The sequence below is a fragment of the Mustela nivalis genome, assembly GCF_964662115.1.
Source record: "Mustela nivalis genome assembly, chromosome: 9".
NCBI classification, from domain to species: domain Eukaryota; kingdom Metazoa; phylum Chordata; class Mammalia; order Carnivora; family Mustelidae; genus Mustela; species Mustela nivalis.
This window is the reverse complement of record NC_139028.1, coordinates 110,052,556-110,121,037: the sequence shown is the minus strand read 5'-3', so window position 1 is coordinate 110,121,037 and position 68,482 is coordinate 110,052,556. Positions and strand designations below refer to the sequence as shown.

The 68,482-nt window shown below is 54.2% G+C and overlaps 2 protein-coding genes and 1 long non-coding RNA gene across 6 annotated transcripts; 2 read left to right on the top strand and 1 right to left on the bottom strand.

The window, feature by feature from the left end:
• The first annotated feature begins 9,555 nt into the window (after nt 1-9,555).
• On the top strand, nt 9,556-11,741 carry LOC309873063. Its single transcript, XR_014316178.1, has 2 exons — nt 9,556-9,759; nt 11,603-11,741. It is a non-coding gene; the product is annotated as an uncharacterized lncRNA (long non-coding RNA).
• A 5,713-nt stretch (nt 11,742-17,454) lies between these two features.
• Nucleotides 17,455-44,698, top strand: VPS37C (VPS37C subunit of ESCRT-I). 3 transcript variants are annotated; one of them, XM_082748008.1, is made up of 7 exons: nt 17,664-17,780; nt 26,555-26,666; nt 26,892-27,001; nt 37,683-37,780; nt 40,755-40,926; nt 41,653-41,735; nt 42,369-44,698. In XM_082748008.1, exons 4-7 carry the CDS (start codon nt 37,688-37,690, stop codon nt 43,089-43,091), a joined length of 1,071 nt encoding a protein of 356 aa, XP_082604134.1. In that variant the 5' UTR covers nt 17,664-17,780; nt 26,555-26,666; nt 26,892-27,001; nt 37,683-37,687; the 3' UTR covers nt 43,092-44,698. The 3 variants fall into 3 exon arrangements, with proteins under 3 accessions (XP_082604133.1, XP_082604135.1, XP_082604134.1); XM_082748007.1 differs by lacking the exon at nt 26,892-27,001 and having other exon boundaries at nt 17,455-17,780; XM_082748009.1 differs by lacking the exons at nt 26,555-26,666; nt 26,892-27,001 and having other exon boundaries at nt 17,483-17,780.
• Nucleotides 44,699-48,209: 3,511 nt separating this feature from the next.
• On the bottom strand, nt 48,210-67,261 carry CD5 (CD5 molecule). 2 transcript variants are annotated; one of them, XM_082682903.1, is made up of 11 exons: nt 66,866-67,261; nt 57,999-58,037; nt 55,259-55,564; nt 54,724-54,786; nt 54,110-54,448; nt 51,908-52,201; nt 51,130-51,255; nt 50,380-50,433; nt 49,602-49,721; nt 48,918-49,009; nt 48,210-48,641 (listed from the first exon to the last, which is right to left on the bottom strand). In XM_082682903.1, the coding sequence occupies exons 1-10, from the start codon at nt 67,221-67,223 to the stop codon at nt 48,921-48,923; spliced, it is 1,788 nt and encodes a 595-aa protein (XP_082539029.1). In that variant the 5' UTR covers nt 67,224-67,261; the 3' UTR covers nt 48,210-48,641; nt 48,918-48,920. The 2 variants fall into 2 exon arrangements, with proteins under 2 accessions (XP_082539029.1, XP_082539030.1); XM_082682904.1 differs by lacking the exon at nt 57,999-58,037.
• Between the last annotated feature and the right edge of the window lie 1,221 nt (nt 67,262-68,482).

The following is a 68,482-nucleotide window of genomic DNA, read 5'->3' as shown; positions in this document are numbered from 1 at the left end:
ACTGCTTTCCCTTGGTGGGGAACAAAGTAGTCTTATCAGACAGATGGTTTCATCTTCCTTGAGGGGATGGAGAGGGCCCGTTGGGTTGACTCACTGGAGCGTGTCGGAAAATTCCTGACTGACCAGTTAAGATACCTTAAGAGGCTGACACTGCAGTTAGATTATGTATTGAAGCTTCCACTGGGGACTTGGCCTAAGTGATGCCATTTTGGGCCTGGGATTTTTTCTTTTTTTTAAAGGCGTGTGCACGAGCTCTGTACTGCAACGTTATTTGCAAAAGCCAAATTTATTTATTTGACAGAGAGAGAGAGCAAGCGAGCACAAGCAGGGGGAGTCCAGGCAAAGGGAGAGGGAGAAGCAGGCTCCCCACTGAGCAGAGAGCCCAATGTAGGGCTCCATCCCAGGACTCTGAGATCATGATCTGAGCCCAAGGCAGGGGATTAATCCACTGAGCCACCCAGATGCCCACGGTTATTTTGAAACCCTAAGTTAGAGGGTAAAGCCAGTGAGTTAGGGGCGCCTGGGTGGCTCAGTTGTTAAGTGTCTGCCTTTGGCTCGGGTTATGATCCCAGGGTCCTGGGATCGAATCCTGCAGCAGGAAGCCTGTTTCTCCCTCTCCCACTCCCCCCTGCCTGTGTTCCCTCTCTCTCTGTCTTTGTACTCATCAACTATTTTTCTCTTTCTAGCAAAATACGTAGAGCTGACCGGTGAATCATGTGAGGTTTAGGGGTACTGACCCACTCTCCCCAGGCTGCCCAAAATCCACAAAGAACTTTTGACTCCCCTAAAACTTCACTACGAGCAGACTGCCATTGGCCAGAAGGCTTGCTGATAACATAAAAAGTCGATTAACATCTATTTTGTATGTTATGTGTATTAGGTCCTGTGTTCTTACACTAAAGTTAGCTAGAGACAAGAAAAATGTTATTAAGAAGTTCACAAGGAAGGGAAAAATTGACAGCCCTGCAGCAGACGGATCGTAGAGATTCCGTGTGTAAATGGACCTGCACAGCTCAGACCCATGTTGTTCACGAGTTCACCCTATCTCTTGGCTCTGGCAGCTGAAAAACCTAGAAGCCATGGTATGTGATAACAGGCAGTACCCTGAGGCCCGGCTTGTGGCCTCCAGATACCATTTACCTCGAGAGCATCAGGGATTCTTGAAGAGATGGCTGATTCCAGGGCTGCACCAAGAAATGCCCAGGATGTCTCAAGGGTCCAGAAAAGCTCTCTGGAATCCTGTCCAAAGGTGCAGGAATCAGTAGGAAGAGGCTTCCAGGGGCCCAAAGTGGGACAATTTGAGCAACACATCAAATATACAACTCATGATTCTGATCACTGATAGAGGAAGGGAAATAATCATCAATATTTATGCTGTTTAGGTCTGAGCAAATATTTCAGGTATATTTCAGGTAACTACAAATAATGCTGAAGGAAAGTTCTTTATTGAAGAATTCTAGAGAGGAAAGTCAGAAGGAATAGTTGAATGAAGAAATCACTGCTTCGCACTTCCTAATAAAACAAGGGATCTAGGGGAAGAGCATTGGTGGATATTGGACCCCCAAGACGCGAAGCCGTAGGGGGAATTCCAACGGATGAAGGGGAGAGCCCCAGGACCCACGAATCAACCCTAACATCTATCAGTTTTGTGCCTATTGAAATGATGTAGTAAGAGATCCCTAGAACTATCTATGAAGTATTCCAATAAAAATTTTTCAACTTAAGTCTGAATGTAACAAGCTTCAGGAAGTATGTAGATAAAGGAACAAGAAAGCAATCATGTAAACCCAGTAGTTGGGACATTCTGTAAGATAAGTGACCCCCCCCCAGCTTAAACCTTTTTAAGGATTTATTTATTTATTTTAGAGAGAAAGAGAGAGAGAGAGAGAGCAGGAGGAGGGGCAGAGGGTGAGAAGCTGACTCCCAGTTGAGGTTGGAGCCCAACACTGGGCTTAATCTCATTACCTTGGCATGACCTGAGCTGAAATCAAGAGTCAGATGCTTAACCCACTGAGCCACCCAGGTACCCCTCCCTCCCTCACTTTTTGAACAACAAAAAAAAACACAAGAAGGGGAAAGACTATTAGTTATTCAAAGTCTTAAGAGATAATAAGCAAACGCAACACGTGTAGATTCTTTAAATCCTGATCCCTAATTCAAATCAATAAACCATTAAAAGGCATTTTGAGCAAATTAGGGAAATTTGAACATGGACTGGACATTAGATGATATTAAAGTTATTGGTAATTTTGTCTGGGGAACAACAGCATTGTGGTTACATACATTTTTTTTTTCATTTATTTATTTTCAGCATAACAGTATCATTATTTTTTCACCACACCCAGTGCTCCATGCAATCCGTGCCCTCTATAATGCCACCACCTGGTACCCCGACCTCCAACCGCCTGGTACCCCGACCTCCTACCGCCCGCCACTTCAAACCCCTCAGATTGTTTTTCAGAGTCCATAGTCTCTCATGATTCACCTCCCCTTCCAATTTCCCCCAGTCTGCTTCTCACTCCCCATGTCCTCCATGCTTTTTGTTATGCTCCACAAATAAGTGAAACCATATGATAATTGACTCTCTCTGCTTGACTTATTTCACTCAGCATAATCTCTTCCAGTCCCATCCATGTTGCTACAAAAGTTGGGTATTCGTCCTTTCTGATGGAGGCATAATACTCCATAGTGTATATGGACCACATCTTCCTTATCCATTCATCCGTTGAAGGGCATCTTGGTTCTTTCCACAGTTTAGCGACCGTGGCCATTGCTGCTATAAACATTGGGGTACAGATGGCCCTTCTTTTCACTACATCTATATCTTTGGGGTAAATACCCAGGAGTGCAATGGCAGGGTCATAGGGAAGTTCTATTTTTAATTTCTTGAGGAATCTCCACACTGTTCTCCAAAGAGGCTACACCAATTTGCATTCCCACCAACAGTGTAAGAGGGTTCCCTTTTCTCCACATCCTCTCCAACACATGTTGTTTCCTGTCTTGCTAATTTTGGCCATTCTAACTGGTATAAGGTGATATCTCAATGTAGTTTTAATTTGAATCTCCCTGATGGCTAATGATGATGAACATTTTTTCATGTGTCTGATAGCCATATGTATGTCTTTACTGGAGAAGTGTCTGTTCATATCTTCTTCCCATTTTTTGATATGTTTGCCTGTTTTGTGTGTGTTGAGTTTGAGGAGTTCATTATAGATCCTGGATAACAATCTTTTGTCTGTACTGTCATTTGCAAATATCTTCTCCCATTCCGTGGGTTGCCTCTTTGTTTTCTTGACTGTTTCCTTTGCTGTGCAGAAGCTTTTGATTTTGATGAAGTCCCAAAAGTTCATCTTTGCTTTTGTTTCCTTTGCCTTTGGAGACATATCTTGAAAGAAGTTGCTGTGGCTGATATCGAAGAGATTACTGCCTATGTTCTCCTCCAGGATTCTGATGGATTCCTGTCTCACATTGAGGTCTTTTATCCATTTTGAGTTTATCTTTGTGTATGGTGGTTACATACATTTTGTATATTTAAAAAATCCTTACCTCTCGGAGATGTACAATAAATGGTAATCTGTGCCTTAAAATGTACCACCAAAAGTGAATGAATAACAACATTTAAAAAAATGAGGGTCTAGATAAAACAAAGATTTGTGTAATTGCTCTGTACTGTGTTGTGTCTCCCTCCCTGCCCTCCAGATTCATACGTTGAAGCCTAACTCCGATTACCATGGTATTTGGCGGTGGGCTGTTTGGGGTGAAGTTGGGTTTAGCTGAGGCCATGAAAGTGGGCCCTTGGGATGGCATTAGTGCCTTTGAAGAAGAGAACCCTGAGAGCTTTCCTCAATCCCCCCACCCTGTGAGGGCACAGTGAGAAGGGGGCTGTCCGCAGGCTAAGAAGGCGGCTGTCACCAGGAACGGAATTGGCCAGCGCCCTGATCTGGGATTTCCAGCCTCCCGTCCGTATGGTCTTCCATTATGGCGGCTTGGGCTAGGAAGTAGTGATGCAATTCTTGACGCCGAGTGATGGTATTGTGGGGTTCACGACACTATCCTTTTCTTCCTTTTGTTACGTTTGAAATATTTTATGTAATCAAAAGTTTGACAATCTTGCCTTTTGAAATTTCTGCATTTAGTGTTACCCCAAGGGGCCCAAGAAGAGCGGACGTGGATGGGACCTCGCTTGACTGAGTCGCTGGGAGCCTTCACGGCTCATCCGTCCAGCTCTTCCACTGAGAACTGTCCCGGTCCCTCCTACCCGGGGCTGCTCGGCCACCCAGCTGGAGACTATGAGGAGACACGCTGGCGCCTAGATGTGGAAGGAATGCCATTTTTAGGAAAAACCCAACAGGGCTGTTTCCTAAAGCCCCTGGGCCCCTCTTCTTTGGGGCCGTCTTCAGGGTGAGGGAAAGGCCTGGGTAGGGAGGGGGCCGAGAGGTTGAGGTGAGGGGTTGGGGGAGATTTGGAAAGGAAGGAGGGGAGGGGGTAACAGAGAGGGATCAGCTTGGGCAGGTCCCAGGAGGGACTGGGACGTGGAAGAAGCCCTGGGGAAGGAATGTACTGATCAGGGGTCCTGTCCCTGATGGGTCTCCCAGTAAATGCTGGAGGTGGCATCCCACCCTGCTGGAATGGGGGTGATAAGAGCCATCTTCCCTGCTACTGAGTCACGGGGAAGAGGAACGGCCACCGTCCGTGACTCTCCAGTCGCTCCTTGGCTGTCGGCATCCTCTCAAGCCGGACAGCAAGAGGGCAGGTGACCCGAAACATCTGAAATATTGTCTGAGGTAGCTGACCATCCTGTCGCATCTTGTCCCCAGAATCCTTTTATTGGAATTTATTCCTTTAGGAGAGGTGATTCACCAGCCTGACCCGGGTTTCTGCTGAAGAATCCACAGTCTTCTAGTCGGTAACATCTGCCTTTTAACTACTTGATCTCAGCCCACAGATTCCGAGGGGCCGAATGTTCTGCAGGATGGGGCCCCGAGGTCCTCCTGCTTGTGGTGGCACCTGGTTGACCACTGCTGCCCCCAGGGCAGGGCGGACCCTGCTAGGGCGTCTGAGCACTGGATGGGGCCTCGCTGTCCTGAGCCACCTGTACCCCGAGCCGCTCGTCGTGCTCACCAGCATTGGCACGCCATCTGGACCAGCTGCTTTCCTGGAACAAGTCCCATCCCCTCATTCTAGGGAGGAAGAAACTGGAAGCCAGGCAGTGTCCCTTACCAAAAGGTTGCAAGGTGAATTAGTGAAGGCATCTGGGACTCAAGGCATCTGGTCCTCCCTCCGGCTGGGAGAGCGCTGAACCGGGACAGCTCAGAGAGGGCTCACTGCTGCCAGCCTCCGTGGGCAACTCTCAGAGGCCCGCAGGTGCAGGGCTGAGGTCCTTTTCTTTCCTTCTTGAGTCTGGTCGGCTTCTGGCTCCAGCCCTGCTCTCCGGACAGCACGAAAGTGGCACTGGGAGCTGGCTCTCCCAGGTGCCAGGCACAGTGGGTCCAGCCCCAGCTGGAGTGGCACCAGAAGGCAGCGTTTACAGCATCTGACTCATGCCCCCTCTGTGGCCCCGCGGCCCCCCTCCTCGTGCAGGCAACACCACCCCTGATGGATTGCACGGCACCGGCCTGAATGTAGAGCAATGAACCATTTCTGCTCAGCCTTCTGCAACTTCGACGCAATGTCTGTTTCGCTCTTCAGGGACCAGGTGGCCCAGTCAGGAGGCTCCGACAAGCCTGTGTTCAAGGGACTTGTCTGATGTTCGGGAAAGACCTTGGAGCTTTGAGGGCCCCGATGGGGGATGGCACTGCTCCCGCTCTATGGGGGCTGTGCTGTGTGGGTCTGGAATGTGAAAAAGGGCAGACCCGTAAGGACAGGCTGGGCATTACATTGGTCCCAACGGCTTATGAGTTGAGTTCCAGCCTGCAGGCCTCAGGGTCGGGTGCTGATCCTGATGTCCTGTGGCTGCCTTTGGAGAAGGGATGGAGAAACCGGATTCTGCCCAGGGAGCGGCCACCGGTGGTGACCCCGTGATCACACAGGGCAAGATTAGACCAAAGCATTTACTTTCCTCTTGGCCCTATGGGTGCGAGGGAGGTTCCGCCCAGGAAGACAAGCAAACCGAGAGACTCAGTCTTTGCTGGTGGCAGTGACGTCTCCCGGGTCCCACGCGATAGTGAGCTTATCCACGCAGCCCGGGCCCCGAGCCCACTTGGCAGTACGGCCCTGATCTTCCCGCCTCGGTCTGCAGCAGCCCCCGAGGTTCTGGGGAGGAAAGGGATGGCTCAGTGCTGCTGACTTGCAAGTGGAGTGCATGACGGGGTCATGCTGGGTGACGCGTGGCCTAGATGTCCCCTGGCGGGCAGTGGGTTGTCCAGGTGTGGGAGGAAGACGGGAGGCAGAAAAGTGGCCATTTATGGGATTTGGTTAGTTTGGGGTTTCGTAATTGCACTTCCCTTGTTTGGAATGTTCTTCGCCCAGCCCTTGGCCTGGCTGGCTCCTTCTGCTCCTCTCAGGGGCCATCTCCACTGCCGCCTCCTCAGCGAGGGCTTCCGAGGCCCCTCCAGTCTCCCGGGCCCAGAGCCTGATTCCATCAACGAGCCCCAGAGATCCTGCATACGTTCTCCCAGGTGCTTTCCACGGACGCCCTATGAGGTCGAGATTGTCCCCAATTTACAAATGGGGAAACTGAGGCTTGGGGCGTCAAGTACTCCCTCGAGAAGAAGCAGCGAGTAGTAGAGTTGTGGTTTGAACCCAGGTCGGCCTGACTGCAAGTTTCATGCTCTTGACTGCTCTGCTGCCAAAGAGTGCTGGGCCCAGTGTGGGGGAGGGATCGGTCAGAAAACGATGTGGGGGACCAACAGCGGGGGGCGGGGATGGGAGACGGAGGACATAATTATTAGATATGTTAGAGACTCTTCTTCACTTCATTTTTTAAAAATTTTTACTTTTTTAAAAAGATTTTATTTATTTGACAGAGATCACAAGTAGGCAGAGAGGCAGGCAGAGAGAGAGAGGAGAAAGCAGGCTCCCCGCTGAGCAGAGAGCCCAATGCCGGGCTCGATCCCAGGACCCTGAGATCATGACCTGAGCCGAAGGCAGCGGCTTACCCCACTGAGCCGCCCAGGTGTTCCCTTCACTTCATTTTTAGAGGCGAGAGCATGGATGGGAGAGCAGGCAGGGAGGGGCAGGGAACCTCAAAGAGACTCCATGTTGAGCACAGAGCCTGATGAAGGGCTCTATCTCACTACCCTGAGATCACAACCTGAGCTGAAATCAAGAGTTGGAAGCTTAACCTACTGAGCCACCCAGGTACCCCGGAATATTTTTTTTTTTTTAAGGTTTTATTTGTTTATTTGACAGACAGAGATCAGAAGTAGGCAGAGAGGCAGGTAGAGAGAGAGGGGGGAAACAGAATCCCCGCTGAGCAGAGAGCCCAATGCAATGTGGGGCTCTATCCCAGGACCCTGAGATCATGACCTGAGCTGAAGGCAGAGGCTTAACCCACTGAGCCACCCAGATGCCCCCCCAGCATATTATTTTAAATAAAAGTTACTTAAGAGACAGTCTGTGTAAGAAGGGCTTTCACACCCTCCCCTGATCCTGTGAAAGCAGAAAATAACTCTTCCTGGTGAAAGGTAAAAGGTACCTGCCCTGTACTAGGAGCTAAAGAGAGCCTTGTCCCCAGAGGTGGGAAATTTAGATCCAAGAAGGCTGTATTAGTGACCCTTGTTACTTTTTACTAATTTACCCCAGCCCAAATTCTGGTTAGAATTCCTTTTTGCCCCCTAAAGATTTTATTTATTTATTTGACAGAGAGAGATAGAGCAAGAGAGGAACACGAGGAGGGGCAGAGAGAGAGGGAAGCAGGCTTCCCGCTGAGCAGAGAGCCCGATGTGGGGCTTGATCCCAGGACCCTGAGATGCACAACCTGAGCCAAAGGCAGACGCTAAGGACTGAACCACCCAGGTGCCCCCTGTTTAGAATTCCTAAGCAAAGCTCTCAAAGTTAAGTTTTCTTTGTCCCGTCAATTCCTCCCAGATTTATTTTCTCTTTCCCTAAAAAGTAGAGAAACTGCCTGTCTTGGTCATTTCTTTAGATCTCGATTTCATTATTTGGCCTCTGTGTGCATATAATAAATCTTTTGGTTTTTATTTTCTCCTATTAGTCTGTCTCATGTAAATTGAATTCTTAGTCCTGCCACGAGGCAGACCGCGGGGGTAGAGAAGAATTTTTCCTTCCCTTCAGGTGCCCTGGGCGGAAAGTTAGGAAGCCTTCCTGGCAGAGGTGGTGACTGCAGTGAGTCCCAGTGGATGAGAGGATTTTGCTGAGTCGGCATGGGGAGCAGAGAATGTCAGTCAAAGAGGGCAGCCTGGGCATCCCAGGGAACCCAAGGGATGGTCAGTAGCCAGGAAAGGTGGGATTAGGAAAGGTCATAGGCCCAAGGAACACATTAGATCAGTCAGAACGAGCAGCAACTAGCAACACCCCTACTTTTTTTTTTTTTAAAGATTTTATTTATTTATTTGACATAGAGAGATCACAACCAGGCAGAGAGGCAGGCAGAGAGAGAGGAGGAAGCAGGCTCCCTGCTGAGCAGAGAGCCCGATGCGGGCCTCGATTCCAGGACCCTGAGATCATGACCTGAGCAGAAGGCAGTGGCTTAACCCACTGAGCCACCCAGGCGCCCAACACCCCTACTTTAAAAAAATGTTTCTTTCTTGGTCTTCCTGTGCGTCCATTACAGGTCATGGGGGGCTGTGATGGGAGGTGCTACCACTTGGGGACACAGAAAGATGGAGACTTCACCATCTACAAGTGCCACCAGTTGCCATGGGGGGGGGTAGGGTGGGAGAGGGCAGGTGCCAGCTCGCACACTGCCGTCACAGCCCTTGCCAGAAGTGATAGGTGTTGGCTACTGCTTGAATTTCATTGGTCTGAACAAGTCACATGGCCACACTGAATTTCAAGGGACCATGGAATTTCAAGGGACACTGAGTTTCAAGGAACCAGCATGCGTTTAGAATGAAGACAGGAAAAACCCAGGAGGGCAGCCCTAATGACACAAGGGATAACTCGGGAAAGGAGGACAAAGACCAGGTCATGGGTGGGCCTTGAATGCTATGTTCAAGAGTGTGGGATTTACCCCCCGTGTGGGGGAGCGCTGAGTAGACGAGTGAGATGCCTGACCGCGGAGAGTGAAGGAGAATGGACCAGGACGGGCCTGCAAGAGAAGAAAGAGCTTAGGAGGAAGGGAGTGCGCAAGACAGAGCCTGGCGGCTGTGGAAATGGGTGGGGGAGGGTGTGGACAGGCTGTGGGAGACGGGGGAGAGGGAGGGGTGCCGGGGAAGAGGCAGAAGGCACAGACGTCCCGGGAGGCTGCTGACCCTGGAAAATCAAGATTTCTGTGAAGTGGAAGGACAGCCTCAAATCTAAAAGGTTTTTTCCAAAACAAGGGACTAGACCTACTCTATGTGAATTTTCACAGTGGAAAAGGACCAAGTTCAGACTGTGAGAGGACAGATTTAACTTGCATTTTGTAACACCTTCTGTTATCAACTTCTCCTCCTTACTTAAACTATTTGCCAAGCACTTTCCACAGAAAGGAGCCTGTGTGTAATATTTGGAAATGTTAATTTCCTTCCTGTTCTCACAGCAGCGGGAGAGAAGGAATGACAGCTTTGCCGTGGTGTAGAACCACTCTGCAGAAAGCTCCTGCCCCAGCCCGGGCTTGGGAAGTGAAGTCACAGGAGAGCACCCACCGGCGGGCAGGTGGGCACAGAAGCGGGTGCCAGGATGGGGAGAAGGGGGAAACCCTCTCTGGGGACCACGGGGGCTGGTGGCTTCCATGCACAGCCAAGGCTGCTTCTTCTCCCGCTCAGCTCTGCAGGGAGGGGCAGTGATTGGCATAGGTGGGTGCTGAGTATGTGGCTTTCAGAGAAGCTGGTGGGACCCCCGAGGGCTGGACGTGGTGGGGGGCACCTGTGTGACTTGCCCAGAGACAGAGGGCATGGGCATGTCACCCTCCGTAGCTGGGGGAGCTCTGGCTATTCGGGTAACCCCCATGTTGTCTGGACCTCACCTCCGTTTGTTCCTGAGCCCACCATAGTCTGCAAATGTCACTGGATTCTGTGGCCAGGAAGGGAGGAAAGATTGAGCTTGAGTTAAGGAAATGAAAGTATGTGACATTGCTTACAAAAGGAGAGGGAGCAGCGTGGAACACTTAAGAACCCAGTGCGGGGAGCCAGAGGGACTGCGTCTGCATCCTAGCTTGGCCTTGACTCGTGCAAACTTGGACAAGTTACTTCCTTTCTCTCTCTGCCTCCCGTTCACCATCTTTACTTTGTTATTATTTATTTATTTAAGTAGGCTCTAGGCCCACCGTGGGGCTCAAACTCAGGACCCTGAGATCAAGAGTCCCTTGCTCTACCGAGTCAGGTGCCTGTCACTGTCTTTAAATAGGGAATACTAACAGAACCTCATGCGTTAATATGTGTAGGATGCTTACCCCCCTTGGTAGGTGCTCTGTGACTCTCGCATAAAGTATTTTGGACCTTAATTCATACATGTTAGACAGCTCTGGGTGGGAAGCCTGTTCGGGATTCAGGGGTTAAGAGGGAGCTGTCACTTAGTGCAATGTTATGATTGAGGGGTCATCTGGTTTTATCTCTGGCTTTATAGATGAGAAATCAGGACCCAGAGAACAGCAAGGACTCAGCCAAGGTCACCCCAGACTGAGACCACTGAATGGCAAAACTTACTGGAGCTCCAAGGCATGGTGAGGCCCATGTCCGAGGCCGGAGTGGGCTTCTCCCTAGCTGTGTGATGTTGGTTCTGGGGGTGTGTCCAGCCTGGGATGAATGGGTTGCCTTGTGGGTCTCGGGCCGGAAGCTGTCTCACGCTACTTTGGTGGGGTCTGCCTAGGGTCGGCTGCCTGCAGGAGAGGTTGTCCTTTCATTCTGACGCCAGCTGGCCCTTGGGCCTGGGGAGCTGTGTTTGCCCGGGCACTTATCATGGCCCATCCCAAGGCCGGTGAGGATAAAAGTGTGGGGAGCTGCGGTGGGACACCAAGGCTTAAAGGTTGGGGGCCCAAGCTGGAGACCGAGCCTGGCCTGTCTTGCGGACCACATCACCGGCAATCACATCACACCCTCCTTCTTGCTTTAAAAAAAAACTGGCGTGTGTGTGCATGCATGCGTGTGAAAGTGTGTAAATGGGTGCGTCTGAATGTGCGCACACGCCTGTGTTTGTGTGTGTGTGACTGTGGGGGCGTGTGGGGGCATTTAATGCCGGAGTGCTAGGTGCTCCTGGTCCAGCTGAGGGCTCCCACCTAGTTCAGCAGAAGGGCTCACTCTCAAAACTAGAAGAGGCTCTTAGCCTTGGTGGGATTCTCGAGCCAATGCTGGCGAGAGCGGCGGGGGTGCAGGACACACCCAGGTTATCCGAGGAGGCATTTCTCCTGGCTTTGGTGCTGCTTTTGTTTCTAGTAGGGCCTGTGACCTGCCTTGGGAAGAGGGATTATAATGGCCCGAGGCGCAGCTCTCAGAGGAGAGAGCCCAGCTCCCCTGCCTGGGGCTGGGCCTTTTCGAGGCCAGACTTCCCTCGTTCCCTACAGGAGCAGCTGGGAGCTTCCATCCGTAGGATTTGTGCAGAGTCACGGCCAGACTGTGCTTGGTCCCTTCCCCGTCCTGTTTCCCCTGCCCCTCCATGGTTTCTCCAAGAGCAACTTTGAAATAAATTTCTTCGACATGAAACCTCATCTTTTGGGCTATTTCTGGGGAGACTGACCTGAAAAGACCCAAGATGGTCGTCTTCTTGTTCAGGCAGCTGATGGACCGAGACCTCGGCCCATTTAGGTTTTCCTCCTAGGTGCACCTGGGTGGTTCAGTGGGTTAAAGCCTCTGCCTTTGGCTCAGGTCATGTCTCAGGGTTTTGGGGTTGAGCCCCACATCAGGCTGTCTGCTCAGCAGGGATCCTGCTTCCTCCTCTCTCCCTGCCTGCCTCTCTGACTACTTGTAATCTCTATCAAATAAATATATAAAATCTTTAAAAAAAAGAAGGTTTCCCTCCTATATCTTCCTAGAACACCCTGAAGTGTTCTCTGCCATATAGCTTTGCCCGTGCTTGATTTTCTGAAACCTCTGTTAGACCACATGCTCCGGAGGGCAGGAATCTCATTTGACTCATTCCTAAGTCCATGGAAAGACATTTGGTTGTTAAAAGATTTTATTTATTCATTTGAAAGGGAGAGAAAGAGAGTGCGAGCTAGTGGGGGGTGGAACAGAGAGGGAGGGGGAAGACCAGAGATTCTGAAGCAGACTCCATGCTCAGCGTGGAGCCTGCTGCAGGACTTGATCTCATGTTCACAAGATCATGATCTGGGCCAAAACCAAAAGTCAGAGACTTAACAAACTGAGCCACCCAGCTGCCCCACGAGATATGATTTTTATTCTCCATAGTCTAATTGTCAAAACAGGCGAGCACATGGGTTGGGTAGTAGGTTACAGGCTCACCTTCTGTAAGCAAGGCCTAAATAACCAAGGCTTAAATAAAATACAATTTCACTTCTCTCTCATGTAATACTCCAGTGGCTCCCTTGTGATGGGGACCCAAATTCTTTCTTGGTGCTTTGATATCTTCAATGCGGGATATTTGTCTCTTGGTCTCGTGTGGCTGCTTGAGCTCTTGTCATTGCATCTGCATTCCAGCCAGCTGGAAGTAGAGAAGGGGAAGCAGGATGTACCCCGTTTCCTAACAGACATAGCCAGAAGTTGTAAATATGATTTCCACTCATATCTCATTGGCTCTAATGAAATCACAGGAGTACTTTGAGGTGAAAGAGAGGCTAGGAAATGTACTCTTTAGCTGGGTGGCCCTAGACTAGGGGTTTGATTACTGAAGAAAGAAGGAGACAATTAACATCCCCCGCTATGCTCTCCTAGTTCAATGCAGATAAGCTGTTACACTGTGAGGACGTACAACCCCCAGATCTCAATGGGTCAACACAACTAAGATTTATTGCTCCCTCACATCTGACATAGGTTAGCAGGGGGCCTTGCTCATCACAGTCACTCAGGGAGAAAAGCTGATGGATGTGCCCTCTTGGTGCAAGGGAAGGGGATGGGCGCCAAACTGGACTCTGGTTTGTGAAGGTGTCTACCTGGAAGTGACCTACAGTAACCTCAGTGCACATTGCAGTGGCCAAAGCAGATTCCACCAGTCTTGCAAACCTGGGGCGGGGGCTGGAGGAGGGTGGGGAAGTGCGATCCATCTGGAATATTTATGACAAGCCATTATGGTCTCCACCTTCATTCACGTGCCTACACTTTTCTTGGCTTCTCCCCACCCTGCCCCTCAGCCTCCTTCTGCCAGCAGATTCAGATTTGGATGAGATTATATGAGAGGACATATACTGGGCTGTTAATAAGTAGGGAAACCAAGGGCAAAAAATGAAAAGAAAAAAAGAATCCCAAACCATAGTTTAAAAAAGCATGCATAATTGCAATTTTGCATTGACAGAAGAGAGTATGTGTGTCTCTGTGTGTGTATGTGTGTGTGTAGTTTCTGTGCAAATTTAATAAAATAATAAAGGAAATAAATCCGTAAAATATATATTCGTTTATCAAACCCAACCAAATAATGATAAAGCAGTGCCATATTAACCATACCCATATCAGGTTTCAGTTTGGGCACTCATTACAAAAGATTTAAAGTGACCATGTCAAGATAAAACTGGATTTTTTTCCCTCTCCCTCCTAAACCAGTCTGGGGGTAGGCCATCCAGAGCCTGAACGGTTTCCACTATGTCACCTCATGGTCCAATATAGCTGCAGGAGTTCCAGGCATCACATCTGAAATTGAAGCAACAGTTGAGAAGGTGGGGAAGGCAAGAGGAGTCACCTCTCAGCTGACTCAGCTCCTTTAAAGCAGACTTCCAAGTAACTCTTCTCAATCCTTCTGCTTATATCACAAAGTCACTTATCTATCTATCTATCTATCTATTTATTTATTTTAGCAGTTTCCACGCCCAGTGGGATCCCAACACAGTGCTTGAACTCTCGATCCTGCGATCAAGACCTGAGCTGAGATCAAGAGTCAGATGCTTAATCAGCTGAGGCATCCAGGCGCCCCTAGTTACCCAGTCATAATCAACAACGAAGGAGTTTGGGAAACGCAGGTGTTTTGTTTTGTTTTTGGTTTTGTTTTTGTTTTTTTAGCTACTGGACACATTGCTATGAAATTAAATATACTCTAATTTTAAAGGAAAGCCAGAGAGTGGATAACTTTGTTGGCAGCTACCAGCCCCTGCCTCAGTGGCACAATTACCTTCTGGCTCGTGCAGGCAGAAGTGCTGAGTGCAGAGGTGGCGTGGCGGGTGGGCACCCAGTGGGAAACCAGCCAGACCAACCTGACATGCAAGTCCAGAAAAAAAATAACATGCAGTCTTCACTGAAGATCTCTTGAAGACCGAAGTGGGGGTTATGTGTACCACACGGTGAAACTTCTTTTAAAAACTGCTTTTCCATCCAGTTCCCAATCCCTCACTCCCCAATACCTCAGCTTCTCAAATATCTTCTTTGTTACACCTGGACTCTGACCTGTCCAGCTCTCCTCACTTCCTCTGACATGACTTCTCCAACCAATAAATGGGCATAACAAGATCCAGTGCTGAGGAGCTAACCAACCAACCAACCAACCAACCAACCAAACAAACAAACAAACAATCACTTTGTAGAAGAGGTTAGAGAGGAAACAATGACTATTTCAACTTTGCTGAGATATTTGGGGGAACAGAGAGCTCCTGTGTCCTCTCAAATTCCAGCCAAGAAGGTGACTTCCCTGAGGCTGGAGATGGTGTCTGTGCACCTTTCTGTCTACAGTTCTTAGCAGTGAATGTATGGGGGTGAAAAAATGAGAGAAGAAGAAGGAGCTGTCTTCTTTGCTCTCTCTCTCTCGCTCTGTGTATGTGTGTGTGTCTTTTGCATCTGTCAGGCTGATTCTGAAATATGAATGAAGTGGGGGATAACTGAGGCACAATATAGGGGACAGAAGTGCCAGTGATAGGACACCAGGACCAAAGGCTAGAGCCACGGGCAGCTGAAAAGAGCCAGGAGTGGAAAAATGGGGGAAACACAGTAGGAAGAGCACCCTTTTCTGGTGCCACCTGCCTCGGATGACTTGAATTTCCTGCCACCTTTTCCTCCCTCCCTCCCTCCTTTGCCCTAATTTTCCATCTTTGGTTATTCAGAAAGGCCCACACCGCAAACCCAGATGACTTGGCAAAGTCCCATTTGATGCGGAAAGTATGCAGCCAGCTGTGTGTCATTTCCCCTCGACACTCTGGGTGGAATCATTGTGTCTGTCCCCTTCACAAGTGGTTAGTGTCATTGTTTTAGGAATTTCTAGCATTTGCAGAAAATGGTGTATAAAATAGTTTCTGCCTGTCCTTCTGGAAGTCACTGTCTAGGGGGAATGAACGGTCAGTTACACAAAAATGTAGTAAATGCTAAGAAATGAAAAAGTGTGGGGTATCTGAAGAACAGACAAGAGGACACTTATCCATCCTTGGGGGCTTTCCAGAAATGGGTCTAACACCCAAAGGGCAGGAATGACAGGAATTCCCAAATAAGTGTGGCTTACGCAAGGTGGTTTACTTCCCTCTCCTGTGAGAGTCCGGAGGCGAGCACCCAGTGGGGTCACGATGCTCCATGGTGTCAGGGCTCAGGACTTTCCCTTATTTCACCTGCTAACACAGTGCCATGAGCAAAAGGATTGTTGAATATAAACTCAAGTTTATGAATATAAACTCAAGTTACTCCATCAGTAGTATTTTCTAATTTTTTTTTTAAGAGAGAGAGAGTGTACATGCACGTGCATGTGAGCGGGGCGGGGGGGAGAGGCACAAGGAGAAGGGAGAGAATCCCAAGCAGGCTCCTTGCTCAGCTTGAGGCAGGATGCAGGGCTAGATCTCACAACCCGGAGATCACCAACTGAGCTGAAATCAAGAGCTGGATGTTCAGTCGTCGGAGCCACCCAGGCACCCTGTGTTTTCTATTTTTTTTTTTTTTTTTTAAAGAGAGAGCACAAGCAGGGGGAGCAGCAGGCAGAGTAGGACCCTGGGATCATGATCTGAGCTGAAGGCAGATGCCCAACCAACTGAGCCACCCAGGTGTTCCTGTTTTCTACTTTTTTACCACCAAAGTAACATATGCAAAAGATTAACTATTATATAGCCCAAAAGGTTTATGATACAAAGTGAAGGTCATCTGCCCTGGTCCCCCTGCCCAACCAATCAAAAACAGTTTCAACCCACTTTCTGACAGCTGCTGTCAAGAGGAGCTGCTCTGACATGTTCAAAGCGAGATGTTTGCAAAACCCAACCAGGATATCCCTCAAATAAACCAGTAGCTGAGACTGCCTTCCTCATGATCCCTTCTGCTCTCTAGGGGTGATCTCTGAGCAAAGTGTGATCACGTGGTCATTAATTCATAGGCTACCTGGCCGCCAGGAGAGGCAAGAAAGAGGAAGCTCTGCCCAACAGGCCTGGTCTTGATCACCAGAGCCAATCAGATCCATTCTCTCTAGAATTAGAAAGAGAAATTTTGAAACTACCTGCTGAAAGGAGTTTTGATGTCACACACACACAAAGAGCAGAGTCAAATGAGGAGGATGAAGCCTTGAATCCTGCTGTGCCCGGTGCTACCAATCCCCCTGGACTTTGTGGTTATGTGACCCAATCATTCCCAGTCTGCAGAAACTGGTTTGAGTTGGCTTTCCTTCACTAGCAATGTTGGTCTTAATTCAGTACCTAACAAGATTGCGAGTTTTGGGTGCTGCGATTTCCTTGGTCTAAGGCTCTCCTCTTGGGATCCCACTTCTACAACACTGCTGTCGTGGACCCTCCTGAGCCAGGGGCGGGGATTCCCCTGGCTGTTCAGTACAGGCTGCCCAGGGAGGAGAGCGCTGACCGGCATCAGGCCCTTCTTCCCAGGTCATCAGTCTCGTGATTCCGGGCAAGGGAGGATGTATAAGGACGTCTGTCATGCACTCCCCACACGGAATGGACTCCAAGTGCCGTCTAGGGCCTCGGGAAACTACGCAGAGTTGTTCCGAGGAACCCGCCAGCCAGTTCAGACTGACAGGCACTGCTCTTAGCCCGGGAAGTGTACACAGACAGGTCCGTGGTTACTCCCGTGTTGGGGCCCAACGGTGTCAGGGCCACGGGCGTATGGTTGGCGTGAAGGATCCTCAGCCTGAGCTCAGACCACCTAGGGCGTTCCCCAGGTGCTGGGATTCCACTCGTTTGTTCTCGGGCCCCTTTTGGGCCGCTCTGAGCAGTCTCCCCCAACGCCGAGCGGGATAAAACAACGCAACCTCTCGCTCGCCCGCCTGAGAAGCTGCGAAATGCTGGCGCAGGCGCACTCGCTTAGGGCGGTCGGTCTCCGCCCAATGGGCGGTGCCCCTCCCAGGGGCGGGGCGGAGGCCCTTAGGGGGCGGGGCCGTCCGTCCGCCGCTGGCGGGAGGGTCTCGCGGGGACTCCCGTGGGTGTGGCCCAGGGGGTGCTGCGAGTGTGTGTAGTGGGGGGGTGCGCAGGGGGCAGCGGTGTCGCGGTGACTCGGGCCCGCGGGCCGTCCGGAGCGGCGCGGGCCCCGTCCCCTGTCCCGGACGTTGGCGCGGAGTCACATCCGGCGGGAGGGGGCGGGCCTGCGGGCCCCGGAAGTGTGGGCGCGGGCCGTGGCTTAACCAGCGGCGGCGGTGGCGGCGGCAGCGGTGGCGGCGGCGGCCGGGGACAGGTGAGCGGGACCCGGGGAGGGGCGAGGACGGGGAAGGGGGTGGCGCTGGCAGTGGCTCCCGGCGCGCCCCCGCCTGTCCGCCTCATTCTGGCAGAGGCCGGTGATTGGGTGCGAGGGGCGCGTGACTGCCGCGGGCGCCTCTGCCCCTCGCCGCCGAAGGGAGGGAGGCCGGCGCCCCTGCCCCTAGTGCCCTCCCCTCCCTTCCCCCTGCGGGTGGGGCCTCGGGCCCCGCCCCGCCCCCCCACCGCCCCTCTCCGCCCCCCACCGCCCCTCACCGCCCCTCTCCACCTCTTACCGCCCCCCTCCACCCCCCACCCCATACTTGAGCATCTTGCTGGGCACAGTTCTAGTGACGTTAGAGCCAGATCGCCCATTGTACAGATGGGAGCCAGAGGTCACACGGGGAGGCCTGTGGCAGATAGGGTCACTGTGACTCCCTGCCTGTGCCCTTTCCCCAGGACAGTGAAAGAAAGAGGCTTTCAGCCTCGGGGCTCTGTTCTCCTTTTTTCTATACCCAGACTAGGAGTGCCCAGCGTCCTGACCGAACCCTACCCTTGGACCTGCTGGGTACAAAGGGCATTGGGGTGCGCGTGTGTCTCTCTGTGTATCTGTATATATTTGTATCTCTCACCAGTATATATCCAGTTCCTCTTGGGTACAAAGGACAGTGGGGCGTTTATGTCAGTGTATCTCCCTTGGGTGCCTGGTTCCTCCTCCTTTCTTCCCCGCAGCCAAGAAGGTGCTTATCTTCCCACCTTATAGGTGGGAGAAGGAGTGACCTGGGGCTATGTTGTGAGTTACTGGCAGAGTTGACCCTGCATCTTGGGGTTTCAACCCCTGAGACAGTGCCTTCTCAGTACAGTGTCTGGCCTCACCCACCCTAGAAATATCTCCTTTGGCCCTGGAAACCTCACAGACTCAACTTCCCTTCACTCACTAATCCTGTTGCTGAGTCAGGCCTTTTCCACTCTCTTCATTGGCCCCATGCCTCTTTTCCAGGAGTTCTGTTTACTACTGGTGTCCCCAGGATGCCGCCACTTGACTCTTAGGACTGTTGGCCCTAGAGCTGGAGGTGGCGGTGACAGAGGGAGTTGGGGAGGAAGGACTTTCTTCGGCTGTTGGGCAAAGCTGCAGCCCTGCCCAGGCCTGGACCTTGTGGTTCTGGGTGGGAGGAAGGGTTTGGGTGAACTTCTTGCTGCTGAAGTGAGAGTTTTTGTTCTTGGTGGTCGTAGTGCCCAGAAGGGCTTTTTTCCTCGATTATCTTGGAAACTGGCTTGTTGCCTTTGTAATCTCCATTAGGTAGAACATTTCATTTTAGATTTCTTCATCTGGGCAGCTTCTGCTGGCTGGTTTTTAGGTAGCAGTAGCTCTGATTTCTTGCTTGACTGCCATGTGCTCTTGGCACTGTTTTAGGGGCCTTGTGAACATAGTGAATTCTGAGAACATGTCAAGGTAGGTGGTGATCCCATTTTAGAGATGGCAAGGGAGTGGCAGAGATGTTACTTAATTGGGTCACATGGCCAGGAAGTGTCAAGTCAGGATTTTTTAAAACAAGATTTATTTATTTGACAGACAGAGATCACAAGTAGGCAGAGAGGTAGGCAGAGGGAGAGGAGGAAGCAGGCTCCCCGCTGAGCAGAGAGCCTGATGCGGGGCTTGATCAGAGGACCCTGGGATCATGACCTGAGCCGAAGGCAGAGGCTTTAACCCACAGAGCCACCCAGGCACCCCTCAAGTCAGGATTTTTAACCCCTTAGTCTCATCTTAAAGCTAATGTTCTTACTGGACCTTAAGAATCATCTGTGATGCTTAGGACAGCCTGGGTGGCTCCGTCGCTTAAGCATCTGGCTCTTCGTTTCAGCTCCAGTCATGGTCTTGGGGTCCTGGGATCAAGCACTGTGTTGGGCTCCGTGCTCAGCGAGTCTGCGTGAGGATTCTCTCTCTCTCTGTCCCCCCTCGCCCCTCCCCTCTCTCATGCTTGCCCTCTCGCTCAAATAGATAAATAAATCTTAAAAAAAAAAAATTGTCTGTGATAGATGTTAAAAATATGGAGCCAAACCTCTGGAAATTGTCAGGAGGGGTCCAGAAATCAGGTTTTTTTTTTTTTTTTTACATAGGCAATGAGTGATTCTTTTTGAAAGTGAAATTTGGGAAGCACCACCTTAAAGAGTTTGTAGATTTTTCTGTACTTGGAAGTGACATTGTTTCTAAGGAGTCTCGTTTTCTGTTTACTTATTGCTGTGAAATTTGCTAATCTGGCATAAATCAGCCATTGAAAGGGCATTGGGCTAACTAGCCATGTGAAGCATTTCTGGATACTTTTGGCCAGTACCAGTAGGGTTTTTCCAGGCTGACATAATCAGGTCATTGAAGACCTTCTTTTAATCCTGCTCGATCTCTGTTGTTCTGAAAATCTGTTAGTTTCTGCTTAGACTCTAGAGTTTTCATAAGGTTCCAGTTTGTTCCGGGGTAGTTGCCCTGTAACTCAGAGACTGCTGTAAGGTGAGGTCTCTGAGCATTTGGGTGCTTTGTCAGGCATGTTTACCTCCCAGGTCCTCTCCTCCTGCTGCATTTCTTTTCCCCTTGGCTGGTTTCTGTGAGAGACTTGAGCAAACCCCAAAACAGGTTTGTCGTGATTTAGCTGGTGCTGACAAGTGGGGCCCCTGGGGCTTAGGATGGGCAGGAGAGGAGAAAAGGAGAGACTCAACCATGAACAGGTTATCAAACAGATAGCCCAGGTCAGGTATGCCTAGCATTGAAGACATTTAAATAACTTTTAGTCCCACTGCTAATGTATCTATTCCTTTCTTGGCAGGATTACAAGTAGCGGAAGATACAAAGTCAGCATTATAGTGAAACTTTCTCTTTCTGTCCAGTAAACACTGATTTCTAATTTAATTTCTTTGTAAACAAAGGATGTACTCTGTATGATTAGAGATGTCTTAATTTACTGAGAGTTGTTTTGTGACCCAGGATATGGTCCCCTGGTAAATGCTCTGTGAATATTTGGGGAAAATGTGCTTCCTGGTTTGTTGAGTGGAGTGTCATATAAATTGTCAGTTAAGTTGGTTGGTGGTGCTGTTCCAAGTCTTAACTGCTTACTGCCTTTCTGTCTGCTTGTTCTATCAATTAGTGAAAAAGGGGTCATTGAAATTTATGACTATCATTATTGATTTGTCTATTTCTCCTTGTAGTTTTATCAGTGTTTGCTTCATGTATTTTGAAGCTCTGTTATCAAGTACATAAACATTTTAGAGTGTCATTTGTTTGATGAATTGACCCTTTTAATCCCTGGTAATAAAATCTACTTCATCTCATATTAATATAGCCAGTCCAGCTTTTAAAAATTATTGGATTGGTATCCAGGCTATGTACAGAACTACAACTCAAAATTTAAAAAAAAAAATGGGCTGGTTAAAATGGGCAAAGGACTTGAATAGACATTTCTCTGAAGAAGATATACAAATGGCCAATAAGCACATGAAGATGCTCAGTGTCACTGGTCATTAGGGAAATGCGAATCCAAATGACAATGAGATACCATTTTACACCAGTTAAGATGGTGGTTATCAGAAGAACCTGGAAGTGTTGGCAAGAGGATACAGGGAGATTGGAACCCTTATTATTGCTCTTGGGAATGTCAGATGCACAACTGCTGTGGAAAATGGTATGGCAATCCCTCAAGAAATTAAATATATAATTACCATATGATCTAGCCATTCCAATTATGGGTATATGCCCTAAAGAAGTATAAGCAGAGACTCAACCAATTTATTTGTACACTGGCGTCCCTGGCAACGGCATTCACAATAGGCAAAAGGTAAAAGCAACCCAAGTGTCCACTGACAGATGAATGGACAGACAAAATGTGGTACATCCATAGAACATTATCTAGTTTTAAAAAGAAGGAAATTTTGACATGTGCTACAACATGGATGAAACTTGAAGAAATAATGCAAAGCAAAACAAGCCAATCACACAGGGACAAATATTGCATAAGTCCTTTTATGTAAGATTCCTAGAGTAGTTAAGTTCACAGAGTCAGAAAGCAGAATGATGACTGCCAGGGGCCGAGGAGGGAAGAATGGGGAGTTAGTGATTCGTGAGAATAGAGTTTCAGTTTGGGATGATAAAAAAATTTCTGGAGGTGGTTGGTAGTGATGGTTGTATAGTGGTGTGAATGTATTTAATGCCACAAAACTGTACACTTTAAAATAGTTTGGTAAATTTTATATTATATATCTTTTGTCACAGTTTGAAAATGGATAGTGTTTAGAAAAATCAACATTTGCTTGATGTATTTCTTTATATCCCTTTACTTTTAAATTATGTGTGTCTTTAAATGGGTTCTTGTAAGCAACATAAATAGGTTTTGCATTTTGTAAAATTCAGTTTTACAATCTCTGCCTTTTAATTGGGATGTTTAGAACATTTATGTTTAATATGATTATTAGTGTTATTGGGCTTAACTATTATCTTGCTGTTTGTTTTCAATTTGTCCGGTTTTCTTTCTTCCCATTTCCTTTTTTTTTTTTTTTCCTGATCTCTTTGGGGTTGAGTAATTTTTATTATTACCTTTTATTTCCTATGCTAGTTTATTAGCTATAACTCTTTTTTGTTTGTTTTTTTTAGCAGTTGCCTTAAGATTCATAGTATGCATCTTTAACTTGTCACAGTCTATCACCAAATGATATTATATCATTTTGTATACGTTTATTTCTTTCCTTCTGGACTTTGTACTTTTGTCACATGTTTCACTTCTACATATGTTATAAACCCCACAATACGTTGTTATTATTTCTGCCATAAACAGTCAATTATTATGTAAAGAGATAAAAAAGAAAATGTTTTATATTTACCTACATGTTTATCATTTCTGGTGTTCTTCATTCTTTTGTAGATGCATTTCATTTCACGTTCTTTCTGACTTGAGGACTTCCTTTAATATTTCTTGCATGTGATGAATTCTTTCATCATTTAGATGTCCAAGAAAGTCTTTATTTTGCCTTTGTTATTGAAAGGTGTTTTCCCTGAGTATAGAATTCTAAGCTGATCTTTTAATTTCTACTTAAAGATGTGGTTCCAGTGTCTTCCAGCTTGCATTGTTTGATGTGAATTATCAGTTGTACTTTTTGTTTTTTTGTTGTTCCGTTTCGAGTGTGCCCTTTCTCCTTCTGCTTTTATCACTTTTTTTTTTTAAGATTTTATTTATTTGAGAGAGAGAGAGTGAGAGAGAGCACAAGTGGCAGGGGGTGGGAAGAGGGAGAAGGAAAAGCAGACTCCTCACTGAGAAGGGAGCCTGACGTGGGGCTTGATCCCAGGACCCTAGGATCAGCATGCTGAAAGCAGATGCTTAACCCACTGAGCCACCCAGGCACCCCTTTTTATCACTGCTTTTAAACAACTTAATCATCATCATGTGCCTTGGTATAATTTTCTTCATGTTTATTGTGCTTGGATTAGTTGAGTTTCTTGGATCCATGGGTTTATAGCCTTCATCAAATATGGAAAGTTTTCAGCCCATTAATTCTTCAGATAGTTTCTCTATTCTCCTTTCTCTTTTTTCTTTCAGGACTCCAATTACAAGTGTATAAGGATGCCTGAAGTTGTTCCACAACTCTTTGATGCTTCATTTATTTTCTCCCCTGGTCTTCTCATTTTTTTCTTTGTGGTTTGTTTTGGGTAGTTCATATTGTTATTTCTTCAAGTTCACAGATCTTTTCTTCTGTAGTGCCTAGTCTGTTGTAACTTCCATCCAGTATGTTTTTTTATCTCAACATTATAGTTTGTGTCTCTGTGGCTTCGATTTGGGTCTTTTTTAATATTTTCCATGTTTCTACTTAACACACTCCATTTTTGCTTTAGCTTCTTGAGCATGTGGGATATGGTTGTAGTGACCATTTTAATGTCCTTTTATGCTAATTCTGTTATCTGTATTTCTGAGTCTGTTCCTGTTGATTGATTTTTCCCTTGTTATGGATTCCACTTCCTTGCTTCTTTGTATGTCTGGTAATTTTTGATCAATGTCAGGTGGTGCAAATTTTATCCCCTTGGGTGCTGGATATTTTGTATATCTGTGTATATTCTTGGCGTTGTTTTGAGACACTGTTAAGTTACTTGGAAACAATTTCATTCTTTAAAGTCTTTCTTTTAAGTTTTGTTACCTGGATCAGGGTTAATTTTTCCCCACTAACAAGACAGCACCTTCTTCAGTGTTCCACAGATACCCTGTGGATTACTATCTTTTTCCACTCTGGCTGAGATACAGATTATTCTTGGCTCAATTTGCAGTCCAAGGATTGTTCCCCCTAATCCTGATCTGTACTCTCAGCACTCAGCTGAAAAATGGAGGGAGACCCTTTGCAGATTTCCAGAGTCCTCTCTTTGTGCTGCTTTCTCCTTTCTGGTCTAGGCACCATAAAGTCTGGCTGCCTTGGCCTCCCAGGACTCCCAACTTCCTTTCCCCAACCTGGGGAGACTGTCGGGCTCCGAGATGATCAGGCTTTGCCTAGGCACTCTGTCCCTCTATCATGGCCTGGAACGTCTTTCTGGGCAGTGAGCAGGTCAGCGGGTGGTGTTGGGGACCAGTCATTTGTTCTTTCCTCTCAAAAATCCCTTTCCTGCAATGTCTGATGTCCAATGTCTGAAAACTGTTGTTCCATTTATTTTGTCTGGTTTTTAGGTTGGTTGAGGCAGGAGAGAAATCTGGTCCTTGTTCCTCTGTGTTGGCACAGAGTGGGTGTCTCTGTCCAGTCAGCACTCATCGAGTGCCTTGTGTTTGCTAGGCATTGACCTCGTGCTGGGGTGCAGATCTGAGGGAGCTGGCTCACAGTCTGGCTGGAGAAGCATGCCGGTTCCTATGTGCTACATGCTCGGTGGTACTTACTGACCATCGTGGCAGGGTGGGCTGAGGTCTGTGGAAGAAGGAGCTGATATCTGAAGGATGGGCAGGCATTTTCTAGCTGGAGAAGGCATAGGAAGGAGAACTCCAGGCAGAGGGAATGGTAAGAGCAAAGACTGAGGGGCAGGATCTCTGTCATACTGACCTTTTTTTGTGTGTGTGTGGGGGGAGTTTTGGTCAAGTGATTGGAAGCCTGTTGCTTGTTCTGGGAACAGTAGGTAGCACAGAGAGTTGGGGTGGGGGGAGCAGTCCTTGAGGGTGTGGAAGGAGATCTAGCTGAAAAGGGGGGTTCGGGGTTAGCTGATATAGGGCCTTGTATGCCAAGCCAAGAAGCACAAGATTTTGAATGTAATACTAAAGCACTGGGGAGCTATGGAAGGTTCTAAGCAGGGATGTGCACACTCTGATTGGCTGTGTTCTCTAGCGATTCCTGGGGTGTGTGGGGGAGGGCTGGAGAGGGTGGAGTCTGTTAGAACCAGGCAGGCAGCTGCTGGAGAGGCTGGCTCAGAGTAGGCCTTTTGCTGGAGAAAGAAACTGAGTCCAGAGCCCAGTGTAGCTGCTGATAGGGAGTCTGTCTGTTTGATAATGGCCCTTGCGGGTTTGATAATGGGCTTCGTGGATCCCTGCCTGAGTCAAGAGCAGATATGAGGAGGCTCTGGCCTAGTTTCTCTTTTTCTGGGGCTCCACTGTTGCCCTCAATGGACCTGCCTGCCTCTGGGGAACCCAGAAGTTCATAGCATCAGACATCACTGGCAGGGGGAGGGTCTACAGGTGCCTCACCTTCTACCAGCCTGGGCTGGCCTCAAACCAGTGAGAGCAGTGGTCTCGTTGTCCTGGCCTTTGAACAGACAGACCCTAAGCGACCTCATACAGACTCCTGGGTGTCTGCCTTGAGCTTAATCCTGATCCTTCCTAAAGGGGTGGTCACACCCGCGTGCTCAGCTTGCCCTGCGCAGGTTCGGAAGTGCGGGCAGGGGTAGGGACAAGGCAGAGAGCTGCAGCCCGAGATCCTTTCTGAGTCATCTGAACAGTTGGGGCAAAGGAGAAACAAAGCGGCCATTGGGTGTGGAGTAGCTTAGGATGGTTTTCTTTTAGGCTGAGCCATGGGCCACAGGAGGAAGAGACTTTGCAAGGTGTCCCGCTTGTATTTTCTGTCAGGAAGTTTCGAGAATGGGCTGCTTATTAAATAACCTGTTTTTTGGCCATCGTATTGACTGAAGCGGAGTGTTACTGATCTGTGTTAACATCCCGCCCCTGGAGTTCTGTGGCACCGTTGATTGACGCTGCCTCCGGACGAATGTCCAGTTCTCTGTCCTCCGCCTCTGCTGAGGAAGTGGGCTGGGAGGGAGCTCCGCCGCGGTGATGAAGGCGGTTCTGCTTCCGTGTTGAGCCTGGCCTGAGAGCCAGGCATGGGACTTCCCAATGCACTGGTTCATTTCATCCTTAAAACAGGCCCGTGTCAGAGGAGAAACCAAGGTCCAGAGAGATGGAGTAGCCCACCCAAGCTCCCCAGCCAGTAGTGGCCGAGGGCGCGGGTCTGTCTGTCTCCCAGAGCCTTTCGCCACTGGGCTTTCTTTCTCTGCAGGCCAAGACCTAAAGGAGGTGCTGGGAGATCCGGAGCCCCGGGGTCTTGTGTGGCCAGCCTCTGCCCTTTAGAAGTCTAATGAAAAGATGTCAGCAAGAACGACCACGTCCTAAGCTTGTCCCCAGTTCTGGGCATTGTGTGGCATGGGCGTGCACCTGACTGAGGGGTTGGCACAGTGCCACGGTGAAGGGTCAGAGCCCCGGGGCCAGACCACCGCAGTGAAATTTGGGCTCTGCCACTTCCTTGTCAGGAGACTGGGGTCACGTGCAAGTCTTCTGTTTGACCCAGGTTTCTCATGCGTAAAATGAGGAAAGCCGAAGGCCACACAGCCACGAGGGCCCGGTGTGAGGATCAGCCCAGCTGCTGCCGACAGAGTGCCTAGGACACGGCCCGGAGCATCGTAAGTGCTCGGCATGTGATATGTGGCGACTGTCATTGTTTCTTTCTCACTGGTGGCCCAGAGAGCCTTGGGGAGGGAGCCGAGTGGTGGCGGGAAAGCCTGGTTTGCTCCTGTCAACGAGGCGTTCCAGGCTGTAGCACCCAGGCTTTGCTCTTGCCTTCTGTGTGCCTGGAATGCTCTGCCCTGGGCCTTCCCCTTCCTGAAAAACCCCTGTCTGTCCCTCAGATGTCAGCTCCTCTGGGACGTGTCCCTTGCTCTTTCTCTGAGAGTTGCGCCGGCCCCCGCAGGGCTCTGGAAGTGCCCAGGAGCACCCGCTCTCTCTCTGTGCCCTGCTGGTGAGCTCTCACAGCTGAAAGAGAGTCGAGGCGGGGGGCTTCTGGAGGGAGGGGTTCTGAGGAGGTGGCTTTGGGGGAGACTGAGCTGGAAGAGGAAGGCTCCCTCCCTTCCCCACCCCACGCCTGGTCTCTGCCATCTGTTAAGTTCTATGGGGGGTTTGGAGTAATATTTTAAAGGAGAACTCCTTTAGAAAACGGGAAAACTCAGAAAACAACAGGGCACACCAGGCGAGTCGGTAAAGAGTCCGACAGCCGGAGGGGTGGGGATAAGGGAAGGGGAGGAGGTGGCTGGTTTCCGGGGAGGCAGAGGGAGCTAGAAGCAGTGCTTCCGAAAATGACTCCACAGGTGGCGGGAGCAATGACTAGATGAACCCTGGCGATGGGTCAGGAGAGGTGTCAGGGTAGCCTGCAGGATTGGGAGCGAGGGCATGAGGCTGAGGGCGTGGTGGAGATGGGGGCGGGCGGGGCAGGTGGTCTGGGGGAAGGGAAAGGTGAGTAGAGGAGTGGAGCCACCCCTGGGACGCGGGTGAGGGGAGGACAATCGATCGATCGATCGTCAGGCTTGGGAGGGGCCCCTTTAGGGGTGGGCTGGGCTGTCCAAGGACTGTGAGTGAGGGGGGGGCCCACACCCTGCCCGCCGTGCCCTCGGGCTTAGGGTCTGCACTGTGTCCTCTACTGATGGACCGCCCTGGCCCTGCCAGCGGCCCACCCAGTAGATAAAGCAGTTGGCTGAAGTCTTGGTGCCACTCTGAGTGTCCCCTTGTTCGGCACAGGAAAGGGGCTCATCCTTCCCAGGTCTTCTCTCTTAGTGGCTTGCCTCAGGGGGGAACAGGGGCTGTCGGATGGAGTTATTCAGTGGACCTGAGGAGCATGTGGTTGTTACATAATTATTTACGTAAAGACGACAATCGCTTTCAAAAAAGCCTTGTCCTTAGAGGTTGTGTACCCCCTCCCTGGTGTGTTGGCATACTTGTATCTGGGGATCTTTGTGCAGATCGTTTTGGAGCCTGTTTCGGAAAGCCACACGCTTTGCCGTCCTGAGGACCTGCCCTCCCTCCCGAGCCTAGCTGGGTGCCTGGCCGGGGTGTCGGGCAGCATTTTGCAATGGTGGTAAGATGTGAGTGTGCGGATTAATGCTACCTAGTGCCCGCTTGGTGGTTTTTCTAGCCCCTCTAGAGTTATCTCGCTTTCTTCTCTTTAAGTCCTTATAACCGCCCATGACGTTGGTAGTGTTAGCCCCATTTTACCAGTGAGAAGCAGAGTAAGAAGGATGGAATCATTTGCCCAAGGTCACAGAGCTAGTAAAAGGTCAAGCTGGGATTCCATCCAGGAATATTTGGGTCTTAAGCCCTGAACTCCCTCTGCTTCCCTTCCTGCTGTCTTAACTGTTCAGCACTGGGGGGTGGGGAGGAGTTCCCCGCCCCAATCCCAGAAATTCCCTAGAGAGAAAACTTAAGAAAGGTCCCTTCTTACGTTTACATGGCAACTTTTCAAATTAAAGGGAAGGTCAGGTTCATGGTGCTTTGGACCAGGTGAGCAGTCCATGATGGTTTGATTTGTTTTTATTAACTTCCGTGGCAAGTCAGGTGGCTGAACAACCGGCCTGATACTTGGGTGCATGGCTAGAACCATTCTAGGGAAAGAAAACTAGATCAGGTCAACAAATCTGTCCTCATTAAGCAGCGGGAATAGGAAGGTTTCTACGGGAACCGCAGGTGTTTTGGACAGGAGGGGTGGGAAGGGGCCAGGTCTCTATAACTCAGGCAAACTGAACTGTGCAGGTTGCTGTGGGAACTGCTTATGCTGCCGTAAGTGGATGTGGGAAATTTACAAGAAGCCCAAAGCCTTTGCAACTCTCCCTGCAGTGTGATTTTGGGCTTGAAGTAGCTGGCGGGTCAGCATGGTCTCCTAACGGTGAGGAGAGGAGTGATCGGAACTGTGCTTTGTCCGTCAGGGGAGCTGGGGAAACAGAGGCATCCTGCTCAGTCCCAGTTCCATCTTGAGTCAGCAGTAGCAGTCACATTTGCTTGACTCAATATCGAGCCCTAAGAGTATCATGAGTTACCCCTAAACACTGGATGACCCCTAAGAGGCAGAGTAATTAATATTTGTTCAGTGCTCAGGAGGTTTCAAAGCCCTCTCCAGGGCCATTTGCTCTTCTGAGGCATACAGCCCCTAAGGTGGAATTACTGTCGTGGTGCCCATTTTCCAGATAAGGAAACTGAGGTTAAGAGACTTGGTCAAGGTCACACAGCTAAAGGGTTATGGAGCCAAAGCACAAACCCCAGGCATCAGTCCACATTCTGTGCTTCTCTCTCCGTCCTGTCGGGGGAGAGCTGGCATTGGCCGTTCAGACAGAGGCAAGGGGCCCTGGGCATCGCCAGCCGTCTCCGAGGCTGACACACCTTATTTGGATCTGAGCTTAGAAAAGACTGCATTTTGCTTTCTGTCTTCACTTTTTAACTTTATCTTTGTAAAGGATCTAATACCCATTGAAGCTGTTTGTTTTTGAGCTCAACAGTCCTGCAAAGATCCACATTGGGCAAGCGCCATCCAGACCTTACTTTCCCCTCTTCTCCCTCCCCATTAAAGACAGATCTGGAAGAAGGCCCAAAGTTTGAACCCTTCCCAGCATCCCCCATCCACAGCTCCATTCTCCGTCCTCTCCGGCCCACCCTGGGGAGTGGTGGGAAAGGGCACTGCCTCTGGCCTAAGGCCCCTGGGGTGTAGTGGAGTCGCCTTTGGGTCTGCTATCCTCGCTCGATCATCCTCGCTCGATCATCCTCGCTCGATCCTGCTCCCCACGCTCCAGGCATGGGAGATGGACTGAGTCAAGATAGCAAGCAATAGAAGGAAGTTGAGACCGTGAGCTGCAGGGCCAGTGGCCTGGGACTTCCCTCTCTGTGGCTGTGTGTGCTGGAGAGGCCCACGGACTGCAGCCCCAAGGCTGCCCTTGGTTCTGCTTGCTGCTGCTCCAGCTTGGTCCGCCCTCAGACGCAGAGCTTGGTGGCAGGAGGTGAGCCCCAGGATGCCTGGGAAAGGTCTTTGTCACCTCGCCCCCCCCCCTCTTTTTTCCTGTGGAATCTGTCCTGGGGCAGCCACGTGTCTGTCCTGGAGGGAGCCGTGTTGACAAGCCACACTCTGCCTGTTGTTGTTGTTTTACAATGTTCTAATTGGCGACTGAAATTTAAGAGTGGAGAGCAGTCACTTGGGTCTGGAGTTTTCGCTTCCCTGGGAGACCCGGCAGGTCTGGCCAAGCCCGGCTGCCCTCCTGCCCCTGGCAAGTGCCCGAGCTGGACTGAGGCCCCCGGCTTTCCAGAGGGACACCCTCCCTACCTTGTGGCTTGGCCTTGGCGGGCCTGGCCATTGTAGATGGCCAGGTTCATGACCTCTGCTGTAGGGAGAGCTGCAGAGGAGCCAGAAGAAAAAGAACGTTGTTTTCCTTCTTGGCTTATTGGCAGGGAAACTGAGATTTTCTCTTCTTGCCGAGGGAACACAGATTAGGGCATGCATCATCTTTCCCACTTTGTTCCCTGTCTGATCTCCTTTGCGTCGAAGGTATCACCCCCCAGAAGAGGACTGTGTGGCCGCCTGCCTGCCTCAGCGGCCTCCCGCTCCCCGTCTCCCAGCCGTGTGGGTCTGCAGCGGCTCCTCCTGGGGCCCTGCTCTCACCTGCCAGTGGCCCGTGACTCCTGTCCCTGCACAAGGGCAGGGCCTCCAGCGAGGCCTGGCAGGCTTCTCATGCCCCAGCCCTCAGAACCCCTGCTTCCCTGCTCCTTGCTCCACCGCCCCCCCCCCTGCGTCCCACCCCTTCGCACCTGCCCTCGCTGTGAGTGTTGGTGATATTTTTGGTTTTTACCACGGAGTTGAGTTGGGGGAGTTAGCATCAGTGTTGACATGTTTGGGCTGTGCGTGGCTCGCAGTAGGAACTGGGCGTGTATTCACGCCCATCCGCCCTCCTTCATCCTGCCCGCTCTGACGGGGTCTGTGCACTTCTTGGCGTGTAGTAGTGGCTCCGGGAGGGCCTGCAGAAATGAAGGAAGGCGTGCGGAAGGGGAAAGAGCCCTGTTCCTGCGCCTCCGTGTCTTGTCTGACTTGTCTGCCAGCTGATGGACCTGTTTTCTCCCTTCCTGCCTTGGTGTCTCCTCCCTGCCTCAGTCTCCCTTCCTGCCTCAGTCTCCCTCCCTGCCTCAGTCTCCCTCCCTGCCTCAGTCTCCCTCCCTGCTTCAGGCCCTCCTTGCCTCAGTCTCTCCCTCCCTTCCTCGGTGCATCTTCCTGCAAGCACGGCTACGAGCTGTCAGTGTGCCGGGGGCTGGGCCAGGAGCTGGGAAGACAGAGGTGAACGAGACAATCTCCCCACCTTCCAAGGAGCTTGTTGTCTTCTCTCCTGTCCCCTCCCCCAGCAGCAGTTTCTAGACAGCACCTGAGAAGTGTGCAGCATCCTCCCGGGCACATGGGTAAGCAGAAGGGGGTCCAAGTCAGGGCCTGAGGGTGCTGGTCACTGTACTTGTCAATCCCTCCAGAGACAGAGCCCCTGGGCCGTGGGTCCCCAGGTAACTTCTCAGTCATGTCCCAGTTCTCTGTATGGTGACATCCCTGACAGTTGTGGCCATTTTGAGAAGTGCTGGTTTGGATTTTTCTGGCACATCGGGTGACTGGGAGGCGGACACTGCTGGCAGCGGGTGCCCAGGCTTCAGGGGTGCCTGCTCTGTGGGCCTCAGGCGGAGTGTCCTGTGCTTTCCTGCCTTTTCTGAATTACGAACTCAGGGAGGGGTGTGCTGCGTTCTGCCTCACTGGGGGGCCCTGAGAATCAGGAGAGGTCTCTGTGACTTCGGAAGGAAAGGCATCGGTCACTTCCAGGGCTGGGCGATGCCTCAGTAAAGCCCAGGCCCGGAACTGTTGTCAGAGGGCGAGGATGTGAGCCACCTCTGTCCTGGAGGCAGGGACCAGAGATGGGCCTGGGTGATCAGTGGGTGACCAGTGGGCTTGCGCGGGATTGGAAGTTCTGCGGTTTGGACAACCTTGTAAATAAACCGTCTACATGGCTCTCCTGCGGTGGGCGGAGCTGGTGGGGCAAAGACACCCATGCTGTTCAAACACCAGGGACGGAAGGGGACTTGGCCCTCCAGTGGTCTGACCCCAGCAGCTTACAGGACCTTGGGCAATATCCTTATTATTTGTTTCTGGGTTTCATTTCATCTCTGAGATAGAGGTAATTAAGCCTTCTATTTGCTTTAGTTCCTGGAGCAGTTACAGAAATTAATGGGGGAGTTTGCAAAGGGCTTTGATCTCAGAAGAAAGGAGCCATGTGACTGGCAGGGACTGTTTATACCCATTTCACAGGTAAGGAAAGTCCAGTCCCTGAAAGCAATGTGTGGCACTTTTGGGTGTGGACTCCCGAGCACACAGATTTTTTTAGAAGAAGTGGGGATACGTGGCTCTTACATGTGCCTGCTGTGACCGTGAGGTGGTGTGAGGAGGCCCGGGCACAGGGAGGTGGGGAGCCTGGTGGAAGGAGCAGCAGGCCAGGGTCAGGCTCCCAGGCCGGGTGTCCCCTCTTCTGTGAGCACAGAAGTGAGCTATATGCCACTTGGCCTCAGTGTCACCAGCTGTGGAATTGGGCGTGGTAGAAGCGGGAGGGATATCGGGATGTTGAGTTAGGGACCGGAGAGGGTGGAGTTGGAAGTGCCATGGCCCGCGTGCCGCTGTGGCCGCTCCTGCTTGCCGTGTGCCGAGGCCCACTTCCTGTCGCCTCTGGGATGCCAGAAGACCCAGGCTGCCCTTGGGAGTTCCGGCTAACGGGGTTGATCTACGGTGAAATGGAGGTGTTTCAGACCTGAAGTTCTCGAGGCATTTAAACTGTGTGTGGCCGTTGTGAAGTCTGCTGTGAAAGGGGATTAGCCCAGGCGATGTTTCTTTCCTGCATGTGGGGGCGGTCGTCTTTTCCCAGTCAGGGAGTCACAGACAGGAGCTAGAACATTCTCCCAACCCTTTGATCTTCCAAGTGCAAGCAGGGGTGACCTCAGCTCGGAGTATGCCGCGGGGGATGGGGTTCCCCGACCAGGGACATGCGGTGGGAGAGGAAGATCTCAGGAGGAGAGCTGTGCGCTTCCTCTGTTGCCACTTTGGGGAGAGTTCTCGCCGGCTGAAAGACCGTGATTATGCGGATCATAATCTCAAGGTCTAGGGTTTTTGTGTCTCTGGGATTTCAAGGCCGTCAAACAGAACCAGGCATGGGGCTTTAGACTGGAGAGGAAGACTGACATTTAGGGTGGTGGGTGGAGGGGTTGCACCCTCAGTGTGCCCCAGAATTATCTCTGATTTCTTGATTGGCCACCATTCTTTAACCCAGCCAAGTCCCCTTTCTAGCTAAATGTCTGCAGTCACTTACTGCCACTTTGCTGTTAAGTTACATGCTTGGTGCTGTTGCCACCCCAGTCTTCGTGAAAGCAGCGGCAGCCCCGCGCCAGTTCTAGTGACACTGGGCCCCTCTTTGTGTGACCTGGGGAGGGGACTTGCTTCCACAGATCTCCGTTGCACACGCACCCGCCCTGCTGGTCCCAGGATGGACACACGCGCTGGCTCACAGAGATGCCAGTGACAGCCTCGGGGAGCCCCAGTGAGGAAACAGTTCAGAGTGGTACAAAATGCTTGAATGCTTTACAAAGTTTTTGTTCTGGTTCTGGTGACTTTCCTCTAATGAAAATATTTCCTTTTTCTGGGGGAAAGAGAAAGAAAGTGGCTGGGGAAGGACGAGCCTGTCTTCTCGGTTGTTGAAGGGTGGGTTCTGCGTCACTGCCTTCTGGTCAGGCGGCTCCCAGTGTCCCCGGTGCCCCCAGTGCCTTCTGGGCCTCGAGCCCAGCACAGACCCTCCCCTTGGACTTCCCCTGACTTGGGCCCTGGGGAGAGTGGGTCTCTTGGCCTGTAAAAGCCCTGCAGTGTCGCAGGCGTGCTCTCTGTGGAGCTCCCCACAGAGCTGGCCAGAGCTTGGGGTGTCTTCTCAGGAGCTGTAGCCTCGATGTTCTGCTGGTTGGTCTGGATGCTGCGGTGTCTACACTGCCTTGCCTGCCCCCCCCCCCACCCCGCAGCAAATCTGGAGCTTCAGTTCCATCCCGTGCCCGGTCACACTCTGCCTACACGAGACAAGCCACAAGCACCCGAGAGACATGTGTCCGGGGGCCCGACAGAGGTCGCTCAGGAGCGACAACACGGGATCGAGCCCTGACTTTGCCTCCTTCCTCTCCGCACGGACCGCTCGACGAGCCCCTTCCTCTCCGCGGTCTTCGCTGTGCCTCTGTCAGAGTGCTGGACGGAGGGCAAGGAGAGGCCACAGATGCCATACGAGTTGGGCCCTGGGTAGCTTAGTTAAAATGAAAACTTGTTAAAAGTCACACGAGGAGTCCTGGACAGTTCTGCGTCTGGAGGAGGACTCGGGACTCTGGCGATTTCGAGGGGCATGGTGCGAAGCCCCCGCGGGGAGGGCCCTGCCACTGCCCGGCTGCATGACCTCGGGCAAGGGACTTCCCCTGTCCAGGCTTCCGTGAGGTCAGGTCAAGGTGGCAGTACTCACCACATAAGCGGGTGGCGAGGGTCATTGTAACGCAGGTGCTTACTCAGTGCTCTCACTGCCTTCCAGCTACGGCGGTTCCGACAGAGAAACCCAGGCACGAAGAGGTCAAACAGTAAATGACAGGGAGGGATTCAGACCCAGGCCATTTGGCTGCAGAGTCCATTCTCCTAACCTCGAGGCCAGCGGTTCTCAAGTGTGTTCCTGGGGGCCCTTGGGTGGGGGGGTTCTTTGAGACCCTTGCAGGCTGCCTGTGAGATAAGAATGATTCTCATAATCTAAGGCATTATTTTGCTTTTTCCTATGCCTCCTGCATGAATATACAGTGGTTTTCAGAGGGGACACAGAATGCGATCATGTCATCCTTCTGGTGGCTTCCGGCATATGGGTGGTTGCGTGGTCCTGAATTTAACAATTTTCCCCCCTGGCAACCACGAGCGTGTTTTCCATCTCGACAACCTTCTCATCTTAAGAAGGTTATATAAAAAGAATCCTATGTTATATAAGCAGAATGTTCTATAAATGACTTTTCACTCAGAAAAAGTCCCTTGAGATCCATTCAAGTCGCAGACAATGATTTCTCCCTTTTTACCGGAGAGCCGAGCGTTACTGTGTAGCCGGAGTGCCGCTTGTAAGACTCTTGGCTAATTGGAGATCATTTGGGTTATTTCCAGTTCCAGGCAAGTCCAGTGAAAGCTGCTAGGAACACTCAAAATAAACTTAAAAAATTTTTCACTTTTAATATCTAAGACGGCCAGTACTAATACTAAAATCCACATGAGGGAAACCTCTGCGGGTTCCTCAGTACTGTTAGGGGTGAAAAGTGTCCTGAGACCAGAACGTGTGTGATCTGCCGCTTGAGGCCCTGCTGCCTCATGTGGGACTTACGGAGCCCAGACGGTGACACCGCTGTGGGAGGGGCCTGGGGGACAGGTGCTCTGTGTGTTGGAGTGCACCTACCGGGGCCTCCGTAGACACCCCGCTGACTGCGCGGGGGGCGTGTGGTCAACCATTTGCCCGGGCCTGAGCTGAGCTGTCTGCACTGAGCCCCGACTGTGGGAGCCCGCGGACACCTGGTTCTGTGATGGAGCCTGGATTGGCGTGGGATCCGGGTCACGCCGTCGGCCGTAGTAGTACATGATTTCTGTGGTGTCGGAGTCCTCCACCAGCGTTTGTTCTAGGCCCGCACTGTGTCTGCAAACCTTACGCCAGCCCATTTTGCTGACGGAGAACCCGAATCTCAGGGAGGTCCCAGCTGTAGGCAGACCCTCGGCTAGGAAGGGCAGGGCCGGGACTGAGACCAGGTCTGTCTCCAGAGTCCTGCTCCACTTGTCTACTTTTGCCCTGCTGGTCTGGTTCATGGCGGACTCCCTGGTCTGCAGGGTGGGAAGCAGTGTGCCCCCGAGTTCTCCTTCCCAGGGCTTGTTCAGCCGGCTGTTCCCCTGCTCTAGCTTTCAGATCAAGGGTTTTTGAGCAGCAGGGTAAGATGGGGACAGAAAGGAGGTCTGGATTTTCACTCTGTTCTTTACTAACCTTTCTGATGTCCACCTGTAAAGGGACAGTTGCCTGTCCCCTCCCCCCGCGATCAGGAGAGACCGCATGAGCAAAACTCGCTATTCCTTGCCTTAGAGCTTGGGGACCACATGGAGCCTTAGGAGATCAGAGATGGTGGTGGCCGCTCTGTTTGGCTAGCCCTTTCTCAGTGGGGTGACCCTATAATTTGTTGTCAAGAAACTCGTTTTGAGCTTGAGGAGGGGGCACCGGTCACAGCTATGCCTACATAAGAGGAGTAAACCAGCACTTTGGTGGCCCGTGGGAGGCTGTCACTGTTGGTCAGTTTCTCCTTTCCTCTTTCTGATGACCTCGGAGAGGCCGTTGCCTTCCATTCCAGATGGGGAAGCTAGGACCCGGAGGTCCCCTCTGGCCACACAGTTGCCATGTTGGTCCTTGATTCTAGAGTGCCAGGCAGCGTGGGCTCCTGCAGGCTGAGTGCTGGTGCCAGGGAGGACGGGGGCCTCCTGGTCTCGGTCTCTGGAACCTGGAATCTTTTGAGAACGAACATCACTCTGTAATGAGGAAGATCGGCATCAGGGCTGTAAGGACGAAGATGGCAGAAGATCCAGTGAGTAGAAAGAGTGGCCTCGGCGTATCTGCGCTTCTTTCCCTTCGTCCCCGGGCTCCCTCCTGGAGCTTAGCTGTGACCCCTCTATCACACAGACTGTCGATGTCCCTCTTGGCAGAGTGATGGGGGGGAGGGGCGCTGAAACCAGCTCTTCTGTCACAGCGGCTGTTCTGTTGGGATTGGTCGGTTTTCTTTGCCTTCCGAGTTCTCGGGGGCCAGTTTGATGACTTCTGTTGTTCTTCTCTGAGGAGGCCCTGCACGTGACAGTCCCTTTCCATGGCACGTGGAGAGCGTGGTCGCTGAGCACAGTCGAGGGAAAGCCCAGGGGGTCGGGGCACTAAGCAGAACAGGCAGCGAGCGATGCCCTTGAACCTGGGATGCTGAAGCCACACGGCCCCCAAGAGTGAGGGTCCAGGTGTGTTTCAGGCAGAAATAGACGCTTCCGGGGTGCCTGGGTGGCTCAGTGGGTTAAGCGTCTGCTTTCGGCTCAGGTCATGATCTCAGGGTCCTGGGATCGAGCCCTGCATCGGGCTCTCTGCTGAGTGGGGAGCCTGCTTCCCCACCTCTCTCTGCCTACTTGTGATCTCTCTCTCTCTGTGTCAATAAATAAATAAAATCTTAAAAAAAAAAAAAAAGAAATAGACGCTTCCAAGAGGGCCTGCTGGTGTCAGGGTCCACAGGTGGCCTTGGACCCAACTTGGTCTCTGTCCCCGATGGCCTGGCTTCTCCTCCTGCCCTTTCCTGGGTGCTCCTCGGACGGCTTTATCTAGTACCCCGAGGAGTCATGGTGTTGCCTCTGGCTGCCGAGGGCTTTTCCTTATCCTGCTGCTCATGGTTTGGTGGAAGGAGTGTCTCCCTGGTCTCCCGGAAACAGGGGATGACCGGGTGGCCCGGTGCCTGGTGGGACCCTTGCCCCTCCCTGAGGCTTCCTGCTGAGGGGAAGCATCGTGAGAAACTGCAGTGTGGTCTTTCCCTCCGTTCTGTGTTCACAGGGAAGATGGAGACTCTGAAGGACAAGACCTTGGAGGAGCTGGAGGAGATGCAGAATGACCCGGAGGCCATTAACCGGCTGGCCCAGGAGGCCCCCGAGGTAGAGCGAGGCTGTCACGGGGCCCGAGGAAGGCTGGCAGATGGGACTGCGGCCCTGCTTCGGGACACCGGCTCAGTGGGAGTTGGGGCCATGTGCTCCTACCTGTTCTGTGGCCTTCCCCGGTTTGGACCAAGCCGGAGAAGTCTCCGAGATCTGAATCCAGTTCCTGGGCTTTCTAGGAGTTCTGGGGTGTCCAGGGCTCCTTTGTGAGTCCCCACTAGTGTTCCAGCCTGACCCTGAGGCAGTTTCTGAAAGTACTGGTACTGTTTTGTGGCTGCCTTTCCTTGTTGGGCCCTTCAGCTCTGGGAGGAGCCGTCCTTGGCCTGGGGCTTGGGCTCATCTCTTGTTTGACCCCATTTCCTGTAATCACTGGCACCTGACCATTCAGCCCATCCCAGTCCCCATGGGAGTAAAATAACCCCGAGTGTGTAGAGCTTTATGCTTCATAAAGGCCTTCCCTGCCTTCCCGTCTCCTTGACCCCGTGACCCCTGCGAGGTCAGGTGGCTGGATGTGGCCAAGAGCTGGGTATACCCACCGTCCCACCTTGAGTGATTCCTGCCTGTCCCCAGCTCTGGAAGCCAGCCCTGGTGCCCCTCATGCTGGGGACAGACACAAGCACAAGCAATGCCAAGCTCATCGGATTAGCGTTCGGAATAGATTTTTATTTTCACTGATGAACGGGTATGGTGTGTCTCTGCTGGGGGTTCACGCTGTGTTCTCAACACGAGGGAGGCTACCCTGTCCGGCTTCTCCCCGCTTTCTGTAAGGGATGTCCCATGAGGCCATGTTCCCTTGCCCCTTCCTGCCTTGTGCTCTGGCTGCCCCCAGCTGCCCCCAGCTGCCCCACCAACCAAGTGAGCAATCTTTGCTGGTGGGGAGTGGGGTAGAGTAGGGGGCGGGGATGAAGTAGGAGGCAAGCTGGGAGGACAGGTAGGGGGACTCGGTGCGGCACATTCTGCGGCCTTGAGCCTCGCTCAGTGAGGACTGGAAGCCAAGCCTGCCTCAGCGGTCAGTCAGGCTGTGACCGGGACAGGATCTGGCCCAGCCAGCACCGAGCCGGACTCCCTCATCCTCCATTTATCTGTCGTGAATGAAGCAGCGAGTGTTTCTTGACTCTGCCGTGAACACGGCGTTCTGGGAATTCCAAGGCCTGCTCTGAAGGAGGTGTAACTTGGCGAAGTGAGCCTTGACACAGTGTAATTAATTGACTCCCAAGCTGGGCGGCTGTAGACTTGATGCCAAAGCACAGGATGGCGGGAGATGTAAGCGCAGACAACCCCTGAGGCTGAAAGCGACTCGAATTTTGTGGCGTGCAGCCAGCCTGACCAGTCGATTGGAGTTCTTGGAGGGCAAGAACACCCCTGGGATCGAAGGGAAGCAAAGTAGGGCGAGCTCCTTAGATTTGCAAAACCTCTCTGGTGAGGTTTCCACTGTGGTCAGTGGAACCCAGTTTTATACAGCGCCGCGCGGCCGTGCAGAGACGGGAGCTGGTCGGTGTGCGGTGTGGACGTTGCTTGGAGAGAAGCAAGCTGGCTGGTAGGGGGCCTCTCTCCACAGAGGGCAGTGATTGGGTGGGGGGTCCAGGCAGGCCGGTGAGCTCTTTCGGGCGGGGTGCCGGAACTGTCTAAGTACTGCCCTCCCCTCGGGGACTGGTGGAGGGCGTCAGAGTGAATCCCGACGGAGGGAGAGAGATCGGGCGAGGATGTGGAACGGGCAGGAATGTGCAGGGCAAGACGCAGGGCTGAGTGACACAGCTTGAGTTACTGGTTGAGACCCAGGGAGAAGACGGCACCTGGGAGGGCCGGTGGGCACCCCGATCCCGGGGCTCCAGCAGCCGCTCTGTGGAGGGGAGGGAGGTATGGAGTGAGACGAGCAGGCTCCAGGCCCGCCCCAGAGCTCGGAGCCCGAGGCTCCATGGCTGGGAGCAGCAGGAGGGCAGGCTACGGGGACACCCCTGGCCAGGGGTGGGGGGGCACCGGAGCCGGTCCCTTCATCACGCGCTGACCATGGCGTCCCCTGCCTGGCAGGTGCTCGTGCATGGCCGTGCCCTCAGCCCTCTCCTGGGCACTGAGCGCTCTCTTCTTGTGCCACACGGGGGTCTCGATGCACGGTCACGGTCTCGGGGTGGTAGGTCCGACTGTCCACCCCACCTTGGTAGAGGACTCCTGGGCACGAGGACGGAGCTGCAGGCCCGAACAGGTCTAGGGAGGGCTCCTGGGGCTGCCGCCTCCCCTGCTAATGGTCACAAGGGACCTGGCTGAGGGGAAGGCGCTGCTTTGCTTGGGGACATGCTTTCAGGGGGACAACGGCCAGGGGCAGAGGTTGGTGTATGGCCTCAGGTTGCCTGTGTTGGTGGGGGCCTCCTGGGTTCGGGGTTCAGTGAGGCCCCTCCAGTTCTTGGGGGCCCCGCTGTTAGCTCATCTGCGCAGCTTCTCTGCAGGACCTACGTGTGGCCTGGGAAGCAAGGACAAGTCTCCCTGGACTCAGCGTCCTGGTCTGGCCATGCCCTTCTCATGCCTCTGAGTAGCCATCCTGTGCTCTGACTCAGGCCATCTCAGTGCACGAGAGTAGGCCTCTCGCCTCAGAATCTCGGGGATAAGTAGTTTGGGATTTTGGTCCCTTCCCTCCTGGAAAGCCTCTGAGTTGTTCACATTAGTGGTCCCCTGGCTTGCTGGAGCTCTGCAGGGCTGCGGTGGGCCTGGCTGCTCCTCCCGTGACTTGGGCAAGCTGCTGACTTCAGCCGCATTCGGGCTGTGTCCATGGCCCGGGGTGTTGGGTTCGGGGTTCAGTGAGGCGCCCGGCTCAGAGCGCATGGCTCAGGGTTTGAACCCAGGTCCCTCGGGCCCTAGTTGCGGGTATTACCTCTTCTCCCATCAGGGTCGATGAGTCCCAGAGGCCCCAGGTATAGCCTGACATGAGGTGCGTCGGGGTGACGGTGGTGAGGTTCTCACGGTCAGCGTCCTGTTCTTCCAGGTCCAGGACCTGCAGCTGGAGCGGGAGATGGCACTGGCCACCAACCGGAGCCTGGCGGAGCGGAACCTGGAGTTCCAAGGCCCCCTGGAGATCAGCCGCTCCAACCTCTCGGACAAGTACCAGGAGCTCCGGAAGCTCGTGGAGCGGTGCCAGGAGCAGAAGGCGAAGCTGGGTAGGGGCGGCCTGGGAGTCTGGTCTGGGGCGCTCCTCTGTTAACTTGGGGGCCCCGCTCGAGGTTGGCCTGGGAGGAGCTCCCGGAACGGTGCGGAAGGATGGGTTCCCTCTCCCTTCCCGGGGACAGGAGAGGGCCAGCCGTGAGGATGAGCCCGTGCCGGCCCCGTGCTGAGTGCTTTACGTTCGTCTTATTGCAACAGCCGGGAAGGGAGGGTCCTGTTTGGGATTGGAGTCGAGAGCCTGTCTCCCGTGCTGTCGCTGGGCGACACCGCCAACTCGGCCTCTGTGCCCTGAGCAGCTGTGCTGGGCTCTCAGTGTTCTAGGACCTGCCATTTGTGAAGTGCTGGGGGCAGCGGCGGGGAGCGCTGTCCTGGTCCCCGCCCTGAAGAAGCTTGGTGCCGAGACCCTGTGGGAGCCTTGCCTCCCCCGCAGCACAGGGCTGGGGCTGCTTGGTGGGCTCTGATGCCCGAGTCCTTCATCCTGCTGGCACAGGGAAGGCTGGCTAGCCGAGGTCTGGGGGGGAGAGAGAGAGAGCCCCTCTCTGCTCAGGAAGGTGACCTCAGAGAACTGGGCTCCACGGGGCTCCGCAGCAGACCCCCTGGGAGCCATGGCTCGGCCTCTGAGCACACAGAGAACACTCCGAGGGTCTTTGTTGAAAGCTCAGCTCCTAAGGTGGAATTGAAAGGCACTTGTAGAATGTGGATCTTTCTGCCCTCCCTCCCAGAGAAATTTTCTTCGGCGCTGCAGCCAGAGACCTTGTTAGACCTCCTGCAGATCGAAGGCATGAAGATCGAAGAAGAGTCTGAGGTAAGGTGGCCTTCGCTGTGCCTTCTTCCGTGGGGGTTCGCTGTGCCTTCTTCCGTGGGGGGGGGGGGGTCAGGCCCCGGAGCGGGAGCCCTTTGGAGTGAGCGCTGAATGTCTGCAGAGCTGGGATGAGGGGGGTTAGCAGAGGTGGGGGACACCATTAGTCCGGGGGAGGCCCTCTCGGCCCCCAGCCCCGCCCCAGCTGCCTGGCCTCTGCTCTGCCTGCCTCTGGCCATGTCTTCAGTCTGTGGGCGGATGGGCTGCCTCCAGTTCTCCGTGCTCTGGGTGGAGGAAGCCGCCAGGGCCTTCCAGCGCGGGGGCCCCCCTGCACGAGCAGCCGAGTAGCTAGTGTTCGTCCATTTATTCGGACATGCGGGAGCCGCCGTGAGCCTGGCACGGTGCTGGGGCGGGGGACAGCAGTGGCCAGCACAGCCCCTGCCGTCCAGGAGTGGCCGTTCTGGTGAGGGAGACGGAAGGCCCCAGCGAGTGCAGGTACAATGTGTCAGCGGTGAGAAGGGACGCAAGGAGAAAGTCCCCGGTGGGGAGCAGGGAAGGCAGGGAGCCCCTGCCTCGGGCTGACGGGGAGGGCTGGATCCCAGGCAGTCCCCTGTTGTCACCAGACCTTCTATCTTCTAGGCCATGGCTGAGAAGTTCCTGGAGGGCGAGGTGCCCTTGGAAACGTTTTTGGAGAACTTTTCCTCCATGAGGATGCTGTCCCATCTGCGAAGGGTGCGCGTAGAGAAGCTCCAGGATGCGATGAGGAAGCCCAGAGTTTCCCAGGAGCCGGCTGGGGACGCCCCTCCTCCACGGCCGCCGCCCCCACCTCGCCCGGCCCCTCCGGCGACACCCCCTGTGGCCAAAGAGCCGTCCCCGCCCCCTTCGGTAGTGCCGCCTTACCCCTTGCCCTACAGCCCGTCCCCTGGCATCCCCGCGGGCCCCACCGCCCAGGGCCCGCTCCAGCCGGCCCCCTTCCCGGTGCTGTCCCAGCCCTCGTTTCCCTACGGGGGGCCTTTGGGCCCCCCTTACCCGGCAGCCCACCCGGGACCCCGGGGCGCTACGGGCTACCCCTGGTCCCCACAGCGGAGCACACCTCCCCGGCCAGGCTATCCCGTGGCCCCCACTGCTGCCTCTGGCCCCGGGTACCCCGTGGGGGGGAGCCGGGCCCCCAGTCCTGGCTATCCTCAACAGGCCCCCTACCTCTCGCCAGGAGGAAGACCTCCCTACCCGACGCAGCCCCCGCTCCCCAGCTTCCCAGGTCAGCCCCAGCCCTCAGGACCCCCTCGGCCACCCTACCCCACTGGGCCCGCGCCTCCCTATGGGTTTCCACCACCTCAGGGTCCTACCTGGCCTGGGTATTAGACAGCATCCTGGCCCTCGGTCCTTCTCTCCTCCGACCTGTCCCACAGCCCTTGGCCCACCCGCCACTGAGATTCGAGGTTAAATTGGAAGTGGACTTGTGTCAGCACACGGGGGCCTTGCGGGGACCTGGTTGGGAGCGTGGAGGCCTGGAAAACACCAGGCAGGGTGACTGGCTCTGCCACCCCAGCGCTCCAGCGCCCTGGCCTCCCAGGGCAGGGGTTGGGGTTGGGGGAAGAGAGCGCCTCCTTTTAGTGACTGACTTAGGTCTTCTGGTGCTAGCCAGGCAAGGAGTTCGGTACCTCTTCGGGAGTGTCCCTGTGAGCGAGCAGGAGCACGTGTTTGAGGACACGTACTTGTGCCTGCGCTCGCGGACACTGGAACCAAATGCAGTGATCTCAGTGAGGCGGGGGCTGGCCTCTGGCCCCTGCTCGCCCCCTCCATCTCTCCTGGGATTTGGCGGGTTCATCCCGGTGCCCACAGCCTGGGATGCCACTCCGTGTCTACTGGTCCTTTCAAGGATGGCCTGCCCCACGCATCATGTTTGGGGTTGGATTGGGGGGGAGTGCAGTTAGGAAGAACACTTGCTGACTTTTAAGTCCCATAAAGCCATAATTGAACTCTGCTAGGCCCGTGTCAGAGAAGTGTGTCCTGTGAGCTGGTCTGAACGGTGGCGGCGGAGCCAGGGCAGTGAGAAAGCTGGGGGCTGTGAAGAAGGAGCCCAGACCTTGCTCGCACTGGTTGGAGAATCCAAGGGGTCGCCTTGCCTGGATGGGAGGGAGCAGCTCTGGCCCAGGAGATAGTGGTCATGCCGGACTCATTTAGGAGTGGAGGGCCGGGTCACCTCCCTGCCACGCTCTTCTTGGGGCCCTCCGCTTCGGGTTGACTTCTGGGATTCCCAGCCCCCCAGCCATCCACTCCTCTAGTGCCTTGAATCTCATCCACAGCAGCCCCCCTTCCGCCCCCCGCCCCGTTCATCTCCGTCCTCTGGCTCCTGGCCTTGCCCCCCCACCCCAGCACCCCTCCTCAGACAGACATCACAGGACGCCCAACAGTGACTTCCCACCTGGTGCTTTCTCAGACACCATCGCTCTGTCGACGGAGTCCGTTTCTTGGCTCTTCTCTCGTCTTCGGAATGTACAGGGCAGGGACTGTGACTCCGTGCCACTCGCGGCCCCCGGCAGCTGGGGGTTTTAAGTGCGTTCAGTAATAATGAAGGCAGTAGACCAAAGGGATATGATGAACGAAGCATTAACTTGATTGTTGGGCATATGAACCGGGTCTCAAGGGCAGACTCCGGAGCTGCTATCAGCTAGGAAGTCACACGTGCCTTGCAATGTCCACTACTTGAGGACCCAGCGTTTGGTGGGGCCCGGGGTGCCGGGGGCCTGCGGGGAAACTCGACCTTCTGGTGCCTGCCCCCGGCCCACGCCATCAGCAGGCGTTCTCCATCCGCGCCCTCGGTTGCTTGCCAATTGTGCTTGCTTCTCATAAGTTATTTATAAAGAGAAATCACTAATGGACTCTGCTGGTTCGAGAGCTTCCGGACCGGGTGAACGATCGCTGGTGTTTGTAGAATTCATTGCCGTAATAAACTTTGATGAGTTACACATGGTGTGGCAGCTCCGGTGGGTTTGCGAAGTGCACCTGTGGCTGCTGGGGCGGGGGTTGGGGTGGGGTTGGGGGACCGGAGTGGGTGATGGTGGGGGTGGTGGGAGTCAGGATCAGGCTCTGCTGAAAGGCCTCTTTGATCATGTCCACAAAGCCTCATCTACCTGGATGTCCTCTCTTGAGTGACTGCCTGCCCCTGCCCCTTTGCCCCGGGGCTTGGCTCTCAGTGGCCTTTTCCTTCTCCCACACTTTGGTTTTCCATCTTAGTCTTTTTCCGCGCCGAGGCCTGTGGATTTGCCTCTTCCTGGGCCAAGCTTGGGTCCTGCCAGGCTCCAGGCCGCCACCAGGGGGCGTGCGGGGCCCAGCCTAGCCGGGGTGGCGCCGTATTCCTGCCACCTGCCGTCAGCTCCTCTAAAAGGACAGAGAAGCCCACTGTGAGCCAAGTGCTCTTCGGCTACCACCCAACCTGCCCCCTCCCCAGTCCGCCCTGAGCTCAGCTGGTTCTACCAGGAGGTTTGGGAGGGCGTTTTCTGCTTTCGACAGGAAGGGCAGTTTTGGGGCTGTCGGGAGACGGGGCTTCTGATGGACCCTCCAGCCAGCCCTTCTGTCATTCCTTCCTGGCAAGGTGACAGGGACAGGTTGCCTGTGGACAACATGCGGAGATGCTGTGGACTGTCAGTGCTGAACATGCGAGGGGGTCGCCGACGTGCATGCAACATCTCACTGGGGCCTTTCCACAGCCTTTTGATCCCGAGCTGTAAGCAGGGAGGAGACTGCAGGACGGCGGGGTCAGGGACCTGGTCACACAGCCTGGGGGGTGGCGGGCCCGGGCCCTGGCTGGTCACCTGCCCCACCACCCCGCCAGGCCTTTGTGGTGTCAGAAGAGGCCACGGCCCTGAAGAAAGCTTGCGAAATCTAAGCCCGTGTTGAGAATCCCTGGGCTTTAGTCACGTTTTTACTGCCTTGTGCCCCCTCCTGAACTCTGGTGGCGCCTGGCATGCGTCCGGGGTTCAGGACACAGGACACCAGGGAGAGTTAGAAGCCGGTCTGGCTTTGTCGAAGGAAGCTGAAAAATCGCACTCTGGCAACACAGGCTAGTCCCTGGCTTCGCCTCCGGTCGTAGAGTGCTGGTAGGGGGCAGGGGGCCCGGAGGGGCTGGTGAGAAGCACTTAATCTGAGAGGGTTTGATGGAGAGAGCTTCGGCTGGTCACCGTGCATGGGCACCCCTGCTGTGCCTTGCTCTCCCCTCTCCCTAGGCCCTCCCACACCTCTCCCTGCCTTGCATCCACCACATGAGGTCACTGGGCACCTTCCCCCAGACCGCAATGGGCCCCTTGCTGCAGAGCCAGCTGCCCGAGGACGTGCCCTAAGCGCCAAGTTCAGGTTCCTAGCTTAGTGGGAAGGACACTTTGCCAAGTTAACTGGGGTGAGGCCCCTGGAGATGTCCCTTTGGCTGTCATGTTGGTCCCATTCAGGATTTCCAGATCCGAGCGGCATGATGACTTCAAAGCTAGGCTTGTCCCTGGTTCCTCAGAGCGAGCTTCTCCTCTGGGTCCTCAGGCTCCTTGACTCAACAGGAGAACGCGCCTAAATCAGGCTGCACGCTCACATGCCCCTGAGTCGGGTAGGACACGTAATTCCGGCAAACGGGCCAGCGTCGGGGTGACACACAGTGAGCTCTACCCTCTCCGGCTCAGAGGTGGCCGCCCCTGCTCTGCTGGAAGGCAAGAGGGTGGACCTGAGGGGGCCCAGGCCCCAGCACAGCCTCGTCTGCAGTGAGGGAGGCAGCCCGTGAGTGGCTCACGGTGGGGAGCAGCCCCCTCCTGGGGCCTCCGGCCTGAGTCTTCCCACCAAGGCCTGAGCCTGACCAAAGGCAACTCCAAGGCTGAGATGGTTCTTATACAACTGTTAACCGAACACATCTTTGTGGGGTGCCCCACCCAAGCCTGCCACGGCTTGGAAAACAGTTTTCTAAAGGGACTTGCACCCCAGTGCAGCTCCTTTTTTGGGGGGGTGCTAAGTAGGTCATGGTTGTGTTGAGGCCATGCACGGTGACCGAGCTGGAGAGCAGAGAGCTTTAATGCAGAAAGGTGCTGGTAGGCGACACTGGGCGCCTCACAGCCTCTACCCTGTAGGGACCGAGGGCATGCCTTGCCAAGATGGGCCGCTTGGCTGGCCGACTAGTTTGAGCAGAGGGCAATCAAGACTCCGAGGGCTCACGAGAAACAGTTGCTCCTCCTTTAACTACATAGAAGAATCTAAATTGGAGGTCTTTCTAGAGATAAATTTTATCTGAGCAGCCTATCTGTACAGCAGGGCAAACATCTAATTACCAAACATCTGGTCTTCTTACTGTCCCGTGAAGAACATTCCTTCCCTTTGCAGTCCCAGAGCCCTACCCCTCCTCCTTTGTTCAGGAGCCCTCATCTGGCCTGTCTTTGCAGTTTCCGTGTCTGTGTGGATTCCCTGTCCGCGCTCCTACTAAATTCGATTTTCTCCCGTGACTCTGTCTCGTGTCAACGTGATTCTTAGTCCCGCTCGAAGGACCTCTGAGGGGACCAGAATTCTTGCTCCCCAACACCTCTCGCTAAAAGCCGCTTCTTAGTTCCCCTTTGAGGAACCCCTCACCCCTGCCAAGTGTAGGAAGGTGAATGGGTGCCCCTGCTTCTGGATCCCTAGCGTGGTCGGGGCAGACCTGAGACCTGGTTGGGAGGTGTGGGCAGAGGGCTGACAGAACCTTTGGGGCAATATAGTACCCCCGGATCCCCTGATTCTCCCCCACATCCTTCTAGTAACTTCCCATGTTGGCTTCTGTGACTTGGGCTGTGAAGAGCTGTTGCTCCCGGTGGAAACAGTGGCAGAGTGTGCGGAGGAAGCCCCAGACTCAGGATGCCTCCCTAGGACTGGTGCCCGAGGGCTTAGTGGGGCCCGGCCCAGCCTCTGCCTGTTCTAGATCTTCAAGCTCCCAGCGAGATGTGCCCCTCTCGCTCGTCCTCCTTCCCTCGCTACGGAAACCCGGGCACCGCAGGCTGCCGTGTGTGTCTGGACGCTCTGACCAGCAGAGACTGCTTCCGCTGAGGGAGTGAATGATTTAACTTCCAGAAACGTCCAGTCCCGGTCTCTGACTCTCAGCTTAGAAGTTAGCTGTGATGGGCTGAAACCTCTTTAGCTTTGAACTTTAAACTGCTGTGTGAAACAGAACCCTACCTGGGCTAGGATTTATGAGGCGACCTCTCCAGGCCCTGGGCTGGCACGGCGCCCTTGGGCTTGGCAGCCAGGGGTCCCAGAGATCTAGTGCTCTCTGCTCCGGAAGGTGTCTTGGGGCGAGGGGCTGGGGGACTCGGGGGCTCACGGAGGGTGAAAATGGGGCTCCACGTCAGGTGGCAGCTGCCTGCCAGGTTGAGGCACTCTGTCTGAGGTGCACAGCCCCTCTGACCACGACGGCTGTACCGCTGTCCCCAGAGGGGTCCTGGCGCTGGACCCTGGACTGCGGAGGGGAGGCCCTTTAGCTCACAGGAAGTAGAAAAAGTGTTATTTACAAAGAACATATTAAAAAAAAAAAAACACTGGAGAACTGAGCCCCCCACCCTGCCTGCCCCACCCCGCGTCCCAGAACGGAACTTCCTTGCTCGCTGGGATCAGAGTCTGAGGAGAGAATGAGGTCCTCCGGGTGCTGCCCCCCACATGTCTGCATAGGGAAGGTCTTGTTTCTGGGCTGTCCCTGTCACGGCTCCCACATGGGGAGGGATAGCCCAGCTGTGTTGGGGGTCTTCCCTGGGCTGGGATCCGACACCCACAGTGGCAGGGACAGAGGACATATCTGAAGGCCCCCTTGTCTCTGTCCATGTTCTAGCTGGGGCAGAAACCATTTCCAGGCAGCGGATGCAGACTGTTCTCAGGAGACAGGTCTGGCTCTTGATGTTTCGTGCCTGGTGCCTGGTTCTGTGGGGAGAGAAGGAAACAGGTCAGAGGAGGAAGCCTCACACCCCGGAGATGGTCCACAGAGGTGGGGGATAGGCCCCGAGCCCCTGGTTTCCTAGCTTGTGCTCTCTCCCTCTCAAATAAATAAATAAAATCTTTAAAAAAAAAAAAAAGAGTCAAGATGTGTAGAGCCCCCCATTCTGAACGGGCAGGATGGGCAGAAGGCGAGGACCCAAGGAGCTGGTGCTTCTCTGCAGGGCTGTTCTGGGGTCCTGGGGTCTCGGCAGCCGGGCTCACCTTTCACAGCCTCTGAGTCCCGTGCAGGTCGTAGTCACTATCGGACGAGTTATCAGGCTGGGTGGAAACACGACGCAGGGCCCCTTCCAGAGCTGCAGAAAGGAAAGTGATCTTTTGCAGCAGGCATACCCCACCAGGTGACCCAGAGAGAGCCCCTCAGAGTCCAGGAGCCCGTGGGGGCCTGCAGATCACAGGGGCTTTACGAGCTGGTGGCTTGATAGTCGTATCTGTTCTGATCAAATCAGCGCTGTTCACTAATGATACTAAACTCCAGGCTCCCTGGGGCTTAATTGTTCATGCCAGACAGGGAGCACTCAGTACAGGGCTTCCACAGGCCCCTGCCAGCTCTGTGCTGCCTGGAAGGAATCCAAAGGGCCTCATTTACCATCCGGCCCACAGGGCCCTGCGGAGACACTGGCCTGTTAGGTCGCAACAGTGCTGCGGCTAATGGGGTCCCAGCCTACGCTTCTCCCGAGCTGAGTGGCTAACAGTCTTGGGGTTGGGGGTGGAGGAGGCAAGCCGAGGACGGTGAAGGCTGAATCCCTTCCATACCCCGCTGGGACAGCTGTCAAAGGGCAGTGAGAGCCCCCTCTCCCCCAGGGCATCCCTGCTCCCAGTAATCACGTGACCCGTGCTGCAGCCCGCCTCCTCCCCAGAAGCAAGGGGAGATAGATGGCTGCTTACCCGCATAAGCAGAGACCTGGGAGTTCCTGGGCGGCTGACTGTATTCATTCTCCACGTGCGAGACGGTGGCGTTCTCAGCCTGGGACCGGACGGTCGCCGTGTGGTTGCGATGGAAGGACACTGAGCAGAGGCAGGGGACAGTGTGGTTAGCCTCCCTGCTCTGCCCCTCCTCCTCCTTCCTGGTAGGGGCTTGGAATTTCCCGCTGTGGGATAGGGGAAAGGCAAGGGCACCCACAGCTTCTTCAATGCATCCCTCTACTCCTTTCTCCCTAGGAAGGTTCATTCTTGCAGGGGCCAGACTTTTAGAGCAGCTTGGGGTTGGCCAGCAGTCTGGTGGGGTGGGCTTTCCGCAGATCAAACATTTATTAATCAGGGCATTGGAACACAAGTGCTAGGGCGATATCATCCCTCCTCTCCTGGAGCGAAGGGGCTTTATATGGTAAGAGACTTCCCAACCCATCCTGCCTACCAAAAGGAAAGGAAGGATGTGGAGTGGGGAGTGGGACGCATCTTGCAAAAATGCCCATTAAGGTTCCAATAAGTCCTGAAATAAAGAACGAAGTCTAATGTTGCTTAACTCACTGATTTCTAAATCTATGTGACCATGGATACCACCTGGTAACATCTGTTGACCACAGTCCCACCTTAGATGAGCATAGGAGTGGGGATTAGAGGCCTCAGGTAGTTGCTGGCTTCCAAGATGGTCAGCAGTGAGCCGTGTGAGCCCCGTGGACACTGGCTGGGGCTGAGAGAGGACCTTGCCTCCCAGGACACTTACTGTTCTGGTTCATTCCTGTGGGGCCAATCCACTGGCGCTGTTTCTTCTGGCGAACTAGGAGACAGGAAAAGCCCATGAGGACGAGGGTGGGCAGCCATCCGGGGAGGGAAGGATGGGGCAGGAGGCGGCAGGTGTAGCTGAAGGACGAACTGCTAGACTTCACCCCCTGAAGCCTTTCGGGGTCTCAGTTTTCTGATTTGCTCAGAGGGTAACTGGACCCACCGAGAGCTAAAGGAGCGTGTTGAGGGGGCTGCCTCTTCAGAAGAAATGACCATGGGGCATTAGAATAGAGCCGAGCGCTAGGGACCTAGCCGACACTGCCCATCTCCAGGCCTTCTCTTTTCAGCTCCTCTAATCCACTTCCTGTCTCTGAATAGTTTTTTCCAGAGTTCTGCGAGGCAAGGATACCAGCCCCTTATATTCACAAGGTGTGCAATCGCCCATTAGGCAGATGAAGAAACTGAGGCTCAGAGAGAAAGTGGCTCCATCCGCATCTTGCGCGCGGTTGCTAGGGGGTGGAGCCAGGTCCGGAGGCTGGGGGCGGGCCCCTGTTTGAAAATGGCCACGCCCTCTCTTTGGCGTGGGGCGGGGGGTGCTTCGTGTGGGCCAATCAGCGTTTACCATGTTCCTGACTTTCTCTTTCTGTTCGCGAGGGCGGGAGAGGGGCGGGGCCGAGTGGCAAAGCAGAGGTGCCCTCCTCCCGCCTCCCGGGAGTTTGAAAGGCAGGGGGTTTGGGGCACCCGCACCTACATTTCTTCACCAGCTTCCTGTAGGCGTGAGGGCCGCACACCACCAGCAGCACTGCCAGGAGCACAAGGGCCAGGACGATGCTCATCACGGTGCCTGCGCCCAGGCCTGCCGGGTTTGGGTCCTGGCCTGGGGGAGGCAGAGAGGTCAGGGCGGTCCTGCCCGGGGCATCGGAACTGCCTGCTCAGAGGAAGGCTGCTGGCCGGCTGCCTGGCTTCCCCTGTTCCCCCCCTCCTCCTTGTAGTAATTCACCAGCGTGGGCAGTCATACACCCACCTCTCCACGCCTCTCTCCAATTCTCTGCTACCCATCCATCTGTCTACTACCTACCATCCAGCAATTCATCACCCAGCTGTCACTGGCCCCTCTTGTGACAATTTAGCATTCTACCCTTTGCCAGTTGCTCATAAGCGATCACCTTGCCATCATATGCTTATAGCCATCCGTCTATCCGTCCAACCATCCCTCTTTCATGAGCTATTCGATTACCATTTCTCCCTTGCTTTTCTCTCTTCCATCCTGGAAGACTAGAAGATAGACGGAGAGCTCTCTCATCCATTATGGCCAGTCTCCTCTTCACGGCTCATGTCCATTGCTGTCTGTGCACTGTTGCCAGCCGCGTCCCCCCCACCCCCCAGTTTGCCACTTTTCCTTCCTTTTCTAAGGCTCCGCAACTCTCTATCTAGTCCTGGAGCCCGTCCTTCGGAAACACGCTCACTGATTAGGTCCTAGAGGGAAAATCCAGAATGTCCCTCTGCCCCTGGGGCTGTGGCCAACTCACATGTGACAAACACCCTCTTGCAGCGGGTTTTTTTCTCTTGAAGCTGGTGGCACTGGGACAGCTTCTCCTGGGGACAGGAGAGGCCGTGGGAGGTCTTCTCGGTGGCATCCAGCACCCGGTAGGAGTTGACTTTGCCGCACTGCTGCTCCTGGCACACCTCTTCCCACCTGGCGGTGCCCTTGGCCCAGGAGACGTCACACAGGACTTCCCATTGCTTGCCCTGGCGCACCTGCACGGAGCCTTCACACAGACTGCTGCCCCCCACCAGGCGGCTCTGCACCTTGGGCTGGAAATCTGGAGAGGAGAAGCAATGGAGGGCAGGTGGCAGGTTTGGAAGGAGCTCCCTTGGTCACTAGTCTATGTGCCTGACCACTGGAGCCATGTGTCGCCCCCTAAGCTGCCCGCCGCTGGCAGAGCCCAGCTGGGGGGGGTTGCTGGGATCACCTTCCTTTCTGGTCTTCCCTCCTTCTCACATCTTCTAGCATTTCCCCCAGAAGCTCTTTCCCTGGCATGTGTGGGCAACTGCTGGTAGCTATCCTGAGATGTGACATCATGAGTGCTTTCAGGGGAGAAGCTGGCGGAGTGGTGATGCCTGTGGCAGCCACGGGAGGGGGTTGGCCTCCAGGCAGGGGAGGGTAAGGGAAGGGAAATGAGAAGCAGGCTCCCTCCGGGTCCACGTCCCTCAGAGAACCATCCTCTCCTTCTCCTGCTGCTCCTTGGGAGACGGGAGGGCTTTTCAGAAGGGAGAAACTGAGGCCCAGGGATGGGAAACATTTCCTGCTCTGGGTCCTGGCAGTTCAGGGATGGGACAGAACCCAGGAATCCTTCTGTCCAGCCTCTGGGGTGGCTTTCATGAAAGGACTGAATTCATTTCTGCTTGTTGAGGTGGGGCCTGGGCTCCAGAGCTGAGGCACACCTGTGCTCAGGTTAGAGTGAGCCGTGATCACACCAGCTTGGGCAGTTTCCATAGCAACATCCATCTAAAAGGCCCTAGTAAATGTTCTATTTAGAACAGAATTTCAAAGGCAAGACCTCCCCATCTGGTTTTGCAGGCTGTAGACAGCAGGAAGTCACGGTGGAGAGACCCTGGGGGCCTGCATCTACCTGGAGGGGGCTGTGTCTTGCTAATCCACACCAGGTATCCAGGGGCTGGGCGGGGTTGAGGAGTGAGGACCTGTGTGCTAGCGGGAGAGCCCAGTGGTCCAGAGTAAGGCTTCCAGAAGTGTGCACACACCCCCCTAGGACCTTGCTGAGATGCAAATCGGAATGCACCTGCATTCCTAACCAGCCTGATGTAGCTGGTGCTTTTGGTAGTGGAGGCTTGGACCGCAGGCTCTGGAGTGACGCTGCTCGAGTGGAAATCCCTGCTAATGCTCTGTGATATTAGGCAAGAAATTTAACCTCTCTGAGCCTCAGCTTCTCTATCTGTAAAGTGGGGATAATAATAGCACCCACCTCCTCAGGTTGTGAAAATGAACGACCATCCTGGGAAGGTCTCTAGCACCAAGGAAGTGCTCAGGAAGTCTGACTTCTTATAGTCCGGACTGGTGATGGGGGCATACTCCCTCCCGAGACATGCTATGATTGTTCTTACTCTGATCTGTGGCCTTTTCCTCCTCTGTTCTTCCCACGACCCTGGTTTTGGGGTCCCTAAGACCATCCTCTTGGGTCTCTTCTCCTCAGCCACACCCAGATTCATCAGTCTTCCTGTCATGGTGCAGGAGCTTCTTCGGGGAGCTCTGTGGGGACCTGCTCAGGCTCCTTCTGCCTGCTGTGCTGGGGGGACCTCCTACTTGTCACCCCTGCTCCGGCCCCATCTGTCTCTGCAATTTACAAACTGCCCTCCTGGAAGGCTGGTCCCCCTCAGTGTACCACCTGCTCTGATCCTTGGCACGAGTCACAATTCCCACCTAAAAAGACTTCTCTCCTCTGTCCCAGCAAACAAACCCCTGAGGAGACTTTGTCTCGTCCTGGAAGTCCTGGCTGATGCCACCTTCCCGAGCGGCGACCTGTGCATTTGAGCTCGTTCTGTGTTACTCTGCGGAGATTTCCGGGGCCTTGGGTGGGAGTGTAGCCTCGCCCTCTGTTTCCCTCCCGTTCTCCTCGGTGCCCAGTGCCCAGGGCTCCACGCAGGGGTTTCCGGGAACAGGTGATGGTGGACGATCTGGGGCGCCCTGTGGGTCCTCACGGGGTCTCACTCACCAGAACAGACAAGGGCCAGAGCTTGGCCACCCTCATAGGGCGGGACTTTCCTGAAGCACTGCTCCAGGGACGCACAGCTGGCATTCTGGATCTCCCATCGAATCGGCAAGGCCTTGCTCTCCCCCGGATCTTGGGTCCTGGTTGTCTCGGCCTCTGGCAGGTGCCTCAGGAAGGAGCCACAGTGGAGGGCCGCGCAGATGCGGTTCTTCAGGTCCTGGGTCCGGTCCTGGTCCTGCTTGTGGTAGCTGATGGCCCCCCCGAGGCTGCCGTAGTAGAACTCCACCACGCCGGCACACCGCAGGCCCCCGGGCCCGGCCACCAGCTGCAGCCTGGGAGGAGCTGTGGAGGGACAAAGCGGGGAGCGGGTCTGAGTGTCGCCCAGCTGGCTGTGGGGGTGAGGGGGCTTGCTTGCTGCCGGCTTTTCAGCTCCAACACAAGGTCGAAGGAGAGACTGGCCGACCGCCGTGGGGGGTGGTGAGCTCCCAAATGTTGCTCAGGACCTACTTACACTAAACTTCATCAGGTTCACCTGAAATTCCAATGCAACGGGGCATCCCGTGTTCTTATTGGCTAAGTCCCGCACCCTGCCCCCGGGAACCTCCGAATTCTCTTACCTGTGGGCTCTGGAGTGGTGGTGGGTGGGGGGCTCGTGGGAGGAGGTGGTGTCTTCGGAGGCTCTGCAACAAGATACTCTGGTGAGGGAGGGGCAGGAGCCCCGGGACGGAGGACTGGAAGTTGGGGGGAAAGAAGGCAGGGTCGGGGGAGGGTTGGGGGTACTGGATGGTTTGGAGAGAGACCTCGAGCTCATGATGTAAGTGCCGCTTGCCCCATTAGGCCCACTTGACCCACATGTTGTCTCTAAGCATTCTGTTGGCGGGGCAGCGCCGGCCCATTTTACCGTTGGTAAGTGAGGGTTAAGAGGAGATGCTAACATTAGCAATGGCAGAACCAGGTTTTCAATCTCTTCCAGCCCCACCCCCCAGCCTTTCCCCTCCAGTTCCCACCAGTTTATGTGTCTGGGGGTGATCGTTGTACATTAGGACCCCCCTTCCACCTGCCGGCTTGGGCCCCAGATCCCAGGCCCTGGGCAGCCTCCCCCGGGGCTGGTGCTCAGGCCCAGGGGACCCGTGTGGCTGGCTAGTCACCCACCTTGGCAGATAAGGCCCAGAGAGCTCCTCTGTCTGGCCTCACTGTAGCTGCAGTTGGAGAAGGATCCCAGGCGTCCGTAGCAGGTGACCGGGTCCTGGGGATTGTTGAAGTCAGGGAAGTGGGCCAAGATCAAGGCCTTCCCGCAAGCCAGGCTCCGGCAGAATTCTGAGGCCTGCGTGTTGTCCTCCCTGCGGTTCGTACCCTGGTTCCAGCTCCACCGAGACACTGTGTGCCATGTGGAGCCGAGGAGGACCTCCAGCTGGCCCTGGCACGGCGAGTTGGAGCCTGTCAGTCTCACCATGTTTCCTGGGGGTCAAAGAGGTGTGTGTTTGGGGGGTCCCCTCCGTGGGAACCCTCCCCCCCCCCGCCAGGCTCCTACCCAGCCAGGCTGTCTTCCATCCCGGGGGGCTGCCTGCCTGGCTCCTGTAAGCTTTGTCCTCGGGGACATGGCAAGGAGGGGGGCTTCCCAGACACTCAAGCAGTCCCCCAAAGCTGGGCCCCTGGGGCTGGAGACCTTAGAGCAGAGGGGAACTCAGAGCAGCGGGCAAGGGGGTGCTCAGGACCCCACTGTCCAGCAGGATTGCCCCACTCTGCAAACTCTGCTTCATTAGAAATAGGGCCTGGTGCTTGTTCTATTTCTCTCTCTCTGATTTCTCAAACCAATGTCATTGAAGTACGATTTAGACCCAGTGAAATGTGTGCACGTGAGAGTTGTTCAGGGAAACTTAACAAACGCATGCACGTCTGGAACTACTGCCACACTCGAGAGGTAGACATGTCTGTCACCTGGAACATTCCCTCGTGCCCAGGTGTGGCCGATTCCCTTGCATCCAGCCTCAGGTGCCTACGGATCCACTTTCTGTCGCCAGAGACGCGTTTTGCCTGCTCTCCAATTTTATGTATGGGGAATCACGCAAATCGTGCCGCATGTTTGTGTTTCTGTTGTCCTGTTTTTCTCATCTGACCCCCTTCCTGCGGCATTCGGAGTTTCTCTGCATCACTGCACCCACCCTGTTCCCTCTTGTTGTGGAATGAGGTCTCACTGTGTGGCTGTGCCACAATTTGTTTATCTAGCCACTGTTTGGCTGCTGGGAACAAAGCCGTGTGAGACGTTCCTGAGCCGATGTCTGTCTGGGTGGGCACGTGTTCCGTTTCTCTTGGGTAAATACCAAGGAGTGGAATTGTTGGATTGTGGGTCAGAATGGGACTAGGGTGATTTTATAAAGCTCCATGAAATAAAAAAATAAGGATATCTATATATTTGTACCTGCATAGATTCTAGAAGGAGAGAAAAGACAGGAGTCCATGTGGTTGTTACCTGGGGTGTTAGGGTGGGGAAGGACTGGGCAGATGGGGGACAGAAATGGAAATGAGATGCATCACTATGGGTCTTTTTATATTTTTAAAGATTTAGGCCAGGCAACTGTGTTACCTGTTCATGATTTCTTCCTTCCTTCCTTCCTTTTAATGTAAAAGGTTTTTCCAAGTGATTGGGAGGTGGAGGTTTTTCCCTGTTGGAAACTTCTAGACAGGCTACCTTTTTCTGGGCTTGGGGCCCAGAGCACAGGGCTAGGGCTTGGCAAGGTCACTGGACTAGTTTGCGACAAAGGGGGCTTGTCCAACTCCTGGCATTGGCAGGATATTCTGCCCCTTTCCCCCCAGGGAGCTGACTCACCGAATCCTCACCAGGGAACAGATGTTCTCTCCATTTTATAGGTGGGGAAATTGGGGATTAGAATGGATAAAGCACTTGGTAGAGCTCAGAGCTAGGATGCCACTGCAAGGGCTCGAGGTCCTGGACAGGGGCCTGCTAAGGCCTCTCCAGCTCCTTCTGGTTGCACGTGGCTTCGTGAAACTCTCCAGCTTATGTCTCCCAAAACACATTCCGCATGATGTTATCTCAGGAGACGTGAAAGAATGAGGTCTGGGGTGAAATGAGTCTGAGAACGGCTGAGTTAAAAAGTATTGAACAGGGGGCCTGGGTGGCTCAGTGGGTTAAGCCACTGCCTTCGGCTCAGGTCATGATCTCAGGGTCCTGGGATCGAGTACCGCGTCGGGCTCTCTGCTCGGCGGGGAGCCTGCTTCCTCCTCCTCTCTCTCTCTGCCTGCCTTTCTGCCTACTTGTGATCTCTCTGTCAAATAAATAAGTAAAATCTTAAAAAAAAAAAAAAAGTATTGAACAGGTTTTTTTCACTGCAGGACTTCTCAGAGCCTTTTCCAGGCTCGTATACGCAGTCAGTCTCCAGTGAGGGACGTCGCCAGTGTTGCCTAGCTTTTATCCAATGCATTCCAGGAGCCCTATTTGGGGAAACACTAGCCTCTTCACGTGTGATCTTGAAGGCAGAGCATTCCACATACTTTACAGTCTGGAGCAGCCCCTCTCCATAGCGTCAGCTGCCAATGCCTTTGATTAGGGAGACCTGGCAGGACTGAATAGGAAACAGGACTGTGCAGCGTGCATTATGGGCCAGTATGTTTTCTGTGCATGGTGAGTGGGTCCCAGTAATAATTACCCCGAGAACCAGCATTCAGGTGGAGCTTTATGGCCATTGAGGGCATCTGTAGGTATGCGGGCATCTAAATGTGTACGCTTATGTGGGTGTCCATATCTGTGCATGCTGGGACGCTCTCTCGCTCTGTGGGGGTAGGGTTCACTCTGGCAGGTCCCCCTACAGCCCGATGGAATCATGGCTCCCCACCATCACCCCCTGGTCCAGGCCTCTGTATGGCTCTTCCTTACCTGAGTTCTCCCGGTAGGGCCCCCCGAGGCAGGAAGTGACTGCGGAAAGGAGAGAGGAGGGTCAGGAACTGGAGCCTCCCTCTTGCCCCCCACCCCATCTCACACCCGCCCACAGCCTGAGTAGTGGTCTCTTCTGCAGCGCCCTGGTATGGGGTTCCGGGTTCCATACTACACATCAGAACCCCCAGGTGGGTCATGAAACCAACTCTGTGGGTTGCAACTATCCCTGTTTTAAAGCTTTACTTTTTATATAAACATCAGTAAAAAGGATTTTCCTCTGGTGCATAGACTATGAAGAGAGAATGTTAGAATACACGGTTGGTTGTGAGGATAAGGGAGCCCTTTCCCTGCATCTGGCTGCAGTGTGACACCCTCGTGAGCTCTGCTTTCAGTCTAAGAGAGTCTGAACGTCGCAGCTGTAGAGAACCAGAGGAACGGCCGAGAGCGGGAGCCGCCAGCATCATGTGCTACTTTCCAGCATCCTGGTGGCAGGATGGACAGGACAGCTACGTATCTTCAGTGGCTCAGCTTCGGGAGGAGGAAGTCAGCTCGGAGATGGGGGCGGGGCGCCGAGACAACACAGCCGGGCGGCACAGTGCTCTCTGTGGCTGGGGCGGACGGAGGTTGGATTTGGGTGGGCCTGGGGGGGGGGTGCATTTGTGTGGCCTCAGAGCCCCCTCCATGTTTGCCGCTCAGCTCTGTCAGCCTTAAAGTAGGGGCTCTGATTTCCCTCTGTCTAACCCCTGGGCTGGCTCCGTAGCTGGGAGCCGGGACAGTCAGGGTGACGGCTTTAGGGAGTAAATAGTTCGCTTGAAATTGCTTTTGAGAAATTGTTGCCGCGTGTTTAGAAAAAAAAAAAAAAAAAGAAAGAAAGTGTGTTTTAAAAAAGCCTGTTTTGGGGCGCCTGGGTGGCTCAGTGGATTAAGCCGCTGCCTTCGGCTCAGGTCATGATCTCAGGGTCCTGGGATCGGGTCCCGCATCGAGCTCTCTGCTCAGCAGGGAGCTTGCTTCCCTCTCTCTCTCTCTCTGGCTGCCTCTCTGTCTACTTGTGATTTCTCTCTGTCAAATAAATAAATCTTTAAAAAAAAAAAAAAAGCCTGTTTTTCCCTGAGTGTTCTGGAGCTGGTGGAAGAATTGTAAGGGAAGGGCGCCTGGGTGGCTCAGTGGGTTAAGCCGCTGCCTTCGGCTCAGGTCATGATCTCAGGTCCTGGGATCGAGTCCCACATCGGGCTCTCTGCTCGGCGGGGAGCCTGCTTCCTCCTCTCTCTCTCTGCTTGCCTCTCTGCCTACTTGTGATCTCTCTCTGTCAAATAAATAAATAAAATCTTAAAAAAAAAAAAAAAAAAAAAGAATTGTAAGGGAAGACAGGCCCCCGCCAGCTGGCCCTTTCCTCCCAGCCAAGGCTCCCGGTAATAACGCCCGCATCGCACCGTGAGGTTTCCGCATCTGGTGCTCAAAGCTGGGGATGCTGGAGCCCGTGGGGCCTGGGGCAGGCACAGGGAGGATAGTCAGGGAGCGTTGCTGGCCTGGGGTGCGTGGAGAGCCAGACAAGAGGGCTCACCACTCCTGCTTCCCACTTGAGACCTTCATACTCCCCAGTCAACATTCATTATTAATAGCAGCTACCAATAATTGAGCACCTACTGTGTACTCAGCACTCAGGGTCGCTCCTGATGGATATCATTGTTACTCTTCACATGGCTTCATGATGTGAGTCGAATATATTCATGGTGTCGATGTTGGGAGAGGGAGAAGGCCCTGTCCAGGGGGACACTGCCAGCACCTGCCAGGGTCTGGATTGAAACCGTGAGTCTGCCTTCCAAAACCAAGCTCGCGGCCACCTAGTTGTGCCACTAGAGTGCCAAGTTGGGGGTGCAGAGATGAACACAGCCCAGACCCTGTCCCTGAGGAGGGGCTTGAGCCCCCAGACATTGGAGCCCTTGGGGACAGGGACCGGACCAGACCGTTCTCGCAGATCTCACACAGGATGACCTACGCCCCCTTCAGAGAACATTCTTGGGAAAGACGGAACAAGCTGGAGAACCAAGTAAAATCCCCAAAATGCTCTTTGAGGAAGGGCGTCTAGGAATCCCAGGGCTTTGGCTCCCTCTGGGTACCTGATGTTCTCGGTAGAGCAGCATTTCCTGGACTGTCCCTCCTTCATCATCACCATCACTGTCACTGTCACCACAGTCGCCATGAGTACCATCACCATCACCATCGCCATCACTGTCACCATCACTACCTCCATCACCCTCACCGTCACTACCATCAGCATCATTACCATCACCATGACGACCACCATTACCATCATCATCACCATCACTACCTCCATCAGCCTCACCATCACCACCATCATGATGACTGTTAGCCATTAACAACAACAACAACACCATCACCATCATCATCATCACCTCCGGAAACACTGTTAGAGTTCACAGGTACCAGGCATTTACATATGTTAACTCTCTCAAACCTCACCACAGCTCTATGAAGTAGGTACTATTTTTTTTTTAAGAGTTATTTATTTTAGAGAAGGAGGAGAGAGCATGTGCTAGTGAGGTGAGGGGCAGCTGGAGAGGGAGAGAGAATCCTCAAGCAGACCTATCCAACACGGAGCCTGACGTGGGGCTCCAACACCCGACCCTGACATCACAACCTGGCTAAAACCGAGAGCCCGATACTTAACTGACAGAGCCACCCAGGTGCCCAAGTAGATACTATTATTTTAATCTCCATTTTATAGTTGAAGAAGTGGTGGAAGAATAACTAACTAACTTGCTATGCCGCAGGTCACTGCTGGGGCTGGGACTCAAAGCCAAGACATCTGCCCAGACTCTGTGCTCTTGACTGCTGGCCCAAGGTGCCTCCCGTCCCTTCACCACTCTTGGTATGTTCATGGTGTACGGACCTGATGATCGGGAGTGAACTTGGAATTGCATTCCGTTAGTGAAACATACCTTCAGGAGCATTTTCTGCGAACTTGCTCTGTGATCTTGGCAAGTCACTCAACCTCTCTGGGCTTGGTTTCCTCATCTGTAAAATGAGGAAGTTAGATGCCCCCATCCTCAGCTTCCTCTCTGTTCAGACTTCTCTGTTCTATAACCTTCAGGTCCTGATGTATCTCAGTGGCTGGCAGGGACTGGGCAGAAGTGGTCGGTGAGATGTGTGACTGACCCGGAGCCTTCTGGATGCTTCTTCTTTCTGTCCATCCAGAGACATGCTCAGGTTTTCATTGTCCAAGACCTATTTTCTTTCTCTTAGCTGCTCCTCCCAGGGGTGTGACCAGTAGCCTCCTTCCCTGGAGCCTTGCAGACTGGGCTCAGGTTCTCTCTGGGCCAGTCCGGGGCTGTGGCTTCGCCAGCCCCACGTGTGGCTGAGGCCCATGGCTCTGTGGCTACAGGAGCTGCAAACAGAAGCCCGGAGACCCCGAGGCCCAGAGGGACGCCATGGCCATTTCCTAATCCGCCAGCCATGGCTGCAGCTGAGTAGCTGGGGCCAGGAATGAGAATCCTCCAAAGACCCCTTTTCTACCCTGCCTGCCCCCCTTTGGAGTCCCCTGATGTCGGGCTTGGAGTGGCCTGAGAGAGCTGGCCAGCACCTCTGAGGCACCCTACTGCCCCTCCCGTGTCTGGAGCTCCAGCTTCCAACTCGTGATGGGTTCTGCAGCAGAACATATGGATTTTCGCATGATGTGGGAGGCGCGGGGTTATAAATAGTCTGCTGTTCGTTCAGGTCAGGATTTGCACCAAAGGCATTTTCCAGAGATCCGCAGAGTCCTTTGGATTTGGGAATTGTTGGCGAATGTTCTGTGTTCGCGGCTCCCCTTTGCAGGACTCGGCAGAGCTAGAGCTTGGTCCAGGCTGGCCTCCCCGGGCTCGCTCCCAGACCCTGCTGGGACCCGTGCACATCCTTTGCAGTGGCCACGTGCCGGGAAGCGGAGGCAAGGCAGCAGGGTCCTGGTGGGAGCTGGGATGCGACTGATGGGAACAGTGAGAGTGAACCCTCACGGCACTCCTACTTGGTGCAACCCCAGGGCAAGCCCTTTGTGCGGGAGACCCCACTCCCGACAGCCTTACGGAAGGGGATTGCCATCACCCAGTCTCCCAGATCAGGAAACAGAAGGACTTAGCCCGGTTTGGAAGTCAGATGTTCTATTTTTCCAACAATGAGTCCGTCTAATAGTCCGCAAACGTCTCATCAATTCACCGCGAACACCCCACGTCGGACTGCCTTTTGGGGGAGTTCTGGATTTTTCTTCCTTTCATCATCTGATGAGAGGCTGACTTGGAAGATCGGAAAGCCCCTTTTCTGAAACGACACCAGTCAGCAGAGCGGGGTCTACCCTGCGTCCGTATCAAGCTCGAAGGAAACAAAGATCACAAAGGCCCCAAATTCTGCTTCTGTGGAGCACCAGAGGCACTGGCTGGTTTTTGATCAGGAGTCTCTTTATGGGCAAGACACACAGAGAGTCATACCGAGCTTATGCCAGAAGCCTGGGGACTGGCGCCTGTCTAAGGAATGGCAGATTCAGGCCTCTAATCCTGCTTGCGGGGCCTGCGCCAACCTGGGGATGTGAGCCGATCACAAGCACGATGGCCGTCACGGTCTACATTGTGATTGCTCTCTCGCTGGTGGCCTGCTGTGTCCGATCGAATTTGCATGAATTTCATGCCACGTATGCATCTCCACTGTGACAGAAACGAGCTCTCTGTTTTGTTCAGAACTTCACGTATCCCAAAGTTTTTTTCCACCCACGGCCCTGTGAGGAAGGGCCCACGCTCATTCTCATTTTCAGATCAGCAAACTGAGGTTCAGAGAGGCCGAGTGACTTGGCCAAGGTCACACAGCTTGCTGATGGTAGCGTCAGGACATGAAACCCCATCACCATCACTTTACAGGACCCTACGGGAATCTACCACTGGGAGAACCTGGAGCCAGCTCACCTCGGGGTACAGATAGGGGAAACTGAGGCAAAGGAGGGAGGGACTCACCCTGGGTGTTTCCATGGGTGTTTTTTGGGGCCCAGGACACTTTTTGCTTCTAACAGTCACCACCAATTTCCTATCCTGTTCCCACCGCATCTGTCCCAGCGGAGCCCCAAGGGAAAAGGGAGTTTCAGGGTTCCCGTGGGAACCCGACATGATGATGGTGATGGTAGTATGGACGGAGGAAGTGATCTGGGGCTACAGTCCCTCACCTGCCCCTCAGAACTCCAAACCAGAAATCTTTTCTAGTGCACTTGGCGGGAGGATGTTTGCAGCCCTTAGGAGTCTCTCTTAGGGTGTGAGTTCACGTTCCACTGAATGGGAATGCGTTCAGTTAGCGGGTGTTGCGGAGACCGCGTTGGTGGGTGATGAGCACACAGTACACATGCAGTATGATCCATACTGGAAAATTCCCAAAAACATCTTGCCCGAGGTCCGGGATGAGGGTGTGGGGACCTGGAAAGGTACAGTGGACCATCTACCGTCCTGCCAGGGCCCCCACGGCATGCTCACTCACTTCCTATAAGCCACTGCCCAAACATTATCCTCTCGTGAGACCCCCTGCACCCTCCCTGGGTAAGCACGGCACCCGACACTGCCAACCCCCCAGCCCCACCCCACCCATGACCTCCCAGCACCCATGCCGTCACTGTCTCCCCATCACACCTAGATTCTTAATGTTGGATCTGCCAGGGCAGGGATTTCGAAGGTTCGGTTGTGTCCCCAGCGCTTGGAATAGTGGCTAGCACATAGTAGGTGCTCAGTAAAGGCTTGCTGTTGGGGTGACCGAATGAACCAGATTTACAATTGCATTGACCTTGAAGGTGAGTGCCCTGGTCATCCCCATTTTATAGATGAGAAGGCTGAGGTTCTGAGAAGCATTCTTGTCATTTGTGAGGGGCCCTACAGAAATCATGCCCCAGTCTGCACGACTCCAAGCCCCACAGGCCTTCGCACACAGGCAGGCACACACAGCCCCTACGCACAGGCTCACAGGCACGTGGCACACACGCACACAGCACGCACACTGGGCTCACACCTGTACCCACACATGCACACACCCAGACTAGTGTTCAATCAGTTCCATCAGGGGGTTGAAACCCCTCCTTGGTCTCTGCGGGGATTACCCCGCTGGAGTGCTGGAGCTGGGCAGAGTGACCGGAAGGGCCAGTGCCGGCCCTGGAGCCCCCAGATTCCTCTATTCCCCACTGGGGGTGGGGAGCTTGGGCTGCTGGGTGCTGGATGCTTTTCACCCAGAGCCAGCAAGGGCCTCAGCTTCTGCAGGCCGGAACAGCAGGCCGGGGAAGACTGCCCGAAGCTAGAGCCCCTGAGGCCGCCGTCTCCTGTGGGTGCTCAGCCCTTCTTGGGCCTGTCCTGCCTGCTGTGTTCGCTCTTGCCAACCCCTACGGGACGCATCACCCTTTTCTCTGCCTCACTCCTTCCTGCTTCCGAGTCTCCGAAAAGACGCCACCACCTCAGAGAGACCCTCGGGGAAGAGGACTGGGAAAGAGAAGGCTCAATGGCCAGGCTGGCATCTGGCTAGACTCACCACCACGTCCTACCCGACTTGTTCCCTGCTGACCCCGACCCTGGCGACAATGATGGTAATAGTAACTGGGACCGTCGATGTTTACTGGGCACATAACTGCACTCGAACTGACTTTCCTACTCAGAGCCTATAGTCTTTGATTCGTTTAGCCCTTACAAATCTTTACGAGATATATACTCTTATTATTTCCATTTTACAGAGGAGGAAGCTGAGGCTTACAGAATGGTCCAAGGTCACTCAGCTGGCAAGCGGCAGACCAGAATCCAAGCTGCAGAGCCCATGGCTTTACCCCAGGGCTGGCTTCTGCAGTCCTGGTGGGGAGGCATGACCCTCAGGGCTGCCTGTGCCCCCCACCCCCTGCCCCAGCAGGTGAGTCCCAGGCAGGTCGGGGCTAAAGGCAGCAACAGAGGGCACCAGCTGTCACTACCACTCCAGGTGCATCATGGGCATCTTTGTGCCCCAAAGGTCCCCAAGTCACAGCCCTGATGGCCAGCTAGGAGACACAGCATCTTCGGGGCTCCAGTGGCCAGGCGTCCCTTCCCGGAATGGCTCAAAGGCTATGCGTGCTGTTGACGTGTAGCCCCAGCCCTGACCCTCGGCGTCCCCTGCCCTCATCATCCCCTGCCCTTGGTGAGGACATGTCTGCACAAGGTAGTTGTGACTCGAAGGCTTTTTCCCACTTGTGGGAATGGCTTTGGTGTGTTTGAGCTCTTAGGGTTATAGGAGCCCCCAAGAGAGAAGGGGTGCTGGGCTGGGGTCGGCCCTGGTGCTCCCTAGATGCTGAGCCCTGAGCTTGGCTTCTCAGCTTTTCTAGAACTCCGGTTTCCTGACTATAAAATGGGGGACACTGGGCCCGCCTCCCTCCTAGGCTGTTGTGAAGCTTACAGAAGAAAATGGCTTTAAAGGCATTTTGAAAGCTGGGGGCCACGGAGCAATGGGAGTGTTTACCCTCCGCCAGTTCACACAAACGCACCGGAAAGCACGAGCTCCTGGGGTTCTAGATGGTTCCTGCACTCCCGGGGAAGGTGCTGCCTCCCAGTCTCCCTGACTCTGGGCTCTGCTGGCCTCTGGGAGCTGCCTGATCCTGCGGGGAGCCTGGGCCCATGGTGGGCTTCGGATGGGAGTCCCAGGGAGCAGGGCCCCTTGCCCATCCCCAGCTGGGAGCCTGGCCAGCTGCCCTACCCTGGTGGCGTCAAGGTCCTCGTCTGAGGAATCCCCAGGGCCAAGGAGGCCACAGCACCTCCTCAGGGGGGTCCCATCTCTAGGCCTCTGCCCTGGGGACAGAAGGCGTTTTGTGTGTCTTGCGCTCATGCGAGAAGAGCTGTGTGAACACATGTGCACCGGGACATCATCACAGACGCACGGTGGATGGTAAACCTGCATTTACGCACACACACACACACCCCTTCACACACACACACACACACACACACACACACACACACACACACGTATGTAACTACTCGCCCTACTCACCAGCCTGTCTCGGAGGGACTAAGCCTCCCTGATCAGGTAGCCAGTGGCCCCCAGGTCCTTTCTCTCCAAACCAGGAAGCGATCGCCCCCCTGTTCCCACCTGGCCTGAGGTCAGCATCTCTCTCGCCCCGCAGACCCTCCAAACCCTGGCGAAGCGGTCAGACCTCATCCAGTTCACCCTCGACGTGTCATAAGTGGGGAGCCCGCCAGCTTCCATGGATTCCCTCCCGGCAAACAGGAGCCCCCAGGCTCGCCCACCTCTAGCCTGACCCCCAGCCAAGCTTCTCAGAGGTCCCAGATTCTTCCACACTGGCCCAAGTTCTGGAGCCCCTGCCCTGGGCCTGGAGTGAGAGCAGACCCAGAATGCGCTCACAGCCTGGCTGGCCCGCCGGGCTGCGGCTCCTCTGGGACAGAGTCGGGGGGACTTGGAACTAGGGGAGCATCTTTGACACACGCTCAGCTGCCTTCTCAGCGGCAGCCCCCACCCTGCGGCGGCCCACTGTGCTCAGAGTGCCATCAGAAGCGCCCAGCAGACCATGGGTGCCCTGGGTCTGGGTGTATCTAGGTCAAGTCTGGGCACTCAAGGTGGGCGGAGGGAGCTGGATGGGGGCTGAGAGTCTGATTTTGCCTGGGTCCCACCTGGAAGGGTGCAGGAAGACCCCCACAGTACAAGAACAAAGCCGAGCTGGGACAGGTGGTCAAGGGACGTTGGGGAGACAGGCAAGGTGGCCCCAACCCTCCCTGATGCTCCTGAGACGGGACATGTGCTGAGCCTGCATCAGACCAACTTGAGAACTGGCATCTCCCCGCTTGCACCCCGAGTCCCAGGAGCTCGGTACGTGCCTCGGTACTCACCCAGCACCCCCAGCAGGTACAGGGCGGCCAGCGACGGCTGCTGGAACCCCATGGGCGCGGCCTCCTCCTGCCTCAGCCCTGGCAAGCTCGGCACCTGTGGGCGAAAGGCGTCTCGTCCTGGGTCTCCCTTTCGGGGAGGAGGGGGTGGGCTGGGCAGGCGCGGGCAGGGGTGTGACAGGGAAGCAGGCGGTGCGAGGCCTGCGTCAGCCGTGTTTGAAGTTGAACTGTCAACTTCCTCCCGGTAAAACCATCTGCTCCAGTTCGAATGGCGGCCCTGGCCTCTGACAGCTTCCTGCCTGAGGTGCCCAGGCTGGGGCAGTGGCCCCGACCACACGGCGCTGGGACGGGGCTGCAGCATGGGGCAGCTCTGGGCCCGGCTGCTGAGGGCCAGGAGACCTGGCCTCCCTGCGGGTGGTTCTGAGAGGATTGGGGGGCGGGCGACAAGCTCCCCAGGCAGGGGTCTCACTGAAATGGCACTGAGCTGTGCTAGCAGGGGACAAGTGGGCGTGGGGGTGCCACACCAGTTCTTGCCAAAGGCACAGTGGTGAAAACACCAGTGATGAAACCCTCTGTCTCGTTTTTGCGGGGATGAGGTAGGAATTTGAGGTGAAGCCCCAGGTGGTGGTATTTTACCATAGAGCACGGAAGAGGGCTCCTCCGTGAATGCTGGGCATGTGTGTGTATGTGTGTGTGTGCGCGCGTGTGTACGTGCGCGTCTGTGTGTGTGTGTGTGTGATATCTCCTTGTCAGTCTGCGTGATTTCTATGTCAGCATATGTGATCTCCATGCAGTGTTGGTCCCACAAGGGCTGGAATCAACCTTTGGCCTGTTCAGGAAGAGCAGGTGGCTGGGTTTCTGCAAATTAGCTGGGGGACAGGGGTACCTAGCGCGGGGGAAGGGCTTCAGCCCCTGGGCCCTGGGCTGGATTTGGTCCCTCTGCTCTCCAGGACGGGGCAGACCCTGACCTGGGCTCCTTGGGGCTTCTCATAATGTGAGCCACACCAGGAGGCACACAATGGTTCAGAGACACCGAGCTGACTGTGAACAAGCGTGAAACCTGAAATGAGTGTCAAGGCCTCCCAGCCACACCCTTCTGACCCTCTGCAGCAGCTCTGGCTCCTGGGCCCGGCCTTCCCTGAGCACCCGGCTCCCCAGCATTCCACCCTGCCCCATCTTCCCTTGGGGGACTCCAGGTGCTTGCATCTGCTCACCAGAATGCAAGACTGGAGCCCGGATCAAAGACTGAGGACCTTGTGACAGCTGTCACTAGGGGCCCAGTGACCACCTCATAGGAGTAGGACACTGTGTTAGCATCAGCCTGTCCTCCAGGCCCTGCCCCCTGCCCTCACACCTGTCCTCCTGTCTTTGGACCCCGAAAATCCCAGACTTTAATATTTTTTTTTTTCTTTCTTTCTTTCTTTCTTTCTTTCTTTCTTTCTTTCTTTCTTTCTTTCTTTCTTTCTTTCTTTTTTTGGAGAGAGCACATATGCGTTTGAACAGGGGTGGGGAGGGGCAGAAGGAGAGAAAGGGAGAGAGAGGATCTTGAGCAGGTTCCCTGCCCAGCATGGAGCCCTCGGGTCTGAGATTACGACCCGAGCCACAATTAGGAGGCCAACG

Excerpts from the sequence above, each read along its gene's own strand:
- CD5 (XM_082682903.1), bottom strand. The coding sequence starts at position 67,223 with ATGCTGCAGCCCCGTCCCAGCGCCGTGTGGTCGGGGCCACTGCCCCAG. Across the intron at positions 54,449-54,723 it reads CACCACTCCAGAGCCCACAG|CTCCTCCCAGGCTGCAGCTG; the intron begins GTAAGAGAATTC and ends GTCCCTCCACAG. Across the intron at positions 49,722-50,379 it reads CACAGGAATGAACCAGAACA|TGTCCTTCCATCGCAACCAC; the intron begins GTAAGTGTCCTG and ends GCCTCTGCTCAG.
- VPS37C (XM_082748007.1), top strand. The coding sequence starts at position 37,688 with ATGGAGACTCTGAAGGACAAGACCTTGGAGGAGCTGGAGGAGATGCAG. Across the intron at positions 37,781-40,754 it reads TGGCCCAGGAGGCCCCCGAG|GTCCAGGACCTGCAGCTGGA; the intron begins GTAGAGCGAGGC and ends CTGTTCTTCCAG. Across the intron at positions 40,927-41,652 it reads GGAGCAGAAGGCGAAGCTGG|AGAAATTTTCTTCGGCGCTG; the intron begins GTAGGGGCGGCC and ends CCTCCCTCCCAG.